The following is a 60,948-nucleotide window of genomic DNA, read 5'->3' as shown; positions in this document are numbered from 1 at the left end:
CTCCTTCCCACCCTCCCGCCCTCTCTCTTCCCCCCTCTCCCTCTCCCTCAATCCTCCCATTAATTTTAAGTTTTCATGCACTGCAGCACATTGTGACAATGGTATTTCACAATGGGACTGTTTGAAAGTTACAGAAATCAAAAAAGAAATCAACCAACTATAAGCAGCCACGTCCGGAGTACACTGCTCAGCTCCAATTAAAGATTAAGGCCCAGAAGCAAGTAAAGCTGTAGTTCAGAGCGATCTTTGCAAATATCACCTCAAAGCAGTTTACGCTGGAGTGCAGAACAAGGGGGAAAGTGATAATACTGAGTTTGGTAGAATGGAATAAAAAAAACAAAAGAAGCATGCCACTTCTAAAAGTACAAGTCAAGAAATTCAAGGGGACGTGGCTGTTCATTCAGTCAAGAGGATTTACAAGTAAAAGGCTCCTGAGGCATTAGTGTTGAATTTGGCGCAAAATGTATTGTGTTGTCGTGTAATATGAATGAACATACAATTTCAATCTTCATTAAAAAAGATCTATTAAAAAATAAAGACTTGCAAATTAAGAAAGTTTCTGTCCTGTCATGTGCCAAAAATAGTGAATGCTTTACGAATGTGCGTGTCATCCTTTAGAGCAGGGGCCAATTTAATTTTCCCATTATCATTCCAATATTAGTACATGTGTTGCAGAAGCAAGCGCAAAGGGAGAGTCAATCAAACCATTCATTAGGATCTCAGGTCAAAGGTTTGCCATTCCAAATGTCCTTATGTCAGAGGGCAGAAAGTCCAAACACCATTTAGATATCGGGTGGTATGAAATGAAGAGGCAAACAACAATGAATAAGCATTCGTTGCTGCTGTATTGATCTGGTCCTTAAGGGTTTTAGTTTAATGCCAATTATATTTAAAGATAGAAAGATTAATGCTCCAGGGTGCTTGCAAAATGACACCCCCTCCCCATCACAATGGCTGGGTGATGCAAGCCTGAGAGCATCACAATAGACCCATAGACATGAGAAAAACTCTGTACCTCTGAGTGTATGTGGGCCCATGGCTGTATCAAGGACAAGGCAAGAACAGGAGGTGGGTAAGGCGTCAGCACCAGAGGGTGTCCGATTGAGCCCTGTAAGCAACAGATGTTGGACCGTCCTTTAAAAGATTCTGAGGCTGATTTCAATTTTAACTTTGCTGCTGATTTAAGGATTGCTCAACCTTGACCCACGTCTAGTTTGTTTGGATAAGCCCTGGAATTCCTTTACAGCTTGTACTGGTGGGAGATGATGTGAGTTTATCAACTGCAACGGGATATGAGGCTTGTGTGCCACAAAAAGCAGGTCTAGTATTTTTTATAAGAAAGCCACTTAAGAAGGGAACTTTGGACAACCCTACCGAGAGCAAAAGTATTACACAGGAGGTAAGGGGGTCAGTGGGTCAACTGATACAATAAACTGACTCACAGTCAAATGTGCTAAATCCAAACACTACCAGTTTCGACATGTTCCTGGCTTTCTGTTTCATTTTTTAACAGATCCATTCCTATGTACCTCTGTGCTTTCAACAGATTTTTCGTTGTAAGGGAGGGACATACAGTAGGCCGTAAAACATTCCTGGGCAGGAAAGACTATGTAAAAGCAAGAGTAGCAGACAGCTTAAAAGAATCATCAGCAGAACCCTCTACACCTTCCCCAAAAAATATAAAATTATTTCTCTGCATGTATGTGCGTTGAACAGCGCAAGTAATTTGGTTAATGTCAGTGGATAAATGTCACTTTCCCATAGCGCAGGACAACATCACTTGTACAGGCCCCTTCTGCAAAGGCATTACCGCTGTAGAAAGCAGTGAAAAAGTGAGGCAGTGTGCAGTCACCCCTGACCCTTCACTGCCCTGATCGGCCACGATCGGCCAAGGACCTCTCTATAAGAGCTGAGGGTGGAATTTTTCTGGACCTCGGTAACTTAGGGAGACATGGCTAAATGGATCCTCAATCAACGGCCCAGCCTTTGCTCTGTGGCCTGTCCGAATATGTCTGTTCTCCAAATTACCTGCCACTGCCCAGGTGTCAGCTTGTGAGATGGAATGACCTCCCAGGAAGCATACTGGCAGATGATTTGCATAGGCACACCCCCTCTCCCTCTCTCTTAGCCCTGCTTACTCCACAGTAGCAAGTATCTGGGGAAAATATAGTGGTCGAGGTGGGGTAGCAGTAACTAGCAACTATGAGAAAGTAAATCTGGGGCACTTGGCGACCTGTGGGAAACAACTGCAGAGCTCAGTGCCCAGAACTTTGTGGCACAGGGAGGAGGTCTGTGGGATTTCAGTAACTTGGAGACATGCAACCTGGTCGGGAGTGCTTCAGGTCTCCTTCCTTGCATGTTCCAAGCAACTCAACAAAGCATCAACAGGCTGAGATACCAGCCACAGAGCCCCTTTCCACTTGATTAAAAGCCTAAAATCTTTTCCATGCAAACACATAGCCCCCGAATACCATATTTTCTTTGTTTTCTCTCTCTCTGTCTCTCTCTCCTCCCTCCCTCCCTCCCTCCCTCCCTCTCTCCCTCCCTCCCTCCCTCCTTTCCACCACCCACAACCCCCCTCCCTCTCCCTCGTCCTCTCCCTACCATTACTTTTAAGTTTCCCTGCACTGCAGCACATTGCGACAATGGTAATTCACAATGGGACTGTTTGAAAGTTACAGAAATCAAAAAAGAATCAACCAACTAAAAGCAGCCAAATCCGGAGTACACTGCTCAGCCACAATTAAAGATTAAGGCCTAGAAGCAAGTAAAGCTGTAGTTCAGAGCGATGTTTGCAAATAGCACCTTAAAGCAGTTTACGCTGGAGTGCACAACAAGGGGGAAAAGTGATAATACCGAGTTTGGTAGAATGGGATAAAAAAACAAAAGCAGCGTGCCACTTCTAAAAGTACAAGTCAAGAAATTGAAGGTGGTGGGGCTGTTCATTCAGTCAATAGGACTCACAAGTAAACGGCTCCCGAGGCATTAGTGTTGAATTTGGCGCAAAATGTATTGTGTTGTCGTGTAATATGTATGAACATACAATTTCAATCTTCATTAAAAAAGATGTATTAAAAAATAAAGACTTGCAGATTAAGAAAGTTTCTGTCCTGTCGTGTGCCAAAAATAGTGAATGCTTTACGAATGTGCGTGTCATCCTTTGAAGCAGGGGCCAATTCAATTTTCCCATTTTCATTCCAATATTAGTACATGTTTTGCTGAGGTACATAGGAAGTTAAGTTCAGTTAAGAAATGAAACAAAAAGCCTGGAAACATGTTGAAACAGGTAGGATTTGGACTTACAATAAACTGATTCACAGTCAGATGTGCTATCCCTTGACCCACTGACACCCCTACCTTTTGTGTAATCCTTTCGCTCTCAGCAGGGTTGTCCAAAGTTCCCTACTTAAAGAGACTTTCTTATAAAAATGATCCTAGACCTGTTTTTTATGGCCCACATGCCTCATATCCCGTTGCTCTTGATAAACTCACATCATCTCCCACCAATACAAGCTGTAAAAGATGTCAAGGGCATAGCCAAGGAAACTAAACGTGGGCTGAAGGTTGAGCAATCCTTAAATCAGCAGCAAAAATAACATTGAAATCAGCCTCAGAATCTCTTAAAGGATGGGCCAACACTGGTTGCTTGCAGGGCGCAATCGGGCAGCCTCTGGTGCTGACGCCTTAAGGCAAGCGCAAAGGGAGAGCCAACCAAACCATTGATTAGGACCTCTGGACTTTCTGCTCTTTGACATAAGGACATTTGTTATGGCAAACATTTGACCAAACCCCATTTAGAAGTCGGATGTTATGGGATTAAGCGGCAAACAGCAATTCATCAGCATTCTTTGCTGCTGTATTGATCTGGTCCTAAAGGGTTTGGTTTAATGCCAATTATATTTAAAGATAAAAAGATTCATGCTCAAGGGTGCTTGCAAATCGACACCCCCTCCCCATCACGATGGCTGTGTGATGCAAGCGTAAGAGCATCACAGAAGACCCATAGACATGAGAAACACTCTGTACCTCTGAGTGTATGTGGGCCCATGGCTGGATCAAGGACAAGGCAAGAACAGGAGATGGCTTAAGGTGTCAGCACCCAGGCTGCCCCATTGCGCGCTGCCAGCAACAGATATTGGACCATCCTTTAAGAGATTCTGAGGCTGATTTCAATGTTAACTTTGCTGCTGATTAAAGGATTGCTCAACCTTCGACCCGCGTCTAGTTTGCTTGGCTAAGCCCTGAAAATCTTTTACAGCTTATATTGGTGAGAGATGAAGTGAGTTTATCAAGGGCAACGGGATATGAGGCATGTGTGCCACAGAATGCAGGTCTAGGATCTTTTATATGAAATCCACTTTGGAAAACCCTACTGAGAAAAAAAGGATTACACAAAAGGAAAGGGGGTCAGTGGGTCAAGGGATAGCACATCTAACTGTTAGTTAATTGTAAGTCCAAATCCTACCCGTTTCCACATTTTTCCAGGCTTTTTGTTTCATTTCTTAACAGATCCATTCCTATGTACCTCTGTGCTTTCAACAGATTTTTCGTTGTAAGGGAGGGACATACAGTAGGCCGTAAAACATTCCTGGGGAGGAAAGACTCTATGTAAAAACAAGAGTAGCAGACAGCTTAAAAGAATCATCAGCAGAACCCTCTACACCTTCCCCAAAAAATATAAAATTATTTCTCTGCATGTATGTGCGTTGAACAGCGCAAGTAATTTGGTTAATGTCAGTGGATAAATGTCACTTTCCCATAGCGCAGGACAACATCACTTGTACAGGCCCCTTCTGCAAAGGCATTACCGCTGTAGAAAGCAGTGAAAAAGTGAGGCAGTGTGCAGTCACCCCTGACCCTTCACTGCCCTGATCGGCCACGATCGGCCAAGGACCTCTCTATAAGAGCTGAGGGTGGAATTTTTCTGGACCTCGGTAACTTAGGGAGACATGGCTAAATGGATCCTCAATCAACGGCCCAGCCTTTGCTCTGTGGCCTGTCCGAATATGTCTGTTCTCCAAATTACCTGCCACTGCCCAGGTGTCAGCTTGTGAGATGGAATGACCTCCCAGGAAGCATACTGGCAGATGATTTGCATAGGCACACCCCCTCTCCCTCTCTCTTAGCCCTGCTTACTCCACAGTAGCAAGTATCTGGGGAAAATATAGTGGTCGAGGTGGGGTAGCAGTAACTAGCAACTATGAGAAAGTAAATCTGGGGCACTTGGCGACCTGTGGGAAACAACTGCAGAGCTCAGTGCCCAGAACTTTGTGGCACAGGGAGGAGGTCTGTGGGATTTCAGTAACTTGGAGACATGCAACCTGGTCGGGAGTGCTTCAGGTCTCCTTCCTTGCATGTTCCAAGCAACTCAACAAAGCATCAACAGGCTGAGATACCAGCCACAGAGCCCCTTTCCACTTGATTAAAAGCCTAAAATCTTTTCCATGCAAACACATAGCCCCCGAATACCATATTTTCTTTGTTTTCTCTCTCTCTGTCTCTCTCTCCTCTCTCCCTCCCTCCCTCCCTCCCTCACTCCTTCCCACCCTCCCGCCCTCTCTCTTTCCCCCTCTCCCTCTCCCTCAATCCTCCCATTAATTTTAAGTTTTCATGCACTGCAGCACATTGTGACAATGGTATTTCACAATGGGACTGTTTGAAAGTTACAGAAATCAAAAAAGAAATCAACCAACTATAAGCAGCCACGTCCGGAGTACACTGCTCAGCTCCAATTAAAGATTAAGGCCCAGAAGCAAGTAAAGCTGTAGTTCAGAGCGATCTTTGCAAATATCACCTCAAAGCAGTTTACGCTGGAGTGCAGAACAAGGGGGAAAGTGATAATACTGAGTTTGGTAGAATGGAATAAAAAAAACAAAAGAAGCATGCCACTTCTAAAAGTACAAGTCAAGAAATTCAAGGGGACGTGGCTGTTCATTCAGTCAAGAGGATTCACAAGTAAAAGGCTCCTGAGGCATTAGTGTTGAATTTGGCGCAAAATGTATTGTGTTGTCGTGTAATATGAATGAACATACAATTTCAATCTTCATTAAAAAAGATCTATTAAAAAATAAAGACTTGCAAATTAAGAAAGTTTCTGTCCTGTCATGTGCCAAAAATAGTGAAAGCTTTACGAATGTGCGTGTCATCCTTTAGAGCAGGGGCCAATTTAATTTTCCCATTATCATTCCAATATTAGTACATGTGTTGCAGAAGCAAGCGCAAAGGGAGAGTCAATCAAACCATTCATTAGGATCTCAGGTCAAAGGTTTGCCATTCCAAATGTCCTTATGTCAGAGGGCAGAAAGTCCAAACACCATTTAGATATCGGGTGGTATGAAATGAAGAGGCAAACAACAATGAATAAGCATTCGTTGCTGCTGTATTGATCTGGTCCTTAAGGGTTTTAGTTTAATGCCAATTATATTTAAAGATAGAAAGATTAATGCTCCAGGGTGCTTGCAAAATGACACCCCCTCCCCATCACAATGGCTGGGTGATGCAAGCCTGAGAGCATCACAATAGACCCATAGACATGAGAAAAACTCTGTACCTCTGAGTGTATGTGGGCCCATGGCTGTATCAAGGACAAGGCAAGAACAGGAGGTGGGTAAGGCGTCAGCACCAGAGGGTGTCCGATTGAGCCCTGTAAGCAACAGATGTTGGACCGTCCTTTAAAAGATTCTGAGGCTGATTTCAATTTTAACTTTGCTGCTGATTTAAGGATTGCTCAACCTTGACCCACGTCTAGTTTGTTTGGATAAGCCCTGGAATTCCTTTACAGCTTGTACTGGTGGGAGATGATGTGAGTTTATCAACTGCAACGGGATATGAGGCTTGTGTGCCACAAAAAGCAGGTCTAGTATTTTTTATAAGAAAGCCACTTAAGAAGGGAACTTTGGACAACCCTACCGAGAGCAAAAGTATTACACAGGAGGTAAGGGGGTCAGTGGGTCAACTGATACAATAAACTGACTCACAGTCAAATGTGCTAAATCCAAACACTACCAGTTTCGACATGTTCCTGGCTTTCTGTTTCATTTTTTAACAGATCCATTCCTATGTACCTCTGTGCTTTCAACAGATTTTTCGTTGTAAGGGAGGGACATACAGTAGGCCGTAAAACATTCCTGGGCAGGAAAGACTATGTAAAAGCAAGAGTAGCAGACAGCTTAAAAGAATCATCAGCAGAACCCTCTACACCTTCCCCAAAAAATATAAAATTATTTCTCTGCATGTATGTGCGTTGAACAGCGCAAGTAATTTGGTTAATGTCAGTGGATAAATGTCACTTTCCCATAGCGCAGGACAACATCACTTGTACAGGCCCCTTCTGCAAAGGCATTACCGCTGTAGAAAGCAGTGAAAAAGTGAGGCAGTGTGCAGTCACCCCTGACCCTTCACTGCCCTGATCGGCCACGATCGGCCAAGGACCTCTCTATAAGAGCTGAGGGTGGAATTTTTCTGGACCTCGGTAACTTAGGGAGACATGGCTAAATGGATCCTCAATCAACGGCCCAGCCTTTGCTCTGTGGCCTGTCCGAATATGTCTGTTCTCCAAATTACCTGCCACTGCCCAGGTGTCAGCTTGTGAGATGGAATGACCTCCCAGGAAGCATACTGGCAGATGATTTGCATAGGCACACCCCCTCTCCCTCTCTCTTAGCCCTGCTTACTCCACAGTAGCAAGTATCTGGGGAAAATATAGTGGTCGAGGTGGGGTAGCAGTAACTAGCAACTATGAGAAAGTAAATCTGGGGCACTTGGCGACCTGTGGGAAACAACTGCAGAGCTCAGTGCCCAGAACTTTGTGGCACAGGGAGGAGGTCTGTGGGATTTCAGTAACTTGGAGACATGCAACCTGGTCGGGAGTGCTTCAGGTCTCCTTCCTTGCATGTTCCAAGCAACTCAACAAAGCATCAACAGGCTGAGATACCAGCCACAGAGCCCCTTTCCACTTGATTAAAAGCCTAAAATCTTTTCCATGCAAACACATAGCCCCCGAATACCATATTTTCTTTGTTTTCTCTCTCTCTGTCTCTCTCTCCTCCCTCCCTCCCTCCCTCCCTCCCTCTCTCCCTCCCTCCCTCCCTCCTTTCCACCACCCACAACCCCCCTCCCTCTCCCTCGTCCTCTCCCTACCATTACTTTTAAGTTTCCCTGCACTGCAGCACATTGCGACAATGGTAATTCACAATGGGACTGTTTGAAAGTTACAGAAATCAAAAAAGAATCAACCAACTAAAAGCAGCCAAATCCGGAGTACACTGCTCAGCCACAATTAAAGATTAAGGCCTAGAAGCAAGTAAAGCTGTAGTTCAGAGCGATGTTTGCAAATAGCACCTTAAAGCAGTTTACGCTGGAGTGCACAACAAGGGGGAAAAGTGATAATACCGAGTTTGGTAGAATGGGATAAAAAAACAAAAGCAGCGTGCCACTTCTAAAAGTACAAGTCAAGAAATTGAAGGTGGTGGGGCTGTTCATTCAGTCAATAGGACTCACAAGTAAACGGCTCCCGAGGCATTAGTGTTGAATTTGGCGCAAAATGTATTGTGTTGTCGTGTAATATGTATGAACATACAATTTCAATCTTCATTAAAAAAGATGTATTAAAAAATAAAGACTTGCAGATTAAGAAAGTTTCTGTCCTGTCGTGTGCCAAAAATAGTGAATGCTTTACGAATGTGCGTGTCATCCTTTGAAGCAGGGGCCAATTCAATTTTCCCATTTTCATTCCAATATTAGTACATGTTTTGCTGAGGTACATAGGAAGTTAAGTTCAGTTAAGAAATGAAACAAAAAGCCTGGAAACATGTTGAAACAGGTAGGATTTGGACTTACAATAAACTGATTCACAGTCAGATGTGCTATCCCTTGACCCACTGACACCCCTACCTTTTGTGTAATCCTTTCGCTCTCAGCAGGGTTGTCCAAAGTTCCCTACTTAAAGAGACTTTCTTATAAAAATGATCCTAGACCTGTTTTTTATGGCCCACATGCCTCATATCCCGTTGCTCTTGATAAACTCACATCATCTCCCACCAATACAAGCTGTAAAAGATGTCAAGGGCATAGCCAAGGAAACTAAACGTGGGCTGAAGGTTGAGCAATCCTTAAATCAGCAGCAAAAATAACATTGAAATCAGCCTCAGAATCTCTTAAAGGATGGGCCAACACTGGTTGCTTGCAGGGCGCAATCGGGCAGCCTCTGGTGCTGACGCCTTAAGGCAAGCGCAAAGGGAGAGCCAACCAAACCATTGATTAGGACCTCTGGACTTTCTGCTCTTTGACATAAGGACATTTGTTATGGCAAACATTTGACCAAACCCCATTTAGAAGTCGGATGTTATGGGATTAAGCGGCAAACAGCAATTCATCAGCATTCTTTGCTGCTGTATTGATCTGGTCCTAAAGGGTTTGGTTTAATGCCAATTATATTTAAAGATAAAAAGATTCATGCTCAAGGGTGCTTGCAAATCGACACCCCCTCCCCATCACGATGGCTGTGTGATGCAAGCGTAAGAGCATCACAGAAGACCCATAGACATGAGAAACACTCTGTACCTCTGAGTGTATGTGGGCCCATGGCTGGATCAAGGACAAGGCAAGAACAGGAGATGGCTTAAGGTGTCAGCACCCAGGCTGCCCCATTGCGCGCTGCCAGCAACAGATATTGGACCATCCTTTAAGAGATTCTGAGGCTGATTTCAATGTTAACTTTGCTGCTGATTAAAGGATTGCTCAACCTTCGACCCGCGTCTAGTTTGCTTGGCTAAGCCCTGAAAATCTTTTACAGCTTATATTGGTGAGAGATGAAGTGAGTTTATCAAGGGCAACGGGATATGAGGCATGTGTGCCACAGAATGCAGGTCTAGGATCTTTTATATGAAATCCACTTTGGAAAACCCTACTGAGAAAAAAAGGATTACACAAAAGGAAAGGGGGTCAGTGGGTCAAGGGATAGCACATCTAACTGTTAGTTAATTGTAAGTCCAAATCCTACCCGTTTCCACATTTTTCCAGGCTTTTTGTTTCATTTCTTAACAGATCCATTCCTATGTACCTCTGTGCTTTCAACAGATTTTTCGTTGTAAGGGAGGGACATACAGTAGGCCGTAAAACATTCCTGGGGAGGAAAGACTCTATGTAAAAACAAGAGTAGCAGACAGCTTAAAAGAATCATCAGCAGAACCCTCTACACCTTCCCCAAAAAATATAAAATTATTTCTCTGCATGTATGTGCGTTGAACAGCGCAAGTAATTTGGTTAATGTCAGTGGATAAATGTCACTTTCCCATAGCGCAGGACAACATCACTTGTACAGGCCCCTTCTGCAAAGGCATTACCGCTGTAGAAAGCAGTGAAAAAGTGAGGCAGTGTGCAGTCACCCCTGACCCTTCACTGCCCTGATCGGCCACGATCGGCCAAGGACCTCTCTATAAGAGCTGAGGGTGGAATTTTTCTGGACCTCGGTAACTTAGGGAGACATGGCTAAATGGATCCTCAATCAACGGCCCAGCCTTTGCTCTGTGGCCTGTCCGAATATGTCTGTTCTCCAAATTACCTGCCACTGCCCAGGTGTCAGCTTGTGAGATGGAATGACCTCCCAGGAAGCATACTGGCAGATGATTTGCATAGGCACACCCCCTCTCCCTCTCTCTTAGCCCTGCTTACTCCACAGTAGCAAGTATCTGGGGAAAATATAGTGGTCGAGGTGGGGTAGCAGTAACTAGCAACTATGAGAAAGTAAATCTGGGGCACTTGGCGACCTGTGGGAAACAACTGCAGAGCTCAGTGCCCAGAACTTTGTGGCACAGGGAGGAGGTCTGTGGGATTTCAGTAACTTGGAGACATGCAACCTGGTCGGGAGTGCTTCAGGTCTCCTTCCTTGCATGTTCCAAGCAACTCAACAAAGCATCAACAGGCTGAGATACCAGCCACAGAGCCCCTTTCCACTTGATTAAAAGCCTAAAATCTTTTCCATGCAAACACATAGCCCCCGAATACCATATTTTCTTTGTTTTCTCTCTCTCTGTCTCTCTCTCCTCCCTCCCTCCCTCCCTCCCTCACTCCTTCCCACCCTCCCGCCCTCTCTCTTCCCCCCTCTCCCTCTCCCTCAATCCTCCCATTAATTTTAAGTTTTCATGCACTGCAGCACATTGTGACAATGGTATTTCACAATGGGACTGTTTGAAAGTTACAGAAATCAAAAAAGAAATCAACCAACTATAAGCAGCCACGTCCGGAGTACACTGCTCAGCTCCAATTAAAGATTAAGGCCCAGAAGCAAGTAAAGCTGTAGTTCAGAGCGATCTTTGCAAATATCACCTCAAAGCAGTTTACGCTGGAGTGCAGAACAAGGGGGAAAGTGATAATACTGAGTTTGGTAGAATGGAATAAAAAAAACAAAAGAAGCATGCCACTTCTAAAAGTACAAGTCAAGAAATTCAAGGGGACGTGGCTGTTCATTCAGTCAAGAGGATTCACAAGTAAAAGGCTCCTGAGGCATTAGTGTTGAATTTGGCGCAAAATGTATTGTGTTGTCGTGTAATATGAATGAACATACAATTTCAATCTTCATTAAAAAAGATCTATTAAAAAATAAAGACTTGCAAATTAAGAAAGTTTCTGTCCTGTCATGTGCCAAAAATAGTGAAAGCTTTACGAATGTGCGTGTCATCCTTTAGAGCAGGGGCCAATTTAATTTTCCCATTATCATTCCAATATTAGTACATGTGTTGCAGAAGCAAGCGCAAAGGGAGAGTCAATCAAACCATTCATTAGGATCTCAGGTCAAAGGTTTGCCATTCCAAATGTCCTTATGTCAGAGGGCAGAAAGTCCAAACACCATTTAGATATCGGGTGGTATGAAATGAAGAGGCAAACAACAATGAATAAGCATTCGTTGCTGCTGTATTGATCTGGTCCTTAAGGGTTTTAGTTTAATGCCAATTATATTTAAAGATAGAAAGATTAATGCTCCAGGGTGCTTGCAAAATGACACCCCCTCCCCATCACAATGGCTGGGTGATGCAAGCCTGAGAGCATCACAATAGACCCATAGACATGAGAAAAACTCTGTACCTCTGAGTGTATGTGGGCCCATGGCTGTATCAAGGACAAGGCAAGAACAGGAGGTGGGTAAGGCGTCAGCACCAGAGGGTGTCCGATTGAGCCCTGTAAGCAACAGATGTTGGACCGTCCTTTAAAAGATTCTGAGGCTGATTTCAATTTTAACTTTGCTGCTGATTTAAGGATTGCTCAACCTTGACCCACGTCTAGTTTGTTTGGATAAGCCCTGGAATTCCTTTACAGCTTGTACTGGTGGGAGATGATGTGAGTTTATCAACTGCAACGGGATATGAGGCTTGTGTGCCACAAAAAGCAGGTCTAGTATTTTTTATAAGAAAGCCACTTAAGAAGGGAACTTTGGACAACCCTACCGAGAGCAAAAGTATTACACAGGAGGTAAGGGGGTCAGTGGGTCAACTGATACAATAAACTGACTCACAGTCAAATGTGCTAAATCCAAACACTACCAGTTTCGACATGTTCCTGGCTTTCTGTTTCATTTTTTAACAGATCCATTCCTATGTACCTCTGTGCTTTCAACAGATTTTTCGTTGTAAGGGAGGGACATACAGTAGGCCGTAAAACATTCCTGGGCAGGAAAGACTATGTAAAAGCAAGAGTAGCAGACAGCTTAAAAGAATCATCAGCAGAACCCTCTACACCTTCCCCAAAAAATATAAAATTATTTCTCTGCATGTATGTGCGTTGAACAGCGCAAGTAATTTGGTTAATGTCAGTGGATAAATGTCACTTTCCCATAGCGCAGGACAACATCACTTGTACAGGCCCCTTCTGCAAAGGCATTACCGCTGTAGAAAGCAGTGAAAAAGTGAGGCAGTGTGCAGTCACCCCTGACCCTTCACTGCCCTGATCGGCCACGATCGGCCAAGGACCTCTCTATAAGAGCTGAGGGTGGAATTTTTCTGGACCTCGGTAACTTAGGGAGACATGGCTAAATGGATCCTCAATCAACGGCCCAGCCTTTGCTCTGTGGCCTGTCCGAATATGTCTGTTCTCCAAATTACCTGCCACTGCCCAGGTGTCAGCTTGTGAGATGGAATGACCTCCCAGGAAGCATACTGGCAGATGATTTGCATAGGCACACCCCCTCTCCCTCTCTCTTAGCCCTGCTTACTCCACAGTAGCAAGTATCTGGGGAAAATATAGTGGTCGAGGTGGGGTAGCAGTAACTAGCAACTATGAGAAAGTAAATCTGGGGCACTTGGCGACCTGTGGGAAACAACTGCAGAGCTCAGTGCCCAGAACTTTGTGGCACAGGGAGGAGGTCTGTGGGATTTCAGTAACTTGGAGACATGCAACCTGGTCGGGAGTGCTTCAGGTCTCCTTCCTTGCATGTTCCAAGCAACTCAACAAAGCATCAACAGGCTGAGATACCAGCCACAGAGCCCCTTTCCACTTGATTAAAAGCCTAAAATCTTTTCCATGCAAACACATAGCCCCCGAATACCATATTTTCTTTGTTTTCTCTCTCTCTGTCTCTCTCTCCTCCCTCCCTCCCTCCCTCCCTCCCTCTCTCCCTCCCTCCCTCCCTCCTTTCCACCACCCACAACCCCCCTCCCTCTCCCTCGTCCTCTCCCTACCATTACTTTTAAGTTTCCCTGCACTGCAGCACATTGCGACAATGGTAATTCACAATGGGACTGTTTGAAAGTTACAGAAATCAAAAAAGAATCAACCAACTAAAAGCAGCCAAATCCGGAGTACACTGCTCAGCCACAATTAAAGATTAAGGCCTAGAAGCAAGTAAAGCTGTAGTTCAGAGCGATGTTTGCAAATAGCACCTTAAAGCAGTTTACGCTGGAGTGCACAACAAGGGGGAAAAGTGATAATACCGAGTTTGGTAGAATGGGATAAAAAAACAAAAGCAGCGTGCCACTTCTAAAAGTACAAGTCAAGAAATTGAAGGTGGTGGGGCTGTTCATTCAGTCAATAGGACTCACAAGTAAACGGCTCCCGAGGCATTAGTGTTGAATTTGGCGCAAAATGTATTGTGTTGTCGTGTAATATGTATGAACATACAATTTCAATCTTCATTAAAAAAGATGTATTAAAAAATAAAGACTTGCAGATTAAGAAAGTTTCTGTCCTGTCGTGTGCCAAAAATAGTGAATGCTTTACGAATGTGCGTGTCATCCTTTGAAGCAGGGGCCAATTCAATTTTCCCATTTTCATTCCAATATTAGTACATGTTTTGCTGAGGTACATAGGAAGTTAAGTTCAGTTAAGAAATGAAACAAAAAGCCTGGAAACATGTTGAAACAGGTAGGATTTGGACTTACAATAAACTGATTCACAGTCAGATGTGCTATCCCTTGACCCACTGACACCCCTACCTTTTGTGTAATCCTTTCGCTCTCAGCAGGGTTGTCCAAAGTTCCCTACTTAAAGAGACTTTCTTATAAAAATGATCCTAGACCTGTTTTTTATGGCCCACATGCCTCATATCCCGTTGCTCTTGATAAACTCACATCATCTCCCACCAATACAAGCTGTAAAAGATGTCAAGGGCATAGCCAAGGAAACTAAACGTGGGCTGAAGGTTGAGCAATCCTTAAATCAGCAGCAAAAATAACATTGAAATCAGCCTCAGAATCTCTTAAAGGATGGGCCAACACTGGTTGCTTGCAGGGCGCAATCGGGCAGCCTCTGGTGCTGACGCCTTAAGGCAAGCGCAAAGGGAGAGCCAACCAAACCATTGATTAGGACCTCTGGACTTTCTGCTCTTTGACATAAGGACATTTGTTATGGCAAACATTTGACCAAACCCCATTTAGAAGTCGGATGTTATGGGATTAAGCGGCAAACAGCAATTCATCAGCATTCTTTGCTGCTGTATTGATCTGGTCCTAAAGGGTTTGGTTTAATGCCAATTATATTTAAAGATAAAAAGATTCATGCTCAAGGGTGCTTGCAAATCGACACCCCCTCCCCATCACGATGGCTGTGTGATGCAAGCGTAAGAGCATCACAGAAGACCCATAGACATGAGAAACACTCTGTACCTCTGAGTGTATGTGGGCCCATGGCTGGATCAAGGACAAGGCAAGAACAGGAGATGGCTTAAGGTGTCAGCACCCAGGCTGCCCCATTGCGCGCTGCCAGCAACAGATATTGGACCATCCTTTAAGAGATTCTGAGGCTGATTTCAATGTTAACTTTGCTGCTGATTAAAGGATTGCTCAACCTTCGACCCGCGTCTAGTTTGCTTGGCTAAGCCCTGAAAATCTTTTACAGCTTATATTGGTGAGAGATGAAGTGAGTTTATCAAGGGCAACGGGATATGAGGCATGTGTGCCACAGAATGCAGGTCTAGGATCTTTTATATGAAATCCACTTTGGAAAACCCTACTGAGAAAAAAAGGATTACACAAAAGGAAAGGGGGTCAGTGGGTCAAGGGATAGCACATCTAACTGTTAGTTAATTGTAAGTCCAAATCCTACCCGTTTCCACATTTTTCCAGGCTTTTTGTTTCATTTCTTAACAGATCCATTCCTATGTACCTCTGTGCTTTCAACAGATTTTTCGTTGTAAGGGAGGGACATACAGTAGGCCGTAAAACATTCCTGGGGAGGAAAGACTCTATGTAAAAACAAGAGTAGCAGACAGCTTAAAAGAATCATCAGCAGAACCCTCTACACCTTCCCCAAAAAATATAAAATTATTTCTCTGCATGTATGTGCGTTGAACAGCGCAAGTAATTTGGTTAATGTCAGTGGATAAATGTCACTTTCCCATAGCGCAGGACAACATCACTTGTACAGGCCCCTTCTGCAAAGGCATTACCGCTGTAGAAAGCAGTGAAAAAGTGAGGCAGTGTGCAGTCACCCCTGACCCTTCACTGCCCTGATCGGCCACGATCGGCCAAGGACCTCTCTATAAGAGCTGAGGGTGGAATTTTTCTGGACCTCGGTAACTTAGGGAGACATGGCTAAATGGATCCTCAATCAACGGCCCAGCCTTTGCTCTGTGGCCTGTCCGAATATGTCTGTTCTCCAAATTACCTGCCACTGCCCAGGTGTCAGCTTGTGAGATGGAATGACCTCCCAGGAAGCATACTGGCAGATGATTTGCATAGGCACACCCCCTCTCCCTCTCTCTTAGCCCTGCTTACTCCACAGTAGCAAGTATCTGGGGAAAATATAGTGGTCGAGGTGGGGTAGCAGTAACTAGCAACTATGAGAAAGTAAATCTGGGGCACTTGGCGACCTGTGGGAAACAACTGCAGAGCTCAGTGCCCAGAACTTTGTGGCACAGGGAGGAGGTCTGTGGGATTTCAGTAACTTGGAGACATGCAACCTGGTCGGGAGTGCTTCAGGTCTCCTTCCTTGCATGTTCCAAGCAACTCAACAAAGCATCAACAGGCTGAGATACCAGCCACAGAGCCCCTTTCCACTTGATTAAAAGCCTAAAATCTTTTCCATGCAAACACATAGCCCCCGAATACCATATTTTCTTTGTTTTCTCTCTCTCTGTCTCTCTCTCCTCCCTCCCTCCCTCCCTCCCTCCCTCACTCCTTCCCACCCTCCCGCCCTCTCTCTTCCCCCCTCTCCCTCTCCCTCAATCCTCCCATTAATTTTAAGTTTTCATGCACTGCAGCACATTGTGACAATGGTATTTCACAATGGGACTGTTTGAAAGTTACAGAAATCAAAAAAGAAATCAACCAACTATAAGCAGCCACGTCCGGAGTACACTGCTCAGCTCCAATTAAAGATTAAGGCCCAGAAGCAAGTAAAGCTGTAGTTCAGAGCGATCTTTGCAAATATCACCTCAAAGCAGTTTACGCTGGAGTGCAGAACAAGGGGGAAAGTGATAATACTGAGTTTGGTAGAATGGAATAAAAAAAACAAAAGAAGCATGCCACTTCTAAAAGTACAAGTCAAGAAATTCAAGGGGACGTGGCTGTTCATTCAGTCAAGAGGATTCACAAGTAAAAGGCTCCTGAGGCATTAGTGTTGAATTTGGCGCAAAATGTATTGTGTTGTCGTGTAATATGAATGAACATACAATTTCAATCTTCATTAAAAAAGATCTATTAAAAAATAAAGACTTGCAAATTAAGAAAGTTTCTGTCCTGTCATGTGCCAAAAATAGTGAAAGCTTTACGAATGTGCGTGTCATCCTTTAGAGCAGGGGCCAATTTAATTTTCCCATTATCATTCCAATATTAGTACATGTGTTGCAGAAGCAAGCGCAAAGGGAGAGTCAATCAAACCATTCATTAGGATCTCAGGTCAAAGGTTTGCCATTCCAAATGTCCTTATGTCAGAGGGCAGAAAGTCCAAACACCATTTAGATATCGGGTGGTATGAAATGAAGAGGCAAACAACAATGAATAAGCATTCGTTGCTGCTGTATTGATCTGGTCCTTAAGGGTTTTAGTTTAATGCCAATTATATTTAAAGATAGAAAGATTAATGCTCCAGGGTGCTTGCAAAATGACACCCCCTCCCCATCACAATGGCTGGGTGATGCAAGCCTGAGAGCATCACAATAGACCCATAGACATGAGAAAAACTCTGTACCTCTGAGTGTATGTGGGCCCATGGCTGTATCAAGGACAAGGCAAGAACAGGAGGTGGGTAAGGCGTCAGCACCAGAGGGTGTCCGATTGAGCCCTGTAAGCAACAGATGTTGGACCGTCCTTTAAAAGATTCTGAGGCTGATTTCAATTTTAACTTTGCTGCTGATTTAAGGATTGCTCAACCTTGACCCACGTCTAGTTTGTTTGGATAAGCCCTGGAATTCCTTTACAGCTTGTACTGGTGGGAGATGATGTGAGTTTATCAACTGCAACGGGATATGAGGCTTGTGTGCCACAAAAAGCAGGTCTAGTATTTTTTATAAGAAAGCCACTTAAGAAGGGAACTTTGGACAACCCTACCGAGAGCAAAAGTATTACACAGGAGGTAAGGGGGTCAGTGGGTCAACTGATACAATAAACTGACTCACAGTCAAATGTGCTAAATCCAAACACTACCAGTTTCGACATGTTCCTGGCTTTCTGTTTCATTTTTTAACAGATCCATTCCTATGTACCTCTGTGCTTTCAACAGATTTTTCGTTGTAAGGGAGGGACATACAGTAGGCCGTAAAACATTCCTGGGCAGGAAAGACTATGTAAAAGCAAGAGTAGCAGACAGCTTAAAAGAATCATCAGCAGAACCCTCTACACCTTCCCCAAAAAATATAAAATTATTTCTCTGCATGTATGTGCGTTGAACAGCGCAAGTAATTTGGTTAATGTCAGTGGATAAATGTCACTTTCCCATAGCGCAGGACAACATCACTTGTACAGGCCCCTTCTGCAAAGGCATTACCGCTGTAGAAAGCAGTGAAAAAGTGAGGCAGTGTGCAGTCACCCCTGACCCTTCACTGCCCTGATCGGCCACGATCGGCCAAGGACCTCTCTATAAGAGCTGAGGGTGGAATTTTTCTGGACCTCGGTAACTTAGGGAGACATGGCTAAATGGATCCTCAATCAACGGCCCAGCCTTTGCTCTGTGGCCTGTCCGAATATGTCTGTTCTCCAAATTACCTGCCACTGCCCAGGTGTCAGCTTGTGAGATGGAATGACCTCCCAGGAAGCATACTGGCAGATGATTTGCATAGGCACACCCCCTCTCCCTCTCTCTTAGCCCTGCTTACTCCACAGTAGCAAGTATCTGGGGAAAATATAGTGGTCGAGGTGGGGTAGCAGTAACTAGCAACTATGAGAAAGTAAATCTGGGGCACTTGGCGACCTGTGGGAAACAACTGCAGAGCTCAGTGCCCAGAACTTTGTGGCACAGGGAGGAGGTCTGTGGGATTTCAGTAACTTGGAGACATGCAACCTGGTCGGGAGTGCTTCAGGTCTCCTTCCTTGCATGTTCCAAGCAACTCAACAAAGCATCAACAGGCTGAGATACCAGCCACAGAGCCCCTTTCCACTTGATTAAAAGCCTAAAATCTTTTCCATGCAAACACATAGCCCCCGAATACCATATTTTCTTTGTTTTCTCTCTCTCTGTCTCTCTCTCCTCCCTCCCTCCCTCCCTCCCTCCCTCCCTCTCTCCCTCCCTCCCTCCCTCCTTTCCACCACCCACAACCCCCCTCCCTCTCCCTCGTCCTCTCCCTACCATTACTTTTAAGTTTCCCTGCACTGCAGCACATTGCGACAATGGTAATTCACAATGGGACTGTTTGAAAGTTACAGAAATCAAAAAAGAATCAACCAACTAAAAGCAGCCAAATCCGGAGTACACTGCTCAGCCACAATTAAAGATTAAGGCCTAGAAGCAAGTAAAGCTGTAGTTCAGAGCGATGTTTGCAAATAGCACCTTAAAGCAGTTTACGCTGGAGTGCACAACAAGGGGGAAAAGTGATAATACCGAGTTTGGTAGAATGGGATAAAAAAACAAAAGCAGCGTGCCACTTCTAAAAGTACAAGTCAAGAAATTGAAGGTGGTGGGGCTGTTCATTCAGTCAATAGGACTCACAAGTAAACGGCTCCCGAGGCATTAGTGTTGAATTTGGCGCAAAATGTATTGTGTTGTCGTGTAATATGTATGAACATACAATTTCAATCTTCATTAAAAAAGATGTATTAAAAAATAAAGACTTGCAGATTAAGAAAGTTTCTGTCCTGTCGTGTGCCAAAAATAGTGAATGCTTTACGAATGTGCGTGTCATCCTTTGAAGCAGGGGCCAATTCAATTTTCCCATTTTCATTCCAATATTAGTACATGTTTTGCTGAGGTACATAGGAAGTTAAGTTCAGTTAAGAAATGAAACAAAAAGCCTGGAAACATGTTGAAACAGGTAGGATTTGGACTTACAATAAACTGATTCACAGTCAGATGTGCTATCCCTTGACCCACTGACACCCCTACCTTTTGTGTAATCCTTTCGCTCTCAGCAGGGTTGTCCAAAGTTCCCTACTTAAAGAGACTTTCTTATAAAAATGATCCTAGACCTGTTTTTTATGGCCCACATGCCTCATATCCCGTTGCTCTTGATAAACTCACATCATCTCCCACCAATACAAGCTGTAAAAGATGTCAAGGGCATAGCCAAGGAAACTAAACGTGGGCTGAAGGTTGAGCAATCCTTAAATCAGCAGCAAAAATAACATTGAAATCAGCCTCAGAATCTCTTAAAGGATGGGCCAACACTGGTTGCTTGCAGGGCGCAATCGGGCAGCCTCTGGTGCTGACGCCTTAAGGCAAGCGCAAAGGGAGAGCCAACCAAACCATTGATTAGGACCTCTGGACTTTCTGCTCTTTGACATAAGGACATTTGTTATGGCAAACATTTGACCAAACCCCATTTAGAAGTCGGATGTTATGGGATTAAGCGGCAAACAGCAATTCATCAGCATTCTTTGCTGCTGTATTGATCTGGTCCTAAAGGGTTTGGTTTAATGCCAATTATATTTAAAGATAAAAAGATTCATGCTCAAGGGTGCTTGCAAATCGACACCCCCTCCCCATCACGATGGCTGTGTGATGCAAGCGTAAGAGCATCACAGAAGACCCATAGACATGAGAAACACTCTGTACCTCTGAGTGTATGTGGGCCCATGGCTGGATCAAGGACAAGGCAAGAACAGGAGATGGCTTAAGGTGTCAGCACCCAGGCTGCCCCATTGCGCGCTGCCAGCAACAGATATTGGACCATCCTTTAAGAGATTCTGAGGCTGATTTCAATGTTAACTTTGCTGCTGATTAAAGGATTGCTCAACCTTCGACCCGCGTCTAGTTTGCTTGGCTAAGCCCTGAAAATCTTTTACAGCTTATATTGGTGAGAGATGAAGTGAGTTTATCAAGGGCAACGGGATATGAGGCATGTGTGCCACAGAATGCAGGTCTAGGATCTTTTATATGAAATCCACTTTGGAAAACCCTACTGAGAAAAAAAGGATTACACAAAAGGAAAGGGGGTCAGTGGGTCAAGGGATAGCACATCTAACTGTTAGTTAATTGTAAGTCCAAATCCTACCCGTTTCCACATTTTTCCAGGCTTTTTGTTTCATTTCTTAACAGATCCATTCCTATGTACCTCTGTGCTTTCAACAGATTTTTCGTTGTAAGGGAGGGACATACAGTAGGCCGTAAAACATTCCTGGGGAGGAAAGACTCTATGTAAAAACAAGAGTAGCAGACAGCTTAAAAGAATCATCAGCAGAACCCTCTACACCTTCCCCAAAAAATATAAAATTATTTCTCTGCATGTATGTGCGTTGAACAGCGCAAGTAATTTGGTTAATGTCAGTGGATAAATGTCACTTTCCCATAGCGCAGGACAACATCACTTGTACAGGCCCCTTCTGCAAAGGCATTACCGCTGTAGAAAGCAGTGAAAAAGTGAGGCAGTGTGCAGTCACCCCTGACCCTTCACTGCCCTGATCGGCCACGATCGGCCAAGGACCTCTCTATAAGAGCTGAGGGTGGAATTTTTCTGGACCTCGGTAACTTAGGGAGACATGGCTAAATGGATCCTCAATCAACGGCCCAGCCTTTGCTCTGTGGCCTGTCCGAATATGTCTGTTCTCCAAATTACCTGCCACTGCCCAGGTGTCAGCTTGTGAGATGGAATGACCTCCCAGGAAGCATACTGGCAGATGATTTGCATAGGCACACCCCCTCTCCCTCTCTCTTAGCCCTGCTTACTCCACAGTAGCAAGTATCTGGGGAAAATATAGTGGTCGAGGTGGGGTAGCAGTAACTAGCAACTATGAGAAAGTAAATCTGGGGCACTTGGCGACCTGTGGGAAACAACTGCAGAGCTCAGTGCCCAGAACTTTGTGGCACAGGGAGGAGGTCTGTGGGATTTCAGTAACTTGGAGACATGCAACCTGGTCGGGAGTGCTTCAGGTCTCCTTCCTTGCATGTTCCAAGCAACTCAACAAAGCATCAACAGGCTGAGATACCAGCCACAGAGCCCCTTTCCACTTGATTAAAAGCCTAAAATCTTTTCCATGCAAACACATAGCCCCCGAATACCATATTTTCTTTGTTTTCTCTCTCTCTGTCTCTCTCTCCTCCCTCCCTCCCTCCCTCCCTCCCTCCCTCTCTCCCTCCCTCCCTCCCTCCTTTCCACCACCCACAACCCCCCTCCCTCTCCCTCGTCCTCTCCCTACCATTACTTTTAAGTTTCCCTGCACTGCAGCACATTGCGACAATGGTAATTCACAATGGGACTGTTTGAAAGTTACAGAAATCAAAAAAGAATCAACCAACTAAAAGCAGCCAAATCCGGAGTACACTGCTCAGCCACAATTAAAGATTAAGGCCTAGAAGCAAGTAAAGCTGTAGTTCAGAGCGATGTTTGCAAATAGCACCTTAAAGCAGTTTACGCTGGAGTGCACAACAAGGGGGAAAAGTGATAATACCGAGTTTGGTAGAATGGGATAAAAAAACAAAAGCAGCGCCACTTCTAAAAGTACAAGTCAAGAAATTGAAGGTGGTGGGGCTGTTCATTCAGTCAATAGGACTCACAAGTAAACGGCTCCCGAGGCATTAGTGTTGAATTTGGCGCAAAATGTATTGTGTTGTCGTGTAATATGTATGAACATACAATTTCAATCTTCATTAAAAAAGATGTATTAAAAAATAAAGACTTGCAGATTAAGAAAGTTTCTGTCCTGTCGTGTGCCAAAAATAGTGAATGCTTTACGAATGTGCGTGTCATCCTTTGAAGCAGGGGCCAATTCAATTTTCCCATTTTCATTCCAATATTAGTACATGTTTTGCTGAGGTACATAGGAAGTTAAGTTCAGTTAAGAAATGAAACAAAAAGCCTGGAAACATGTTGAAACAGGTAGGATTTGGACTTACAATAAACTGATTCACAGTCAGATGTGCTATCCCTTGACCCACTGACACCCCTACCTTTTGTGTAATCCTTTCGCTCTCAGCAGGGTTGTCCAAAGTTCCCTACTTAAAGAGACTTTCTTATAAAAATGATCCTAGACCTGTTTTTTATGGCCCACATGCCTCATATCCCGTTGCTCTTGATAAACTCACATCATCTCCCACCAATACAAGCTGTAAAAGATGTCAAGGGCATAGCCAAGGAAACTAAACGTGGGCTGAAGGTTGAGCAATCCTTAAATCAGCAGCAAAAATAACATTGAAATCAGCCTCAGAATCTCTTAAAGGATGGGCCAACACTGGTTGCTTGCAGGGCGCAATCGGGCAGCCTCTGGTGCTGACGCCTTAAGGCAAGCGCAAAGGGAGAGCCAACCAAACCATTGATTAGGACCTCTGGACTTTCTGCTCTTTGACATAAGGACATTTGTTATGGCAAACATTTGACCAAACCCCATTTAGAAGTCGGATGTTATGGGATTAAGCGGCAAACAGCAATTCATCAGCATTCTTTGCTGCTGTATTGATCTGGTCCTAAAGGGTTTGGTTTAATGCCAATTATATTTAAAGATAAAAAGATTCATGCTCAAGGGTGCTTGCAAATCGACACCCCCTCCCCATCACGATGGCTGTGTGATGCAAGCGTAAGAGCATCACAGAAGACCCATAGACATGAGAAACACTCTGTACCTCTGAGTGTATGTGGGCCCATGGCTGGATCAAGGACAAGGCAAGAACAGGAGATGGCTTAAGGTGTCAGCACCCAGGCTGCCCCATTGCGCGCTGCCAGCAACAGATATTGGACCATCCTTTAAGAGATTCTGAGGCTGATTTCAATGTTAACTTTGCTGCTGATTAAAGGATTGCTCAACCTTCGACCCGCGTCTAGTTTGCTTGGCTAAGCCCTGAAAATCTTTTACAGCTTATATTGGTGAGAGATGAAGTGAGTTTATCAAGGGCAACGGGATATGAGGCATGTGTGCCACAGAATGCAGGTCTAGGATCTTTTATATGAAATCCACTTTGGAAAACCCTACTGAGAAAAAAAGGATTACACAAAAGGAAAGGGGGTCAGTGGGTCAAGGGATAGCACATCTAACTGTTAGTTAATTGTAAGTCCAAATCCTACCCGTTTCCACATTTTTCCAGGCTTTTTGTTTCATTTCTTAACAGATCCATTCCTATGTACCTCTGTGCTTTCAACAGATTTTTCGTTGTAAGGGAGGGACATACAGTAGGCCGTAAAACATTCCTGGGGAGGAAAGACTCTATGTAAAAACAAGAGTAGCAGACAGCTTAAAAGAATCATCAGCAGAACCCTCTACACCTTCCCCAAAAAATATAAAATTATTTCTCTGCATGTATGTGCGTTGAACAGCGCAAGTAATTTGGTTAATGTCAGTGGATAAATGTCACTTTCCCATAGCGCAGGACAACATCACTTGTACAGGCCCCTTCTGCAAAGGCATTACCGCTGTAGAAAGCAGTGAAAAAGTGAGGCAGTGTGCAGTCACCCCTGACCCTTCACTGCCCTGATCGGCCACGATCGGCCAAGGACCTCTCTATAAGAGCTGAGGGTGGAATTTTTCTGGACCTCGGTAACTTAGGGAGACATGGCTAAATGGATCCTCAATCAACGGCCCAGCCTTTGCTCTGTGGCCTGTCCGAATATGTCTGTTCTCCAAATTACCTGCCACTGCCCAGGTGTCAGCTTGTGAGATGGAATGACCTCCCAGGAAGCATACTGGCAGATGATTTGCATAGGCACACCCCCTCTCCCTCTCTCTTAGCCCTGCTTACTCCACAGTAGCAAGTATCTGGGGAAAATATAGTGGTCGAGGTGGGGTAGCAGTAACTAGCAACTATGAGAAAGTAAATCTGGGGCACTTGGCGACCTGTGGGAAACAACTGCAGAGCTCAGTGCCCAGAACTTTGTGGCACAGGGAGGAGGTCTGTGGGATTTCAGTAACTTGGAGACATGCAACCTGGTCGGGAGTGCTTCAGGTCTCCTTCCTTGCATGTTCCAAGCAACTCAACAAAGCATCAACAGGCTGAGATACCAGCCACAGAGCCCCTTTCCACTTGATTAAAAGCCTAAAATCTTTTCCATGCAAACACATAGCCCCCGAATACCATATTTTCTTTGTTTTCTCTCTCTCTGTCTCTCTCTCCTCCCTCCCTCCCTCCCTCCCTCCCTCACTCCTTCCCACCCTCCCGCCCTCTCTCTTCCCCCCTCTCCCTCTCCCTCAATCCTCCCATTAATTTTAAGTTTTCATGCACTGCAGCACATTGTGACAATGGTATTTCACAATGGGACTGTTTGAAAGTTACAGAAATCAAAAAAGAAATCAACCAACTATAAGCAGCCACGTCCGGAGTACACTGCTCAGCTCCAATTAAAGATTAAGGCCCAGAAGCAAGTAAAGCTGTAGTTCAGAGCGATCTTTGCAAATATCACCTCAAAGCAGTTTACGCTGGAGTGCAGAACAAGGGGGAAAGTGATAATACTGAGTTTGGTAGAATGGAATAAAAAAAACAAAAGAAGCATGCCACTTCTAAAAGTACAAGTCAAGAAATTCAAGGGGACGTGGCTGTTCATTCAGTCAAGAGGATTCACAAGTAAAAGGCTCCTGAGGCATTAGTGTTGAATTTGGCGCAAAATGTATTGTGTTGTCGTGTAATATGAATGAACATACAATTTCAATCTTCATTAAAAAAGATCTATTAAAAAATAAAGACTTGCAAATTAAGAAAGTTTCTGTCCTGTCATGTGCCAAAAATAGTGAATGCTTTACGAATGTGCGTGTCATCCTTTAGAGCAGGGGCCAATTTAATTTTCCCATTATCATTCCAATATTAGTACATGTGTTGCAGAAGCAAGCGCAAAGGGAGAGTCAATCAAACCATTCATTAGGATCTCAGGTCAAAGGTTTGCCATTCCAAATGTCCTTATGTCAGAGGGCAGAAAGTCCAAACACCATTTAGATATCGGGTGGTATGAAATGAAGAGGCAAACAACAATGAATAAGCATTCGTTGCTGCTGTATTGATCTGGTCCTTAAGGGTTTTAGTTTAATGCCAATTATATTTAAAGATAGAAAGATTAATGCTCCAGGGTGCTTGCAAAATGACACCCCCTCCCCATCACAATGGCTGGGTGATGCAAGCCTGAGAGCATCACAATAGACCCATAGACATGAGAAAAACTCTGTACCTCTGAGTGTATGTGGGCCCATGGCTGTATCAAGGACAAGGCAAGAACAGGAGGTGGGTAAGGCGTCAGCACCAGAGGGTGTCCGATTGAGCCCTGTAAGCAACAGATGTTGGACCGTCCTTTAAAAGATTCTGAGGCTGATTTCAATTTTAACTTTGCTGCTGATTTAAGGATTGCTCAACCTTGACCCACGTCTAGTTTGTTTGGATAAGCCCTGGAATTCCTTTACAGCTTGTACTGGTGGGAGATGATGTGAGTTTATCAACTGCAACGGGATATGAGGCTTGTGTGCCACAAAAAGCAGGTCTAGTATTTTTTATAAGAAAGCCACTTAAGAAGGGAACTTTGGACAACCCTACCGAGAGCAAAAGTATTACACAGGAGGTAAGGGGGTCAGTGGGTCAACTGATACAATAAACTGACTCACAGTCAAATGTGCTAAATCCAAACACTACCAGTTTCGACATGTTCCTGGCTTTCTGTTTCATTTTTTAACAGATCCATTCCTATGTACCTCTGTGCTTTCAACAGATTTTTCGTTGTAAGGGAGGGACATACAGTAGGCCGTAAAACATTCCTGGGCAGGAAAGACTATGTAAAAGCAAGAGTAGCAGACAGCTTAAAAGAATCATCAGCAGAACCCTCTACACCTTCCCCAAAAAATATAAAATTATTTCTCTGCATGTATGTGCGTTGAACAGCGCAAGTAATTTGGTTAATGTCAGTGGATAAATGTCACTTTCCCATAGCGCAGGACAACATCACTTGTACAGGCCCCTTCTGCAAAGGCATTACCGCTGTAGAAAGCAGTGAAAAAGTGAGGCAGTGTGCAGTCACCCCTGACCCTTCACTGCCCTGATCGGCCACGATCGGCCAAGGACCTCTCTATAAGAGCTGAGGGTGGAATTTTTCTGGACCTCGGTAACTTAGGGAGACATGGCTAAATGGATCCTCAATCAACGGCCCAGCCTTTGCTCTGTGGCCTGTCCGAATATGTCTGTTCTCCAAATTACCTGCCACTGCCCAGGTGTCAGCTTGTGAGATGGAATGACCTCCCAGGAAGCATACTGGCAGATGATTTGCATAGGCACACCCCCTCTCCCTCTCTCTTAGCCCTGCTTACTCCACAGTAGCAAGTATCTGGGGAAAATATAGTGGTCGAGGTGGGGTAGCAGTAACTAGCAACTATGAGAAAGTAAATCTGGGGCACTTGGCGACCTGTGGGAAACAACTGCAGAGCTCAGTGCCCAGAACTTTGTGGCACAGGGAGGAGGTCTGTGGGATTTCAGTAACTTGGAGACATGCAACCTGGTCGGGAGTGCTTCAGGTCTCCTTCCTTGCATGTTCCAAGCAACTCAACAAAGCATCAACAGGCTGAGATACCAGCCACAGAGCCCCTTTCCACTTGATTAAAAGCCTAAAATCTTTTCCATGCAAACACATAGCCCCCGAATACCATATTTTCTTTGTTTTCTCTCTCTCTGTCTCTCTCTCCTCCCTCCCTCCCTCCCTCCCTCCCTCCCTCTCTCCCTCCCTCCCTCCCTCCTTTCCACCACCCACAACCCCCCTCCCTCTCCCTCGTCCTACCATTACTTTTAAGTTTCCCTGCACTGCAGCACATTGCGACAATGGTAATTCACAATGGGACTGTTTGAAAGTTACAGAAATCAAAAAAGAATCAACCAACTAAAAGCAGCCAAATCCGGAGTACACTGCTCAGCCACAATTAAAGATTAAGGCCTAGAAGCAAGTAAAGCTGTAGTTCAGAGCGATGTTTGCAAATAGCACCTTAAAGCAGTTTACGCTGGAGTGCACAACAAGGGGGAAAAGTGATAATACCGAGTTTGGTAGAATGGGATAAAAAAACAAAAGCAGCGTGCCACTTCTAAAAGTACAAGTCAAGAAATTGAAGGTGGTGGGGCTGTTCATTCAGTCAATAGGACTCACAAGTAAACGGCTCCCGAGGCATTAGTGTTGAATTTGGCGCAAAATGTATTGTGTTGTCGTGTAATATGTATGAACATACAATTTCAATCTTCATTAAAAAAGATGTATTAAAAAATAAAGACTTGCAGATTAAGAAAGTTTCTGTCCTGTCGTGTGCCAAAAATAGTGAATGCTTTACGAATGTGCGTGTCATCCTTTGAAGCAGGGGCCAATTCAATTTTCCCATTTTCATTCCAATATTAGTACATGTTTTGCTGAGGTACATAGGAAGTTAAGTTCAGTTAAGAAATGAAACAAAAAGCCTGGAAACATGTTGAAACAGGTAGGATTTGGACTTACAATAAACTGATTCACAGTCAGATGTGCTATCCCTTGACCCACTGACACCCCTACCTTTTGTGTAATCCTTTCGCTCTCAGCAGGGTTGTCCAAAGTTCCCTACTTAAAGAGACTTTCTTATAAAAATGATCCTAGACCTGTTTTTTATGGCCCACATGCCTCATATCCCGTTGCTCTTGATAAACTCACATCATCTCCCACCAATACAAGCTGTAAAAGATGTCAAGGGCATAGCCAAGGAAACTAAACGTGGGCTGAAGGTTGAGCAATCCTTAAATCAGCAGCAAAAATAACATTGAAATCAGCCTCAGAATCTCTTAAAGGATGGGCCAACACTGGTTGCTTGCAGGGCGCAATCGGGCAGCCTCTGGTGCTGACGCCTTAAGGCAAGCGCAAAGGGAGAGCCAACCAAACCATTGATTAGGACCTCTGGACTTTCTGCTCTTTGACATAAGGACATTTGTTATGGCAAACATTTGACCAAACCCCATTTAGAAGTCGGATGTTATGGGATTAAGCGGCAAACAGCAATTCATCAGCATTCTTTGCTGCTGTATTGATCTGGTCCTAAAGGGTTTGGTTTAATGCCAATTATATTTAAAGATAAAAAGATTCATGCTCAAGGGTGCTTGCAAATCGACACCCCCTCCCCATCACGATGGCTGTGTGATGCAAGCGTAAGAGCATCACAGAAGACCCATAGACATGAGAAACACTCTGTACCTCTGAGTGTATGTGGGCCCATGGCTGGATCAAGGACAAGGCAAGAACAGGAGATGGCTTAAGGTGTCAGCACCCAGGCTGCCCCATTGCGCGCTGCCAGCAACAGATATTGGACCATCCTTTAAGAGATTCTGAGGCTGATTTCAATGTTAACTTTGCTGCTGATTAAAGGATTGCTCAACCTTCGACCCGCGTCTAGTTTGCTTGGCTAAGCCCTGAAAATCTTTTACAGCTTATATTGGTGAGAGATGAAGTGAGTTTATCAAGGGCAACGGGATATGAGGCATGTGTGCCACAGAATGCAGGTCTAGGATCTTTTATATGAAATCCACTTTGGAAAACCCTACTGAGAAAAAAAGGATTACACAAAAGGAAAGGGGGTCAGTGGGTCAAGGGATAGCACATCTAACTGTTAGTTAATTGTAAGTCCAAATCCTACCCGTTTCCACATTTTTCCAGGCTTTTTGTTTCATTTCTTAACAGATCCATTCCTATGTACCTCTGTGCTTTCAACAGATTTTTCGTTGTAAGGGAGGGACATACAGTAGGCCGTAAAACATTCCTGGGGAGGAAAGACTCTATGTAAAAACAAGAGTAGCAGACAGCTTAAAAGAATCATCAGCAGAACCCTCTACACCTTCCCCAAAAAATATAAAATTATTTCTCTGCATGTATGTGCGTTGAACAGCGCAAGTAATTTGGTTAATGTCAGTGGATAAATGTCACTTTCCCATAGCGCAGGACAACATCACTTGTACAGGCCCCTTCTGCAAAGGCATTACCGCTGTAGAAAGCAGTGAAAAAGTGAGGCAGTGTGCAGTCACCCCTGACCCTTCACTGCCCTGATCGGCCACGATCGGCCAAGGACCTCTCTATAAGAGCTGAGGGTGGAATTTTTCTGGACCTCGGTAACTTAGGGAGACATGGCTAAATGGATCCTCAATCAACGGCCCAGCCTTTGCTCTGTGGCCTGTCCGAATATGTCTGTTCTCCAAATTACCTGCCACTGCCCAGGTGTCAGCTTGTGAGATGGAATGACCTCCCAGGAAGCATACTGGCAGATGATTTGCATAGGCACACCCCCTCTCCCTCTCTCTTAGCCCTGCTTACTCCACAGTAGCAAGTATCTGGGGAAAATATAGTGGTCGAGGTGGGGTAGCAGTAACTAGCAACTATGAGAAAGTAAATCTGGGGCACTTGGCGACCTGTGGGAAACAACTGCAGAGCTCAGTGCCCAGAACTTTGTGGCACAGGGAGGAGGTCTGTGGGATTTCAGTAACTTGGAGACATGCAACCTGGTCGGGAGTGCTTCAGGTCTCCTTCCTTGCATGTTCCAAGCAACTCAACAAAGCATCAACAGGCTGAGATACCAGCCACAGAGCCCCTTTCCACTTGATTAAAAGCCTAAAATCTTTTCCATGCAAACACATAGCCCCCGAATACCATATTTTCTTTGTTTTCTCTCTCTCTGTCTCTCTCTCCTCCCTCCCTCCCTCCCTCCCTCCCTCACTCCTTCCCACCCTCCCGCCCTCTCTCTTCCCCCCTCTCCCTCTCCCTCAATCCTCCCATTAATTTTAAGTTTTCATGCACTGCAGCACATTGTGACAATGGTATTTCACAATGGGACTGTTTGAAAGTTACAGAAATCAAAAAAGAAATCAACCAACTATAAGCAGCCACGTCCGGAGTACACTGCTCAGCTCCAATTAAAGATTAAGGCCCAGAAGCAAGTAAAGCTGTAGTTCAGAGCGATCTTTGCAAATATCACCTCAAAGCAGTTTACGCTGGAGTGCAGAACAAGGGGGAAAGTGATAATACTGAGTTTGGTAGAATGGAATAAAAAAAACAAAAGAAGCATGCCACTTCTAAAAGTACAAGTCAAGAAATTCAAGGGGACGTGGCTGTTCATTCAGTCAAGAGGATTCACAAGTAAAAGGCTCCTGAGGCATTAGTGTTGAATTTGGCGCAAAATGTATTGTGTTGTCGTGTAATATGAATGAACATACAATTTCAATCTTCATTAAAAAAGATCTATTAAAAAATAAAGACTTGCAAATTAAGAAAGTTTCTGTCCTGTCATGTGCCAAAAATAGTGAAAGCTTTACGAATGTGCGTGTCATCCTTTAGAGCAGGGGCCAATTTAATTTTCCCATTATCATTCCAATATTAGTACATGTGTTGCAGAAGCAAGCGCAAAGGGAGAGTCAATCAAACCATTCATTAGGATCTCAGGTCAAAGGTTTGCCATTCCAAATGTCCTTATGTCAGAGGGCAGAAAGTCCAAACACCATTTAGATATCGGGTGGTATGAAATGAAGAGGCAAACAACAATGAATAAGCATTCGTTGCTGCTGTATTGATCTGGTCCTTAAGGGTTTTAGTTTAATGCCAATTATATTTAAAGATAGAAAGATTAATGCTCCAGGGTGCTTGCAAAATGACACCCCCTCCCCATCACAATGGCTGGGTGATGCAAGCCTGAGAGCATCACAATAGACCCATAGACATGAGAAAAACTCTGTACCTCTGAGTGTATGTGGGCCCATGGCTGTATCAAGGACAAGGCAAGAACAGGAGGTGGGTAAGGCGTCAGCACCAGAGGGTGTCCGATTGAGCCCTGTAAGCAACAGATGTTGGACCGTCCTTTAAAAGATTCTGAGGCTGATTTCAATTTTAACTTTGCTGCTGATTTAAGGATTGCTCAACCTTGACCCACGTCTAGTTTGTTTGGATAAGCCCTGGAATTCCTTTACAGCTTGTACTGGTGGGAGATGATGTGAGTTTATCAACTGCAACGGGATATGAGGCTTGTGTGCCACAAAAAGCAGGTCTAGTATTTTTTATAAGAAAGCCACTTAAGAAGGGAACTTTGGACAACCCTACCGAGAGCAAAAGTATTACACAGGAGGTAAGGGGGTCAGTGGGTCAACTGATACAATAAACTGACTCACAGTCAAATGTGCTAAATCCAAACACTACCAGTTTCGACATGTTCCTGGCTTTCTGTTTCATTTTTTAACAGATCCATTCCTATGTACCTCTGTGCTTTCAACAGATTTTTCGTTGTAAGGGAGGGACATACAGTAGGCCGTAAAACATTCCTGGGCAGGAAAGACTATGTAAAAGCAAGAGTAGCAGACAGCTTAAAAGAATCATCAGCAGAACCCTCTACACCTTCCCCAAAAAATATAAAATTATTTCTCTGCATGTATGTGCGTTGAACAGCGCAAGTAATTTGGTTAATGTCAGTGGATAAATGTCACTTTCCCATAGCGCAGGACAACATCACTTGTACAGGCCCCTTCTGCAAAGGCATTACCGCTGTAGAAAGCAGTGAAAAAGTGAGGCAGTGTGCAGTCACCCCTGACCCTTCACTGCCCTGATCGGCCACGATCGGCCAAGGACCTCTCTATAAGAGCTGAGGGTGGAATTTTTCTGGACCTCGGTAACTTAGGGAGACATGGCTAAATGGATCCTCAATCAACGGCCCAGCCTTTGCTCTGTGGCCTGTCCGAATATGTCTGTTCTCCAAATTACCTGCCACTGCCCAGGTGTCAGCTTGTGAGATGGAATGACCTCCCAGGAAGCATACTGGCAGATGATTTGCATAGGCACACCCCCTCTCCCTCTCTCTTAGCCCTGCTTACTCCACAGTAGCAAGTATCTGGGGAAAATATAGTGGTCGAGGTGGGGTAGCAGTAACTAGCAACTATGAGAAAGTAAATCTGGGGCACTTGGCGACCTGTGGGAAACAACTGCAGAGCTCAGTGCCCAGAACTTTGTGGCACAGGGAGGAGGTCTGTGGGATTTCAGTAACTTGGAGACATGCAACCTGGTCGGGAGTGCTTCAGGTCTCCTTCCTTGCATGTTCCAAGCAACTCAACAAAGCATCAACAGGCTGAGATACCAGCCACAGAGCCCCTTTCCACTTGATTAAAAGCCTAAAATCTTTTCCATGCAAACACATAGCCCCCGAATACCATATTTTCTTTGTTTTCTCTCTCTCTGTCTCTCTCTCCTCCCTCCCTCCCTCCCTCCCTCCCTCCCTCTCTCCCTCCCTCCCTCCCTCCTTTCCACCACCCACAACCCCCCTCCCTCTCCCTCGTCCTCTCCCTACCATTACTTTTAAGTTTCCCTGCACTGCAGCACATTGCGACAATGGTAATTCACAATGGGACTGTTTGAAAGTTACAGAAATCAAAAAAGAATCAACCAACTAAAAGCAGCCAAATCCGGAGTACACTGCTCAGCCACAATTAAAGATTAAGGCCTAGAAGCAAGTAAAGCTGTAGTTCAGAGCGATGTTTGCAAATAGCACCTTAAAGCAGTTTACGCTGGAGTGCACAACAAGGGGGAAAAGTGATAATACCGAGTTTGGTAGAATGGGATAAAAAAACAAAAGCAGCGTGCCACTTCTAAAAGTACAAGTCAAGAAATTGAAGGTGGTGGGGCTGTTCATTCAGTCAATAGGACTCACAAGTAAACGGCTCCCGAGGCATTAGTGTTGAATTTGGCGCAAAATGTATTGTGTTGTCGTGTAATATGTATGAACATACAATTTCAATCTTCATTAAAAAAGATGTATTAAAAAATAAAGACTTGCAGATTAAGAAAGTTTCTGTCCTGTCGTGTGCCAAAAATAGTGAATGCTTTACGAATGTGCGTGTCATCCTTTGAAGCAGGGGCCAATTCAATTTTCCCATTTTCATTCCAATATTAGTACATGTTTTGCTGAGGTACATAGGAAGTTAAGTTCAGTTAAGAAATGAAACAAAAAGCCTGGAAACATGTTGAAACAGGTAGGATTTGGACTTACAATAAACTGATTCACAGTCAGATGTGCTATCCCTTGACCCACTGACACCCCTACCTTTTGTGTAATCCTTTCGCTCTCAGCAGGGTTGTCCAAAGTTCCCTACTTAAAGAGACTTTCTTATAAAAATGATCCTAGACCTGTTTTTTATGGCCCACATGCCTCATATCCCGTTGCTCTTGATAAACTCACATCATCTCCCACCAATACAAGCTGTAAAAGATGTCAAGGGCATAGCCAAGGAAACTAAACGTGGGCTGAAGGTTGAGCAATCCTTAAATCAGCAGCAAAAATAACATTGAAATCAGCCTCAGAATCTCTTAAAGGATGGGCCAACACTGGTTGCTTGCAGGGCGCAATCGGGCAGCCTCTGGTGCTGACGCCTTAAGGCAAGCGCAAAGGGAGAGCCAACCAAACCATTGATTAGGACCTCTGGACTTTCTGCTCTTTGACATAAGGACATTTGTTATGGCAAACATTTGACCAAACCCCATTTAGAAGTCGGATGTTATGGGATTAAGCGGCAAACAGCAATTCATCAGCATTCTTTGCTGCTGTATTGATCTGGTCCTAAAGGGTTTGGTTTAATGCCAATTATATTTAAAGATAAAAAGATTCATGCTCAAGGGTGCTTGCAAATCGACACCCCCTCCCCATCACGATGGCTGTGTGATGCAAGCGTAAGAGCATCACAGAAGACCCATAGACATGAGAAACACTCTGTACCTCTGAGTGTATGTGGGCCCATGGCTGGATCAAGGACAAGGCAAGAACAGGAGATGGCTTAAGGTGTCAGCACCCAGGCTGCCCCATTGCGCGCTGCCAGCAACAGATATTGGACCATCCTTTAAGAGATTCTGAGGCTGATTTCAATGTTAACTTTGCTGCTGATTAAAGGATTGCTCAACCTTCGACCCGCGTCTAGTTTGCTTGGCTAAGCCCTGAAAATCTTTTACAGCTTATATTGGTGAGAGATGAAGTGAGTTTATCAAGGGCAACGGGATATGAGGCATGTGTGCCACAGAATGCAGGTCTAGGATCTTTTATATGAAATCCACTTTGGAAAACCCTACTGAGAAAAAAAGGATTACACAAAAGGAAAGGGGGTCAGTGGGTCAAGGGATAGCACATCTAACTGTTAGTTAATTGTAAGTCCAAATCCTACCCGTTTCCACATTTTTCCAGGCTTTTTGTTTCATTTCTTAACAGATCCATTCCTATGTACCTCTGTGCTTTCAACAGATTTTTCGTTGTAAGGGAGGGACATACAGTAGGCCGTAAAACATTCCTGGGGAGGAAAGACTCTATGTAAAAACAAGAGTAGCAGACAGCTTAAAAGAATCATCAGCAGAACCCTCTACACCTTCCCCAAAAAATATAAAATTATTTCTCTGCATGTATGTGCGTTGAACAGCGCAAGTAATTTGGTTAATGTCAGTGGATAAATGTCACTTTCCCATAGCGCAGGACAACATCACTTGTACAGGCCCCTTCTGCAAAGGCATTACCGCTGTAGAAAGCAGTGAAAAAGTGAGGCAGTGTGCAGTCACCCCTGACCCTTCACTGCCCTGATCGGCCACGATCGGCCAAGGACCTCTCTATAAGAGCTGAGGGTGGAATTTTTCTGGACCTCGGTAACTTAGGGAGACATGGCTAAATGGATCCTCAATCAACGGCCCAGCCTTTGCTCTGTGGCCTGTCCGAATATGTCTGTTCTCCAAATTACCTGCCACTGCCCAGGTGTCAGCTTGTGAGATGGAATGACCTCCCAGGAAGCATACTGGCAGATGATTTGCATAGGCACACCCCCTCTCCCTCTCTCTTAGCCCTGCTTACTCCACAGTAGCAAGTATCTGGGGAAAATATAGTGGTCGAGGTGGGGTAGCAGTAACTAGCAACTATGAGAAAGTAAATCTGGGGCACTTGGCGACCTGTGGGAAACAACTGCAGAGCTCAGTGCCCAGAACTTTGTGGCACAGGGAGGAGGTCTGTGGGATTTCAGTAACTTGGAGACATGCAACCTGGTCGGGAGTGCTTCAGGTCTCCTTCCTTGCATGTTCCAAGCAACTCAACAAAGCATCAACAGGCTGAGATACCAGCCACAGAGCCCCTTTCCACTTGATTAAAAGCCTAAAATCTTTTCCATGCAAACACATAGCCCCCGAATACCATATTTTCTTTGTTTTCTCTCTCTCTGTCTCTCTCTCCTCCCTCCCTCCCTCCCTCCCTCCCTCCCTCTCTCCCTCCCTCCCTCCCTCCTTTCCACCACCCACAACCCCCCTCCCTCTCCCTCGTCCTCTCCCTACCATTACTTTTAAGTTTCCCTGCACTGCAGCACATTGCGACAATGGTAATTCACAATGGGACTGTTTGAAAGTTACAGAAATCAAAAAAGAATCAACCAACTAAAAGCAGCCAAATCCGGAGTACACTGCTCAGCCACAATTAAAGATTAAGGCCTAGAAGCAAGTAAAGCTGTAGTTCAGAGCGATGTTTGCAAATAGCACCTTAAAGCAGTTTACGCTGGAGTGCACAACAAGGGGGAAAAGTGATAATACCGAGTTTGGTAGAATGGGATAAAAAAACAAAAGCAGCGTGCCACTTCTAAAAGTACAAGTCAAGAAATTGAAGGTGGTGGGGCTGTTCATTCAGTCAATAGGACTCACAAGTAAACGGCTCCCGAGGCATTAGTGTTGAATTTGGCGCAAAATGTATTGTGTTGTCGTGTAATATGTATGAACATACAATTTCAATCTTCATTAAAAAAGATGTATTAAAAAATAAAGACTTGCAGATTAAGAAAGTTTCTGTCCTGTCGTGTGCCAAAAATAGTGAATGCTTTACGAATGTGCGTGTCATCCTTTGAAGCAGGGGCCAATTCAATTTTCCCATTTTCATTCCAATATTAGTACATGTTTTGCTGAGGTACATAGGAAGTTAAGTTCAGTTAAGAAATGAAACAAAAAGCCTGGAAACATGTTGAAACAGGTAGGATTTGGACTTACAATAAACTGATTCACAGTCAGATGTGCTATCCCTTGACCCACTGACACCCCTACCTTTTGTGTAATCCTTTCGCTCTCAGCAGGGTTGTCCAAAGTTCCCTACTTAAAGAGACTTTCTTATAAAAATGATCCTAGACCTGTTTTTTATGGCCCACATGCCTCATATCCCGTTGCTCTTGATAAACTCACATCATCTCCCACCAATACAAGCTGTAAAAGATGTCAAGGGCATAGCCAAGGAAACTAAACGTGGGCTGAAGGTTGAGCAATCCTTAAATCAGCAGCAAAAATAACATTGAAATCAGCCTCAGAATCTCTTAAAGGATGGGCCAACACTGGTTGCTTGCAGGGCGCAATCGGGCAGCCTCTGGTGCTGACGCCTTAAGGCAAGCGCAAAGGGAGAGCCAACCAAACCATTGATTAGGACCTCTGGACTTTCTGCTCTTTGACATAAGGACATTTGTTATGGCAAACATTTGACCAAACCCCATTTAGAAGTCGGATGTTATGGGATTAAGCGGCAAACAGCAATTCATCAGCATTCTTTGCTGCTGTATTGATCTGGTCCTAAAGGGTTTGGTTTAATGCCAATTATATTTAAAGATAAAAAGATTCATGCTCAAGGGTGCTTGCAAATCGACACCCCCTCCCCATCACGATGGCTGTGTGATGCAAGCGTAAGAGCATCACAGAAGACCCATAGACATGAGAAACACTCTGTACCTCTGAGTGTATGTGGGCCCATGGCTGGATCAAGGACAAGGCAAGAACAGGAGATGGCTTAAGGTGTCAGCACCCAGGCTGCCCCATTGCGCGCTGCCAGCAACAGATATTGGACCATCCTTTAAGAGATTCTGAGGCTGATTTCAATGTTAACTTTGCTGCTGATTAAAGGATTGCTCAACCTTCGACCCGCGTCTAGTTTGCTTGGCTAAGCCCTGAAAATCTTTTACAGCTTATATTGGTGAGAGATGAAGTGAGTTTATCAAGGGCAACGGGATATGAGGCATGTGTGCCACAGAATGCAGGTCTAGGATCTTTTATATGAAATCCACTTTGGAAAACCCTACTGAGAAAAAAAGGATTACACAAAAGGAAAGGGGGTCAGTGGGTCAAGGGATAGCACATCTAACTGTTAGTTAATTGTAAGTCCAAATCCTACCCGTTTCCACATTTTTCCAGGCTTTTTGTTTCATTTCTTAACAGATCCATTCCTATGTACCTCTGTGCTTTCAACAGATTTTTCGTTGTAAGGGAGGGACATACAGTAGGCCGTAAAACATTCCTGGGGAGGAAAGACTCTATGTAAAAACAAGAGTAGCAGACAGCTTAAAAGAATCATCAGCAGAACCCTCTACACCTTCCCCAAAAAATATAAAATTATTTCTCTGCATGTATGTGCGTTGAACAGCGCAAGTAATTTGGTTAATGTCAGTGGATAAATGTCACTTTCCCATAGCGCAGGACAACATCACTTGTACAGGCCCCTTCTGCAAAGGCATTACCGCTGTAGAAAGCAGTGAAAAAGTGAGGCAGTGTGCAGTCACCCCTGACCCTTCACTGCCCTGATCGGCCACGATCGGCCAAGGACCTCTCTATAAGAGCTGAGGGTGGAATTTTTCTGGACCTCGGTAACTTAGGGAGACATGGCTAAATGGATCCTCAATCAACGGCCCAGCCTTTGCTCTGTGGCCTGTCCGAATATGTCTGTTCTCCAAATTACCTGCCACTGCCCAGGTGTCAGCTTGTGAGATGGAATGACCTCCCAGGAAGCATACTGGCAGATGATTTGCATAGGCACACCCCCTCTCCCTCTCTCTTAGCCCTGCTTACTCCACAGTAGCAAGTATCTGGGGAAAATATAGTGGTCGAGGTGGGGTAGCAGTAACTAGCAACTATGAGAAAGTAAATCTGGGGCACTTGGCGACCTGTGGGAAACAACTGCAGAGCTCAGTGCCCAGAACTTTGTGGCACAGGGAGGAGGTCTGTGGGATTTCAGTAACTTGGAGACATGCAACCTGGTCGGGAGTGCTTCAGGTCTCCTTCCTTGCATGTTCCAAGCAACTCAACAAAGCATCAACAGGCTGAGATACCAGCCACAGAGCCCCTTTCCACTTGATTAAAAGCCTAAAATCTTTTCCATGCAAACACATAGCCCCCGAATACCATATTTTCTTTGTTTTCTCTCTCTCTGTCTCTCTCTCCTCCCTCCCTCCCTCCCTCCCTCCCTCCCTCCCTCTCTCCCTCCCTCCCTCCCTCCTTTCCACCACCCACAACCCCCCTCCCTCTCCCTCGTCCTCTCCCTACCATTACTTTTAAGTTTCCCTGCACTGCAGCACATTGCGACAATGGTAATTCACAATGGGACTGTTTGAAAGTTACAGAAATCAAAAAAGAATCAACCAACTAAAAGCAGCCAAATCCGGAGTACACTGCTCAGCCACAATTAAAGATTAAGGCCTAGAAGCAAGTAAAGCTGTAGTTCAGAGCGATGTTTGCAAATAGCACCTTAAAGCAGTTTACGCTGGAGTGCACAACAAGGGGGAAAAGTGATAATACCGAGTTTGGTAGAATGGGATAAAAAAACAAAAGCAGCGTGCCACTTCTAAAAGTACAAGTCAAGAAATTGAAGGTGGTGGGGCTGTTCATTCAGTCAATAGGACTCACAAGTAAACGGCTCCCGAGGCATTAGTGTTGAATTTGGCGCAAAATGTATTGTGTTGTCGTGTAATATGTATGAACATACAATTTCAATCTTCATTAAAAAAGATGTATTAAAAAATAAAGACTTGCAGATTAAGAAAGTTTCTGTCCTGTCGTGTGCCAAAAATAGTGAATGCTTTACGAATGTGCGTGTCATCCTTTGAAGCAGGGGCCAATTCAATTTTCCCATTTTCATTCCAATATTAGTACATGTTTTGCTGAGGTACATAGGAAGTTAAGTTCAGTTAAGAAATGAAACAAAAAGCCTGGAAACATGTTGAAACAGGTAGGATTTGGACTTACAATAAACTGATTCACAGTCAGATGTGCTATCCCTTGACCCACTGACACCCCTACCTTTTGTGTAATCCTTTCGCTCTCAGCAGGGTTGTCCAAAGTTCCCTACTTAAAGAGACTTTCTTATAAAAATGATCCTAGACCTGTTTTTTATGGCCCACATGCCTCATATCCCGTTGCTCTTGATAAACTCACATCATCTCCCACCAATACAAGCTGTAAAAGATGTCAAGGGCATAGCCAAGGAAACTAAACGTGGGCTGAAGGTTGAGCAATCCTTAAATCAGCAGCAAAAATAACATTGAAATCAGCCTCAGAATCTCTTAAAGGATGGGCCAACACTGGTTGCTTGCAGGGCGCAATCGGGCAGCCTCTGGTGCTGACGCCTTAAGGCAAGCGCAAAGGGAGAGCCAACCAAACCATTGATTAGGACCTCTGGACTTTCTGCTCTTTGACATAAGGACATTTGTTATGGCAAACATTTGACCAAACCCCATTTAGAAGTCGGATGTTATGGGATTAAGCGGCAAACAGCAATTCATCAGCATTCTTTGCTGCTGTATTGATCTGGTCCTAAAGGGTTTGGTTTAATGCCAATTATATTTAAAGATAAAAAGATTCATGCTCAAGGGTGCTTGCAAATCGACACCCCCTCCCCATCACGATGGCTGTGTGATGCAAGCGTAAGAGCATCACAGAAGACCCATAGACATGAGAAACACTCTGTACCTCTGAGTGTATGTGGGCCCATGGCTGGATCAAGGACAAGGCAAGAACAGGAGATGGCTTAAGGTGTCAGCACCCAGGCTGCCCCATTGCGCGCTGCCAGCAACAGATATTGGACCATCCTTTAAGAGATTCTGAGGCTGATTTCAATGTTAACTTTGCTGCTGATTAAAGGATTGCTCAACCTTCGACCCGCGTCTAGTTTGCTTGGCTAAGCCCTGAAAATCTTTTACAGCTTATATTGGTGAGAGATGAAGTGAGTTTATCAAGGGCAACGGGATATGAGGCATGTGTGCCACAGAATGCAGGTCTAGGATCTTTTATATGAAATCCACTTTGGAAAACCCTACTGAGAAAAAAAGGATTACACAAAAGGAAAGGGGGTCAGTGGGTCAAGGGATAGCACATCTAACTGTTAGTTAATTGTAAGTCCAAATCCTACCCGTTTCCACATTTTTCCAGGCTTTTTGTTTCATTTCTTAACAGATCCATTCCTATGTACCTCTGTGCTTTCAACAGATTTTTCGTTGTAAGGGAGGGACATACAGTAGGCCGTAAAACATTCCTGGGGAGGAAAGACTCTATGTAAAAACAAGAGTAGCAGACAGCTTAAAAGAATCATCAGCAGAACCCTCTACACCTTCCCCAAAAAATATAAAATTATTTCTCTGCATGTATGTGCGTTGAACAGCGCAAGTAATTTGGTTAATGTCAGTGGATAAATGTCACTTTCCCATAGCGCAGGACAACATCACTTGTACAGGCCCCTTCTGCAAAGGCATTACCGCTGTAGAAAGCAGTGAAAAAGTGAGGCAGTGTGCAGTCACCCCTGACCCTTCACTGCCCTGATCGGCCACGATCGGCCAAGGACCTCTCTATAAGAGCTGAGGGTGGAATTTTTCTGGACCTCGGTAACTTAGGGAGACATGGCTAAATGGATCCTCAATCAACGGCCCAGCCTTTGCTCTGTGGCCTGTCCGAATATGTCTGTTCTCCAAATTACCTGCCACTGCCCAGGTGTCAGCTTGTGAGATGGAATGACCTCCCAGGAAGCATACTGGCAGATGATTTGCATAGGCACACCCCCTCTCCCTCTCTCTTAGCCCTGCTTACTCCACAGTAGCAAGTATCTGGGGAAAATATAGTGGTCGAGGTGGGGTAGCAGTAACTAGCAACTATGAGAAAGTAAATCTGGGGCACTTGGCGACCTGTGGGAAACAACTGCAGAGCTCAGTGCCCAGAACTTTGTGGCACAGGGAGGAGGTCTGTGGGATTTCAGTAACTTGGAGACATGCAACCTGGTCGGGAGTGCTTCAGGTCTCCTTCCTTGCATGTTCCAAGCAACTCAACAAAGCATCAACAGGCTGAGATACCAGCCACAGAGCCCCTTTCCACTTGATTAAAAGCCTAAAATCTTTTCCATGCAAACACATAGCCCCCGAATACCATATTTTCTTTGTTTTCTCTCTCTCTGTCTCTCTCTCCTCCCTCCCTCCCTCCCTCCCTCCCTCCCTCTCTCCCTCCCTCCCTCCCTCCTTTCCACCACCCACAACCCCCCTCCCTCTCCCTCGTCCTCTCCCTACCATTACTTTTAAGTTTCCCTGCACTGCAGCACATTGCGACAATGGTAATTCACAATGGGACTGTTTGAAAGTTACAGAAATCAAAAAAGAATCAACCAACTAAAAGCAGCCAAATCCGGAGTACACTGCTCAGCCACAATTAAAGATTAAGGCCTAGAAGCAAGTAAAGCTGTAGTTCAGAGCGATGTTTGCAAATAGCACCTTAAAGCAGTTTACGCTGGAGTGCACAACAAGGGGGAAAAGTGATAATACCGAGTTTGGTAGAATGGGATAAAAAAACAAAAGCAGCGTGCCACTTCTAAAAGTACAAGTCAAGAAATTGAAGGTGGTGGGGCTGTTCATTCAGTCAATAGGACTCACAAGTAAACGGCTCCCGAGGCATTAGTGTTGAATTTGGCGCAAAATGTATTGTGTTGTCGTGTAATATGTATGAACATACAATTTCAATCTTCATTAAAAAAGATGTATTAAAAAATAAAGACTTGCAGATTAAGAAAGTTTCTGTCCTGTCGTGTGCCAAAAATAGTGAATGCTTTACGAATGTGCGTGTCATCCTTTGAAGCAGGGGCCAATTCAATTTTCCCATTTTCATTCCAATATTAGTACATGTTTTGCTGAGGTACATAGGAAGTTAAGTTCAGTTAAGAAATGAAACAAAAAGCCTGGAAACATGTTGAAACAGGTAGGATTTGGACTTACAATAAACTGATTCACAGTCAGATGTGCTATCCCTTGACCCACTGACACCCCTACCTTTTGTGTAATCCTTTCGCTCTCAGCAGGGTTGTCCAAAGTTCCCTACTTAAAGAGACTTTCTTATAAAAATGATCCTAGACCTGTTTTTTATGGCCCACATGCCTCATATCCCGTTGCTCTTGATAAACTCACATCATCTCCCACCAATACAAGCTGTAAAAGATGTCAAGGGCATAGCCAAGGAAACTAAACGTGGGCTGAAGGTTGAGCAATCCTTAAATCAGCAGCAAAAATAACATTGAAATCAGCCTCAGAATCTCTTAAAGGATGGGCCAACACTGGTTGCTTGCAGGGCGCAATCGGGCAGCCTCTGGTGCTGACGCCTTAAGGCAAGCGCAAAGGGAGAGCCAACCAAACCATTGATTAGGACCTCTGGACTTTCTGCTCTTTGACATAAGGACATTTGTTATGGCAAACATTTGACCAAACCCCATTTAGAAGTCGGATGTTATGGGATTAAGCGGCAAACAGCAATTCATCAGCATTCTTTGCTGCTGTATTGATCTGGTCCTAAAGGGTTTGGTTTAATGCCAATTATATTTAAAGATAAAAAGATTCATGCTCAAGGGTGCTTGCAAATCGACACCCCCTCCCCATCACGATGGCTGTGTGATGCAAGCGTAAGAGCATCACAGAAGACCCATAGACATGAGAAACACTCTGTACCTCTGAGTGTATGTGGGCCCATGGCTGGATCAAGGACAAGGCAAGAACAGGAGATGGCTTAAGGTGTCAGCACCCAGGCTGCCCCATTGCGCGCTGCCAGCAACAGATATTGGACCATCCTTTAAGAGATTCTGAGGCTGATTTCAATGTTAACTTTGCTGCTGATTAAAGGATTGCTCAACCTTCGACCCGCGTCTAGTTTGCTTGGCTAAGCCCTGAAAATCTTTTACAGCTTATATTGGTGAGAGATGAAGTGAGTTTATCAAGGGCAACGGGATATGAGGCATGTGTGCCACAGAATGCAGGTCTAGGATCTTTTATATGAAATCCACTTTGGAAAACCCTACTGAGAAAAAAAGGATTACACAAAAGGAAAGGGGGTCAGTGGGTCAAGGGATAGCACATCTAACTGTTAGTTAATTGTAAGTCCAAATCCTACCCGTTTCCACATTTTTCCAGGCTTTTTGTTTCATTTCTTAACAGATCCATTCCTATGTACCTCTGTGCTTTCAACAGATTTTTCGTTGTAAGGGAGGGACATACAGTAGGCCGTAAAACATTCCTGGGGAGGAAAGACTCTATGTAAAAACAAGAGTAGCAGACAGCTTAAAAGAATCATCAGCAGAACCCTCTACACCTTCCCCAAAAAATATAAAATTATTTCTCTGCATGTATGTGCGTTGAACAGCGCAAGTAATTTGGTTAATGTCAGTGGATAAATGTCACTTTCCCATAGCGCAGGACAACATCACTTGTACAGGCCCCTTCTGCAAAGGCATTACCGCTGTAGAAAGCAGTGAAAAAGTGAGGCAGTGTGCAGTCACCCCTGACCCTTCACTGCCCTGATCGGCCACGATCGGCCAAGGACCTCTCTATAAGAGCTGAGGGTGGAATTTTTCTGGACCTCGGTAACTTAGGGAGACATGGCTAAATGGATCCTCAATCAACGGCCCAGCCTTTGCTCTGTGGCCTGTCCGAATATGTCTGTTCTCCAAATTACCTGCCACTGCCCAGGTGTCAGCTTGTGAGATGGAATGACCTCCCAGGAAGCATACTGGCAGATGATTTGCATAGGCACACCCCCTCTCCCTCTCTCTTAGCCCTGCTTACTCCACAGTAGCAAGTATCTGGGGAAAATATAGTGGTCGAGGTGGGGTAGCAGTAACTAGCAACTATGAGAAAGTAAATCTGGGGCACTTGGCGACCTGTGGGAAACAACTGCAGAGCTCAGTGCCCAGAACTTTGTGGCACAGGGAGGAGGTCTGTGGGATTTCAGTAACTTGGAGACATGCAACCTGGTCGGGAGTGCTTCAGGTCTCCTTCCTTGCATGTTCCAAGCAACTCAACAAAGCATCAACAGGCTGAGATACCAGCCACAGAGCCCCTTTCCACTTGATTAAAAGCCTAAAATCTTTTCCATGCAAACACATAGCCCCCGAATACCATATTTTCTTTGTTTTCTCTCTCTCTGTCTCTCTCTCCTCCCTCCCTCCCTCCCTCCCTCCCTCCCTCCCTCCCTCCCTCTCTCCCTCCCTCCCTCCCTCCTTTCCACCACCCACAACCCCCCTCCCTCTCCCTCGTCCTCTCCCTACCATTACTTTTAAGTTTCCCTGCACTGCAGCACATTGCGACAATGGTAATTCACAATGGGACTGTTTGAAAGTTACAGAAATCAAAAAAGAATCAACCAACTAAAAGCAGCCAAATCCGGAGTACACTGCTCAGCCACAATTAAAGATTAAGGCCTAGAAGCAAGTAAAGCTGTAGTTCAGAGCGATGTTTGCAAATAGCACCTTAAAGCAGTTTACGCTGGAGTGCACAACAAGGGGGAAAAGTGATAATACCGAGTTTGGTAGAATGGGATAAAAAAACAAAAGCAGCGTGCCACTTCTAAAAGTACAAGTCAAGAAATTGAAGGTGGTGGGGCTGTTCATTCAGTCAATAGGACTCACAAGTAAACGGCTCCCGAGGCATTAGTGTTGAATTTGGCGCAAAATGTATTGTGTTGTCGTGTAATATGTATGAACATACAATTTCAATCTTCATTAAAAAAGATGTATTAAAAAATAAAGACTTGCAGATTAAGAAAGTTTCTGTCCTGTCGTGTGCCAAAAATAGTGAATGCTTTACGAATGTGCGTGTCATCCTTTGAAGCAGGGGCCAATTCAATTTTCCCATTTTCATTCCAATATTAGTACATGTTTTGCTGAGGTACATAGGAAGTTAAGTTCAGTTAAGAAATGAAACAAAAAGCCTGGAAACATGTTGAAACAGGTAGGATTTGGACTTACAATAAACTGATTCACAGTCAGATGTGCTATCCCTTGACCCACTGACACCCCTACCTTTTGTGTAATCCTTTCGCTCTCAGCAGGGTTGTCCAAAGTTCCCTACTTAAAGAGACTTTCTTATAAAAATGATCCTAGACCTGTTTTTTATGGCCCACATGCCTCATATCCCGTTGCTCTTGATAAACTCACATCATCTCCCACCAATACAAGCTGTAAAAGATGTCAAGGGCATAGCCAAGGAAACTAAACGTGGGCTGAAGGTTGAGCAATCCTTAAATCAGCAGCAAAAATAACATTGAAATCAGCCTCAGAATCTCTTAAAGGATGGGCCAACACTGGTTGCTTGCAGGGCGCAATCGGGCAGCCTCTGGTGCTGACGCCTTAAGGCAAGCGCAAAGGGAGAGCCAACCAAACCATTGATTAGGACCTCTGGACTTTCTGCTCTTTGACATAAGGACATTTGTTATGGCAAACATTTGACCAAACCCCATTTAGAAGTCGGATGTTATGGGATTAAGCGGCAAACAGCAATTCATCAGCATTCTTTGCTGCTGTATTGATCTGGTCCTAAAGGGTTTGGTTTAATGCCAATTATATTTAAAGATAAAAAGATTCATGCTCAAGGGTGCTTGCAAATCGACACCCCCTCCCCATCACGATGGCTGTGTGATGCAAGCGTAAGAGCATCACAGAAGACCCATAGACATGAGAAACACTCTGTACCTCTGAGTGTATGTGGGCCCATGGCTGGATCAAGGACAAGGCAAGAACAGGAGATGGCTTAAGGTGTCAGCACCCAGGCTGCCCCATTGCGCGCTGCCAGCAACAGATATTGGACCATCCTTTAAGAGATTCTGAGGCTGATTTCAATGTTAACTTTGCTGCTGATTAAAGGATTGCTCAACCTTCGACCCGCGTCTAGTTTGCTTGGCTAAGCCCTGAAAATCTTTTACAGCTTATATTGGTGAGAGATGAAGTGAGTTTATCAAGGGCAACGGGATATGAGGCATGTGTGCCACAGAATGCAGGTCTAGGATCTTTTATATGAAATCCACTTTGGAAAACCCTACTGAGAAAAAAAGGATTACACAAAAGGAAAGGGGGTCAGTGGGTCAAGGGATAGCACATCTAACTGTTAGTTAATTGTAAGTCCAAATCCTACCCGTTTCCACATTTTTCCAGGCTTTTTGTTTCATTTCTTAACAGATCCATTCCTATGTACCTCTGTGCTTTCAACAGATTTTTCGTTGTAAGGGAGGGACATACAGTAGGCCGTAAAACATTCCTGGGGAGGAAAGACTCTATGTAAAAACAAGAGTAGCAGACAGCTTAAAAGAATCATCAGCAGAACCCTCTACACCTTCCCCAAAAAATATAAAATTATTTCTCTGCATGTATGTGCGTTGAACAGCGCAAGTAATTTGGTTAATGTCAGTGGATAAATGTCACTTTCCCATAGCGCAGGACAACATCACTTGTACAGGCCCCTTCTGCAAAGGCATTACCGCTGTAGAAAGCAGTGAAAAAGTGAGGCAGTGTGCAGTCACCCCTGACCCTTCACTGCCCTGATCGGCCACGATCGGCCAAGGACCTCTCTATAAGAGCTGAGGGTGGAATTTTTCTGGACCTCGGTAACTTAGGGAGACATGGCTAAATGGATCCTCAATCAACGGCCCAGCCTTTGCTCTGTGGCCTGTCCGAATATGTCTGTTCTCCAAATTACCTGCCACTGCCCAGGTGTCAGCTTGTGAGATGGAATGACCTCCCAGGAAGCATACTGGCAGATGATTTGCATAGGCACACCCCCTCTCCCTCTCTCTTAGCCCTGCTTACTCCACAGTAGCAAGTATCTGGGGAAAATATAGTGGTCGAGGTGGGGTAGCAGTAACTAGCAACTATGAGAAAGTAAATCTGGGGCACTTGGCGACCTGTGGGAAACAACTGCAGAGCTCAGTGCCCAGAACTTTGTGGCACAGGGAGGAGGTCTGTGGGATTTCAGTAACTTGGAGACATGCAACCTGGTCGGGAGTGCTTCAGGTCTCCTTCCTTGCATGTTCCAAGCAACTCAACAAAGCATCAACAGGCTGAGATACCAGCCACAGAGCCCCTTTCCACTTGATTAAAAGCCTAAAATCTTTTCCATGCAAACACATAGCCCCCGAATACCATATTTTCTTTGTTTTCTCTCTCTCTGTCTCTCTCTCCTCCCTCCCTCCCTCCCTCCCTCCCTCACTCCTTCCCACCCTCCCGCCCTCTCTCTTCCCCCCTCTCCCTCTCCCTCAATCCTCCCATTAATTTTAAGTTTTCATGCACTGCAGCACATTGTGACAATGGTATTTCACAATGGGACTGTTTGAAAGTTACAGAAATCAAAAAAGAAATCAACCAACTATAAGCAGCCACGTCCGGAGTACACTGCTCAGCTCCAATTAAAGATTAAGGCCCAGAAGCAAGTAAAGCTGTAGTTCAGAGCGATCTTTGCAAATATCACCTCAAAGCAGTTTACGCTGGAGTGCAGAACAAGGGGGAAAGTGATAATACTGAGTTTGGTAGAATGGAATAAAAAAAACAAAAGAAGCATGCCACTTCTAAAAGTACAAGTCAAGAAATTCAAGGGGACGTGGCTGTTCATTCAGTCAAGAGGATTCACAAGTAAAAGGCTCCTGAGGCATTAGTGTTGAATTTGGCGCAAAATGTATTGTGTTGTCGTGTAATATGAATGAACATACAATTTCAATCTTCATTAAAAAAGATCTATTAAAAAATAAAGACTTGCAAATTAAGAAAGTTTCTGTCCTGTCATGTGCCAAAAATAGTGAATGCTTTACGAATGTGCGTGTCATCCTTTAGAGCAGGGGCCAATTTAATTTTCCCATTATCATTCCAATATTAGTACATGTGTTGCAGAAGCAAGCGCAAAGGGAGAGTCAATCAAACCATTCATTAGGATCTCAGGTCAAAGGTTTGCCATTCCAAATGTCCTTATGTCAGAGGGCAGAAAGTCCAAACACCATTTAGATATCGGGTGGTATGAAATGAAGAGGCAAACAACAATGAATAAGCATTCGTTGCTGCTGTATTGATCTGGTCCTTAAGGGTTTTAGTTTAATGCCAATTATATTTAAAGATAGAAAGATTAATGCTCCAGGGTGCTTGCAAAATGACACCCCCTCCCCATCACAATGGCTGGGTGATGCAAGCCTGAGAGCATCACAATAGACCCATAGACATGAGAAAAACTCTGTACCTCTGAGTGTATGTGGGCCCATGGCTGTATCAAGGACAAGGCAAGAACAGGAGGTGGGTAAGGCGTCAGCACCAGAGGGTGTCCGATTGAGCCCTGTAAGCAACAGATGTTGGACCGTCCTTTAAAAGATTCTGAGGCTGATTTCAATTTTAACTTTGCTGCTGATTTAAGGATTGCTCAACCTTGACCCACGTCTAGTTTGTTTGGATAAGCCCTGGAATTCCTTTACAGCTTGTACTGGTGGGAGATGATGTGAGTTTATCAACTGCAACGGGATATGAGGCTTGTGTGCCACAAAAAGCAGGTCTAGTATTTTTTATAAGAAAGCCACTTAAGAAGGGAACTTTGGACAACCCTACCGAGAGCAAAAGTATTACACAGGAGGTAAGGGGGTCAGTGGGTCAACTGATACAATAAACTGACTCACAGTCAAATGTGCTAAATCCAAACACTACCAGTTTCGACATGTTCCTGGCTTTCTGTTTCATTTTTTAACAGATCCATTCCTATGTACCTCTGTGCTTTCAACAGATTTTTCGTTGTAAGGGAGGGACATACAGTAGGCCGTAAAACATTCCTGGGCAGGAAAGACTATGTAAAAGCAAGAGTAGCAGACAGCTTAAAAGAATCATCAGCAGAACCCTCTACACCTTCCCCAAAAAATATAAAATTATTTCTCTGCATGTATGTGCGTTGAACAGCGCAAGTAATTTGGTTAATGTCAGTGGATAAATGTCACTTTCCCATAGCGCAGGACAACATCACTTGTACAGGCCCCTTCTGCAAAGGCATTACCGCTGTAGAAAGCAGTGAAAAAGTGAGGCAGTGTGCAGTCACCCCTGACCCTTCACTGCCCTGATCGGCCACGATCGGCCAAGGACCTCTCTATAAGAGCTGAGGGTGGAATTTTTCTGGACCTCGGTAACTTAGGGAGACATGGCTAAATGGATCCTCAATCAACGGCCCAGCCTTTGCTCTGTGGCCTGTCCGAATATGTCTGTTCTCCAAATTACCTGCCACTGCCCAGGTGTCAGCTTGTGAGATGGAATGACCTCCCAGGAAGCATACTGGCAGATGATTTGCATAGGCACACCCCCTCTCCCTCTCTCTTAGCCCTGCTTACTCCACAGTAGCAAGTATCTGGGGAAAATATAGTGGTCGAGGTGGGGTAGCAGTAACTAGCAACTATGAGAAAGTAAATCTGGGGCACTTGGCGACCTGTGGGAAACAACTGCAGAGCTCAGTGCCCAGAACTTTGTGGCACAGGGAGGAGGTCTGTGGGATTTCAGTAACTTGGAGACATGCAACCTGGTCGGGAGTGCTTCAGGTCTCCTTCCTTGCATGTTCCAAGCAACTCAACAAAGCATCAACAGGCTGAGATACCAGCCACAGAGCCCCTTTCCACTTGATTAAAAGCCTAAAATCTTTTCCATGCAAACACATAGCCCCCGAATACCATATTTTCTTTGTTTTCTCTCTCTCTGTCTCTCTCTCCTCCCTCCCTCCCTCCCTCCCTCCCTCCCTCCCTCCCTCCCTCTCTCCCTCCCTCCCTCCCTCCTTTCCACCACCCACAACCCCCCTCCCTCTCCCTCGTCCTCTCCCTACCATTACTTTTAAGTTTCCCTGCACTGCAGCACATTGCGACAATGGTAATTCACAATGGGACTGTTTGAAAGTTACAGAAATCAAAAAAGAATCAACCAACTAAAAGCAGCCAAATCCGGAGTACACTGCTCAGCCACAATTAAAGATTAAGGCCTAGAAGCAAGTAAAGCTGTAGTTCAGAGCGATGTTTGCAAATAGCACCTTAAAGCAGTTTACGCTGGAGTGCACAACAAGGGGGAAAAGTGATAATACCGAGTTTGGTAGAATGGGATAAAAAAACAAAAGCAGCGTGCCACTTCTAAAAGTACAAGTCAAGAAATTGAAGGTGGTGGGGCTGTTCATTCAGTCAATAGGACTCACAAGTAAACGGCTCCCGAGGCATTAGTGTTGAATTTGGCGCAAAATGTATTGTGTTGTCGTGTAATATGTATGAACATACAATTTCAATCTTCATTAAAAAAGATGTATTAAAAAATAAAGACTTGCAGATTAAGAAAGTTTCTGTCCTGTCGTGTGCCAAAAATAGTGAATGCTTTACGAATGTGCGTGTCATCCTTTGAAGCAGGGGCCAATTCAATTTTCCCATTTTCATTCCAATATTAGTACATGTTTTGCTGAGGTACATAGGAAGTTAAGTTCAGTTAAGAAATGAAACAAAAAGCCTGGAAACATGTTGAAACAGGTAGGATTTGGACTTACAATAAACTGATTCACAGTCAGATGTGCTATCCCTTGACCCACTGACACCCCTACCTTTTGTGTAATCCTTTCGCTCTCAGCAGGGTTGTCCAAAGTTCCCTACTTAAAGAGACTTTCTTATAAAAATGATCCTAGACCTGTTTTTTATGGCCCACATGCCTCATATCCCGTTGCTCTTGATAAACTCACATCATCTCCCACCAATACAAGCTGTAAAAGATGTCAAGGGCATAGCCAAGGAAACTAAACGTGGGCTGAAGGTTGAGCAATCCTTAAATCAGCAGCAAAAATAACATTGAAATCAGCCTCAGAATCTCTTAAAGGATGGGCCAACACTGGTTGCTTGCAGGGCGCAATCGGGCAGCCTCTGGTGCTGACGCCTTAAGGCAAGCGCAAAGGGAGAGCCAACCAAACCATTGATTAGGACCTCTGGACTTTCTGCTCTTTGACATAAGGACATTTGTTATGGCAAACATTTGACCAAACCCCATTTAGAAGTCGGATGTTATGGGATTAAGCGGCAAACAGCAATTCATCAGCATTCTTTGCTGCTGTATTGATCTGGTCCTAAAGGGTTTGGTTTAATGCCAATTATATTTAAAGATAAAAAGATTCATGCTCAAGGGTGCTTGCAAATCGACACCCCCTCCCCATCACGATGGCTGTGTGATGCAAGCGTAAGAGCATCACAGAAGACCCATAGACATGAGAAACACTCTGTACCTCTGAGTGTATGTGGGCCCATGGCTGGATCAAGGACAAGGCAAGAACAGGAGATGGCTTAAGGTGTCAGCACCCAGGCTGCCCCATTGCGCGCTGCCAGCAACAGATATTGGACCATCCTTTAAGAGATTCTGAGGCTGATTTCAATGTTAACTTTGCTGCTGATTAAAGGATTGCTCAACCTTCGACCCGCGTCTAGTTTGCTTGGCTAAGCCCTGAAAATCTTTTACAGCTTATATTGGTGAGAGATGAAGTGAGTTTATCAAGGGCAACGGGATATGAGGCATGTGTGCCACAGAATGCAGGTCTAGGATCTTTTATATGAAATCCACTTTGGAAAACCCTACTGAGAAAAAAAGGATTACACAAAAGGAAAGGGGGTCAGTGGGTCAAGGGATAGCACATCTAACTGTTAGTTAATTGTAAGTCCAAATCCTACCCGTTTCCACATTTTTCCAGGCTTTTTGTTTCATTTCTTAACAGATCCATTCCTATGTACCTCTGTGCTTTCAACAGATTTTTCGTTGTAAGGGAGGGACATACAGTAGGCCGTAAAACATTCCTGGGGAGGAAAGACTCTATGTAAAAACAAGAGTAGCAGACAGCTTAAAAGAATCATCAGCAGAACCCTCTACACCTTCCCCAAAAAATATAAAATTATTTCTCTGCATGTATGTGCGTTGAACAGCGCAAGTAATTTGGTTAATGTCAGTGGATAAATGTCACTTTCCCATAGCGCAGGACAACATCACTTGTACAGGCCCCTTCTGCAAAGGCATTACCGCTGTAGAAAGCAGTGAAAAAGTGAGGCAGTGTGCAGTCACCCCTGACCCTTCACTGCCCTGATCGGCCACGATCGGCCAAGGACCTCTCTATAAGAGCTGAGGGTGGAATTTTTCTGGACCTCGGTAACTTAGGGAGACATGGCTAAATGGATCCTCAATCAACGGCCCAGCCTTTGCTCTGTGGCCTGTCCGAATATGTCTGTTCTCCAAATTACCTGCCACTGCCCAGGTGTCAGCTTGTGAGATGGAATGACCTCCCAGGAAGCATACTGGCAGATGATTTGCATAGGCACACCCCCTCTCCCTCTCTCTTAGCCCTGCTTACTCCACAGTAGCAAGTATCTGGGGAAAATATAGTGGTCGAGGTGGGGTAGCAGTAACTAGCAACTATGAGAAAGTAAATCTGGGGCACTTGGCGACCTGTGGGAAACAACTGCAGAGCTCAGTGCCCAGAACTTTGTGGCACAGGGAGGAGGTCTGTGGGATTTCAGTAACTTGGAGACATGCAACCTGGTCGGGAGTGCTTCAGGTCTCCTTCCTTGCATGTTCCAAGCAACTCAACAAAGCATCAACAGGCTGAGATACCAGCCACAGAGCCCCTTTCCACTTGATTAAAAGCCTAAAATCTTTTCCATGCAAACACATAGCCCCCGAATACCATATTTTCTTTGTTTTCTCTCTCTCTGTCTCTCTCTCCTCCCTCCCTCCCTCCCTCCCTCCCTCACTCCTTCCCACCCTCCCGCCCTCTCTCTTCCCCCCTCTCCCTCTCCCTCAATCCTCCCATTAATTTTAAGTTTTCATGCACTGCAGCACATTGTGACAATGGTATTTCACAATGGGACTGTTTGAAAGTTACAGAAATCAAAAAAGAAATCAACCAACTATAAGCAGCCACGTCCGGAGTACACTGCTCAGCTCCAATTAAAGATTAAGGCCCAGAAGCAAGTAAAGCTGTAGTTCAGAGCGATCTTTGCAAATATCACCTCAAAGCAGTTTACGCTGGAGTGCAGAACAAGGGGGAAAGTGATAATACTGAGTTTGGTAGAATGGAATAAAAAAAACAAAAGAAGCATGCCACTTCTAAAAGTACAAGTCAAGAAATTCAAGGGGACGTGGCTGTTCATTCAGTCAAGAGGATTCACAAGTAAAAGGCTCCTGAGGCATTAGTGTTGAATTTGGCGCAAAATGTATTGTGTTGTCGTGTAATATGAATGAACATACAATTTCAATCTTCATTAAAAAAGATCTATTAAAAAATAAAGACTTGCAAATTAAGAAAGTTTCTGTCCTGTCATGTGCCAAAAATAGTGAATGCTTTACGAATGTGCGTGTCATCCTTTAGAGCAGGGGCCAATTTAATTTTCCCATTATCATTCCAATATTAGTACATGTGTTGCAGAAGCAAGCGCAAAGGGAGAGTCAATCAAACCATTCATTAGGATCTCAGGTCAAAGGTTTGCCATTCCAAATGTCCTTATGTCAGAGGGCAGAAAGTCCAAACACCATTTAGATATCGGGTGGTATGAAATGAAGAGGCAAACAACAATGAATAAGCATTCGTTGCTGCTGTATTGATCTGGTCCTTAAGGGTTTTAGTTTAATGCCAATTATATTTAAAGATAGAAAGATTAATGCTCCAGGGTGCTTGCAAAATGACACCCCCTCCCCATCACAATGGCTGGGTGATGCAAGCCTGAGAGCATCACAATAGACCCATAGACATGAGAAAAACTCTGTACCTCTGAGTGTATGTGGGCCCATGGCTGTATCAAGGACAAGGCAAGAACAGGAGGTGGGTAAGGCGTCAGCACCAGAGGGTGTCCGATTGAGCCCTGTAAGCAACAGATGTTGGACCGTCCTTTAAAAGATTCTGAGGCTGATTTCAATTTTAACTTTGCTGCTGATTTAAGGATTGCTCAACCTTGACCCACGTCTAGTTTGTTTGGATAAGCCCTGGAATTCCTTTACAGCTTGTACTGGTGGGAGATGATGTGAGTTTATCAACTGCAACGGGATATGAGGCTTGTGTGCCACAAAAAGCAGGTCTAGTATTTTTTATAAGAAAGCCACTTAAGAAGGGAACTTTGGACAACCCTACCGAGAGCAAAAGTATTACACAGGAGGTAAGGGGGTCAGTGGGTCAACTGATACAATAAACTGACTCACAGTCAAATGTGCTAAATCCAAACACTACCAGTTTCGACATGTTCCTGGCTTTCTGTTTCATTTTTTAACAGATCCATTCCTATGTACCTCTGTGCTTTCAACAGATTTTTCGTTGTAAGGGAGGGACATACAGTAGGCCGTAAAACATTCCTGGGCAGGAAAGACTATGTAAAAGCAAGAGTAGCAGACAGCTTAAAAGAATCATCAGCAGAACCCTCTACACCTTCCCCAAAAAATATAAAATTATTTCTCTGCATGTATGTGCGTTGAACAGCGCAAGTAATTTGGTTAATGTCAGTGGATAAATGTCACTTTCCCATAGCGCAGGACAACATCACTTGTACAGGCCCCTTCTGCAAAGGCATTACCGCTGTAGAAAGCAGTGAAAAAGTGAGGCAGTGTGCAGTCACCCCTGACCCTTCACTGCCCTGATCGGCCACGATCGGCCAAGGACCTCTCTATAAGAGCTGAGGGTGGAATTTTTCTGGACCTCGGTAACTTAGGGAGACATGGCTAAATGGATCCTCAATCAACGGCCCAGCCTTTGCTCTGTGGCCTGTCCGAATATGTCTGTTCTCCAAATTACCTGCCACTGCCCAGGTGTCAGCTTGTGAGATGGAATGACCTCCCAGGAAGCATACTGGCAGATGATTTGCATAGGCACACCCCCTCTCCCTCTCTCTTAGGCCTGCTTACTCCACAGTAGCAAGTATCTGGGGAAAATATAGTGGTCGAGGTGGGGTAGCAGTAACTAGCAACTATGAGAAAGTAAATCTGGGGCACTTGGCGACCTGTGGGAAACAACTGCAGAGCTCAGTGCCCAGAACTTTGTGGCACAGGGAGGAGGTCTGTGGGATTTCAGTAACTTGGAGACATGCAACCTGGTCGGGAGTGCTTCAGGTCTCCTTCCTTGCATGTTCCAAGCAACTCAACAAAGCATCAACAGGCTGAGATACCAGCCACAGAGCCCCTTTCCACTTGATTAAAAGCCTAAAATCTTTTCCATGCAAACACATAGCCCCCGAATACCATATTTTCTTTGTTTTCTCTCTCTCTGTCTCTCTCTCCTCCCTCCCTCCCTCCCTCCCTCCCTCCCTCTCTCCCTCCCTCCCTCCCTCCTTTCCACCACCCACAACCCCCCTCCCTCTCCCTCGTCCTCTCCCTACCATTACTTTTAAGTTTCCCTGCACTGCAGCACATTGCGACAATGGTAATTCACAATGGGACTGTTTGAAAGTTACAGAAATCAAAAAAGAATCAACCAACTAAAAGCAGCCAAATCCGGAGTACACTGCTCAGCCACAATTAAAGATTAAGGCCTAGAAGCAAGTAAAGCTGTAGTTCAGAGCGATGTTTGCAAATAGCACCTTAAAGCAGTTTACGCTGGAGTGCACAACAAGGGGGAAAAGTGATAATACCGAGTTTGGTAGAATGGGATAAAAAAACAAAAGCAGCGTGCCACTTCTAAAAGTACAAGTCAAGAAATTGAAGGTGGTGGGGCTGTTCATTCAGTCAATAGGACTCACAAGTAAACGGCTCCCGAGGCATTAGTGTTGAATTTGGCGCAAAATGTATTGTGTTGTCGTGTAATATGTATGAACATACAATTTCAATCTTCATTAAAAAAGATGTATTAAAAAATAAAGACTTGCAGATTAAGAAAGTTTCTGTCCTGTCGTGTGCCAAAAATAGTGAATGCTTTACGAATGTGCGTGTCATCCTTTGAAGCAGGGGCCAATTCATTTTTCCCATTTTCATTCCAATATTAGTACATGTTTTGCTGAGGTACATAGGAAGTTAAGTTCAGTTAAGAAATGAAACAAAAAGCCTGGAAACATGTTGAAACAGGTAGGATTTGGACTTACAATAAACTGATTCACAGTCAGATGTGCTATCCCTTGACCCACTGACACCCCTACCTTTTGTGTAATCCTTTCGCTCTCAGCAGGGTTGTCCAAAGTTCCCTACTTAAAGAGACTTTCTTATAAAAATGATCCTAGACCTGTTTTTTATGGCCCACATGCCTCATATCCCGTTGCTCTTGATAAACTCACATCATCTCCCACCAATACAAGCTGTAAAAGATGTCAAGGGCATAGCCAAGGAAACTAAACGTGGGCTGAAGGTTGAGCAATCCTTAAATCAGCAGCAAAAATAACATTGAAATCAGCCTCAGAATCTCTTAAAGGATGGGCCAACACTGGTTGCTTGCAGGGCGCAATCGGGCAGCCTCTGGTGCTGACGCCTTAAGGCAAGCGCAAAGGGAGAGCCAACCAAACCATTGATTAGGACCTCTGGACTTTCTGCTCTTTGACATAAGGACATTTGTTATGGCAAACATTTGACCAAACCCCATTTAGAAGTCGGATGTTATGGGATTAAGCGGCAAACAGCAATTCATCAGCATTCTTTGCTGCTGTATTGATCTGGTCCTAAAGGGTTTGGTTTAATGCCAATTATATTTAAAGATAAAAAGATTCATGCTCAAGGGTGCTTGCAAATCGACACCCCCTCCCCATCACGATGGCTGTGTGATGCAAGCGTAAGAGCATCACAGAAGACCCATAGACATGAGAAACACTCTGTACCTCTGAGTGTATGTGGGCCCATGGCTGGATCAAGGACAAGGCAAGAACAGGAGATGGCTTAAGGTGTCAGCACCCAGGCTGCCCCATTGCGCGCTGCCAGCAACAGATATTGGACCATCCTTTAAGAGATTCTGAGGCTGATTTCAATGTTAACTTTGCTGCTGATTAAAGGATTGCTCAACCTTCGACCCGCGTCTAGTTTGCTTGGCTAAGCCCTGAAAATCTTTTACAGTTTATATTGGTGAGAGATGAAGTGAGTTTATCAAGGGCAACGGGATATGAGGCATGTGTGCCACAGAATGCAGGTCTAGGATCTTTTATATGAAATCCACTTTGGAAAACCCTACTGAGAAAAAAAGGATTACACAAAAGGAAAGGGGGTCAGTGGGTCAAGGGATAGCACATCTAACTGTTAGTTAATTGTAAGTCCAAATCCTACCCGTTTCCACATTTTTCCAGGCTTTTTGTTTCATTTCTTAACAGATCCATTCCTATGTACCTCTGTGCTTTCAACAGATTTTTCGTTGTAAGGGAGGGACATACAGTAGGCCGTAAAACATTCCTGGGGAGGAAAGACTCTATGTAAAAACAAGAGTAGCAGACAGCTTAAAAGAATCATCAGCAGAACCCTCTACACCTTCCCCAAAAAATATAAAATTATTTCTCTGCATGTATGTGCGTTGAACAGCGCAAGTAATTTGGTTAATGTCAGTGGATAAATGTCACTTTCCCATAGCGCAGGACAACATCACTTGTACAGGCCCCTTCTGCAAAGGCATTACCGCTGTAGAAAGCAGTGAAAAAGTGAGGCAGTGTGCAGTCACCCCTGACCCTTCACTGCCCTGATCGGCCACGATCGGCCAAGGACCTCTCTATAAGAGCTGAGGGTGGAATTTTTCTGGACCTCGGTAACTTAGGGAGACATGGCTAAATGGATCCTCAATCAACGGCCCAGCCTTTGCTCTGTGGCCTGTCCGAATATGTCTGTTCTCCAAATTACCTGCCACTGCCCAGGTGTCAGCTTGTGAGATGGAATGACCTCCCAGGAAGCATACTGGCAGATGATTTGCATAGGCACACCCCCTCTCCCTCTCTCTTAGCCCTGCTTACTCCACAGTAGCAAGTATCTGGGGAAAATATAGTGGTCGAGGTGGGGTAGCAGTAACTAGCAACTATGAGAAAGTAAATCTGGGGCACTTGGCGACCTGTGGGAAACAACTGCAGAGCTCAGTGCCCAGAACTTTGTGGCACAGGGAGGAGGTCTGTGGGATTTCAGTAACTTGGAGACATGCAACCTGGTCGGGAGTGCTTCAGGTCTCCTTCCTTGCATGTTCCAAGCAACTCAACAAAGCATCAACAGGCTGAGATACCAGCCACAGAGCCCCTTTCCACTTGATTAAAAGCCTAAAATCTTTTCCATGCAAACACATAGCCCCCGAATACCATATTTTCTTTGTTTTCTCTCTCTCTGTCTCTCTCTCCTCCCTCCCTCCCTCCCTCCCTCCCTCCCTCTCTCCCTCCCTCCCTCCCTCCTTTCCACCACCCACAACCCCCCTCCCTCTCCCTCGTCCTCTCCCTACCATTACTTTTAAGTTTCCCTGCACTGCAGCACATTGCGACAATGGTAATTCACAATGGGACTGTTTGAAAGTTACAGAAATCAAAAAAGAATCAACCAACTAAAAGCAGCCAAATCCGGAGTACACTGCTCAGCCACAATTAAAGATTAAGGCCTAGAAGCAAGTAAAGCTGTAGTTCAGAGCGATGTTTGCAAATAGCACCTTAAAGCAGTTTACGCTGGAGTGCACAACAAGGGGGAAAAGTGATAATACCGAGTTTGGTAGAATGGGATAAAAAAACAAAAGCAGCGTGCCACTTCTAAAAGTACAAGTCAAGAAATTGAAGGTGGTGGGGCTGTTCATTCAGTCAATAGGACTCACAAGTAAACGGCTCCCGAGGCATTAGTGTTGAATTTGGCGCAAAATGTATTGTGTTGTCGTGTAATATGTATGAACATACAATTTCAATCTTCATTAAAAAAGATGTATTAAAAAATAAAGACTTGCAGATTAAGAAAGTTTCTGTCCTGTCGTGTGCCAAAAATAGTGAATGCTTTACGAATGTGCGTGTCATCCTTTGAAGCAGGGGCCAATTCAATTTTCCCATTTTCATTCCAATATTAGTACATGTTTTGCTGAGGTACATAGGAAGTTAAGTTCAGTTAAGAAATGAAACAAAAAGCCTGGAAACATGTTGAAACAGGTAGGATTTGGACTTACAATAAACTGATTCACAGTCAGATGTGCTATCCCTTGACCCACTGACACCCCTACCTTTTGTGTAATCCTTTCGCTCTCAGCAGGGTTGTCCAAAGTTCCCTACTTAAAGAGACTTTCTTATAAAAATGATCCTAGACCTGTTTTTTATGGCCCACATGCCTCATATCCCGTTGCTCTTGATAAACTCACATCATCTCCCACCAATACAAGCTGTAAAAGATGTCAAGGGCATAGCCAAGGAAACTAAACGTGGGCTGAAGGTTGAGCAATCCTTAAATCAGCAGCAAAAATAACATTGAAATCAGCCTCAGAATCTCTTAAAGGATGGGCCAACACTGGTTGCTTGCAGGGCGCAATCGGGCAGCCTCTGGTGCTGACGCCTTAAGGCAAGCGCAAAGGGAGAGCCAACCAAACCATTGATTAGGACCTCTGGACTTTCTGCTCTTTGACATAAGGACATTTGTTATGGCAAACATTTGACCAAACCCCATTTAGAAGTCGGATGTTATGGGATTAAGCGGCAAACAGCAATTCATCAGCATTCTTTGCTGCTGTATTGATCTGGTCCTAAAGGGTTTGGTTTAATGCCAATTATATTTAAAGATAAAAAGATTCATGCTCAAGGGTGCTTGCAAATCGACACCCCCTCCCCATCACGATGGCTGTGTGATGCAAGCGTAAGAGCATCACAGAAGACCCATAGACATGAGAAACACTCTGTACCTCTGAGTGTATGTGGGCCCATGGCTGGATCAAGGACAAGGCAAGAACAGGAGATGGCTTAAGGTGTCAGCACCCAGGCTGCCCCATTGCGCGCTGCCAGCAACAGATATTGGACCATCCTTTAAGAGA

The 60,948-nt window shown here is 44.5% G+C and overlaps 8 non-coding genes across 8 annotated transcripts; all 8 read right to left on the bottom strand.

Moving 5' to 3' along the window:
* Nucleotides 1–576: 576 nt before the first annotated feature.
* On the bottom strand, nt 577–683 carry LOC138568647 (U6 spliceosomal RNA). The gene has a single exon (XR_011302965.1). It is a non-coding gene; the product is annotated as a U6 spliceosomal RNA (small nuclear RNA).
* A 5,428-nt stretch (nt 684–6,111) lies between these two features.
* On the bottom strand, nt 6,112–6,218 carry LOC138567947 (U6 spliceosomal RNA). Its single transcript, XR_011302325.1, has one exon. It is a non-coding gene; the product is annotated as a U6 spliceosomal RNA (small nuclear RNA).
* Nucleotides 6,219–11,642: 5,424 nt separating this feature from the next.
* LOC138567946 (U6 spliceosomal RNA) lies at nt 11,643–11,749 on the bottom strand. The gene has a single exon (XR_011302324.1). It is a non-coding gene; the product is annotated as a U6 spliceosomal RNA (small nuclear RNA).
* Nucleotides 11,750–17,177: 5,428 nt separating this feature from the next.
* On the bottom strand, nt 17,178–17,284 carry LOC138567945 (U6 spliceosomal RNA). Its single transcript, XR_011302323.1, has one exon. It is a non-coding gene; the product is annotated as a U6 spliceosomal RNA (small nuclear RNA).
* Nucleotides 17,285–25,716: 8,432 nt separating this feature from the next.
* Nucleotides 25,717–25,823, bottom strand: LOC138568646 (U6 spliceosomal RNA). The gene has a single exon (XR_011302964.1). It is a non-coding gene; the product is annotated as a U6 spliceosomal RNA (small nuclear RNA).
* Nucleotides 25,824–31,249: 5,426 nt separating this feature from the next.
* On the bottom strand, nt 31,250–31,356 carry LOC138567944 (U6 spliceosomal RNA). Its single transcript, XR_011302322.1, has one exon. It is a non-coding gene; the product is annotated as a U6 spliceosomal RNA (small nuclear RNA).
* Nucleotides 31,357–48,812: 17,456 nt separating this feature from the next.
* Nucleotides 48,813–48,919, bottom strand: LOC138568645 (U6 spliceosomal RNA). Its single transcript, XR_011302963.1, has one exon. It is a non-coding gene; the product is annotated as a U6 spliceosomal RNA (small nuclear RNA).
* A 5,444-nt stretch (nt 48,920–54,363) lies between these two features.
* LOC138568644 (U6 spliceosomal RNA) lies at nt 54,364–54,470 on the bottom strand. The gene has a single exon (XR_011302962.1). It is a non-coding gene; the product is annotated as a U6 spliceosomal RNA (small nuclear RNA).
* Between the last annotated feature and the right edge of the window lie 6,478 nt (nt 54,471–60,948).

This window comes from Ambystoma mexicanum, chromosome 2p (genome assembly GCF_040938575.1).
Source record: "Ambystoma mexicanum isolate Mex_15411 chromosome 2p, UKY_AmexF1_1, whole genome shotgun sequence".
In the NCBI taxonomy this organism is placed as follows: Eukaryota; Metazoa; Chordata; class Amphibia; order Caudata; family Ambystomatidae; genus Ambystoma; species Ambystoma mexicanum.
Note: the sequence above shows the minus strand (reverse complement) of the source record. Positions and strands in the feature narration are given on the sequence as shown.